The following is a 72,089-nucleotide window of genomic DNA, read 5'->3' as shown; positions in this document are numbered from 1 at the left end:
CAACATTATGTATATAATGGCTAACCAATACCCAACGTACCTGCATTTTCATACAATCCCAGCCTATGGCAAACCAGGAAATGGAGAACAAACATGTAAATAAACACTCACAACCTACTGCATTGTCAAATTCAGCTTGACTCACTAACTGACTGACTGACTGACTGACCAGAGGTAGTCTGGGATTCTGGAGTAGGGTCCCCCCATGTGCTAGCGCACCAGCATGTTGATGGTTTTGGAGAGTGAAAACAAGGGGTTAAATTACCACCACTTTGTCAGAAGGGAACCGATGTGGATGTGGTGGAGGAGTCAGGTGCAGGACACAGAGGTTAAGTCCAACAGACTTTAATAATCCAAAGTCAAATAACACGACCTCGACCAAAACAAGAGGCGAGGGAGAATTACGCAAACACGCGTAAACACTAAACATAAAACAAACAGAGTGCAAACACGAAGCTCCGAACAACATGACAGGGAAAAACAACACACAATAATACTAACACAAAACAAGGAACTTATAGGGCACGCAATCAACACACAATTGGCCACAGGTGGTACAGACAGACAAAAGCAATGGACTGCAGAAACATAGAGCGGTGGCAGCTAGTACTCCGGGGACGGCGCTCGCCGAAGCCTGCCCGAACCAGGAGGAGGAGCAGTCTCGGCCGAAACCGTGACAGTACCCCCCCCCTTGACGCGCGGCTCCAGCCGTGCGCCGACCCCGGCCTCGGGGACGGCCAGGAGGACGCGGACCCGGGCGCGTGGGATGCCCATGGTGAAACTCAGTCAGGAGGGATGGATCGAGTATGTCCCTCCTGGGCACCCAGCACCGTTCCTCCGGACCGTACCCCTCCCACTCCACGAGATACTGGAGACCACTCATCCGGCGCCTTGAGTCCAAGATGGTCCGGACCCTGTACGCCGGGACCCCCTCGATGTCCAAAGGGGGCGGAGGGGTCTCTCCTATCTCATCCTCTTGGAGTGGGCCAGCTACCACCGGCCTGAGAAGAGACACATGGAACGAGGGGTTAATATTTTTATACTCTATAGGCAGTTGTAACCTGTAACACACCTCGTTCAATCTTCTCAGGACTTTGAAGGGCCCCACAAACCGCCGACCCAGCTTCCGGCAGGGCAGGCGGAGGGGCAGGTTTCGAGTCGAGAGCCAGACTCGATCTCCCGGTGCGTACACCGGTCCCTCACTGCGGTGGCGGTCGGCGCTCGCCTTCTGTTGACGGATGGCACGCTGCAGATGGACATGGGCAGCGTCCCACGTCTCCTCCGAGCGCCGAATCCACTCGTCCACCGCAGGGGCCTCGATCTGGCTCTCGTGCCATGGTGCCAGGACCGGCTGATAACCTAAAACACACTGGAAGGGTGTTAAATTGGTGGAGGAGTGGCGGAGAGAGTTCTGGGCCATCTCTGCCCAGGGGATGAACCTAGACCACTCCTCCGGCCGGTCCCGGCAATAGGACCTCAAAAACCTACCCACATCCTGGTTGACACGTTCCACCTGCCCATTACTCTCTGGGTGGTATCCCGAGGTAAGGCTTACCGAGACCCCCAACCGTTCCATGAACGCCCCCCAAACTCTGGAGGTGAACTGGGGACCTCGGTCAGACACTATATCCTCGGGTACCCCATAGTGCCGGAAAACATGGGTGAATAGGGCCTCAGCGGTTTGTAGGGCAGTAGGGAGACCCGGCATGGGAAGGAGACGACAGGCCTTGGAAAACCGATCCACAACGACCAAAATGGTGGTATTCCCCTGGGAGGGAGGAAGGTCGGTTACGAAATCCACCGATAGGTGGGACCATGGTCGTTGTGGAACGGGCAGGGGATGTAGCTTACCCCTGGGCAAATGTCTAGGCGCCTTACACTGGGCACACACCGAGCAGGAGGAGACATAAACCCTCACATCCCTGGCTAACGTTGGCCACCAGTATTTCATGCTAAGACAGTGCAATGTCCGGCCAATACCTGGATGTCCAGAGGAGGGTGATGTATGAGCCCAATAAATAAGTCGATCACGAATCTCGAGCGGAACGTACGTCCGCCCCACAGGACACTCGGGGGGAGTAGGGTCGGTACGCAGTGCCCGCTCGATTTCTGAATCGACCTCCCATACCACCGGAGCCACCAAACAAGACTCCGGCAGTATGGAAGTAGGCTCGTTGGACCTCTCCTCTGTGTCATACCGCCGGGACAGGGCATCTGCCTTACCATTCTGGGACCCAGGGATGTATGTGATCTTAAAAACGAACCGGGTTAGGAACATGTTCCACCTAGCCTGACGAGGGTTCAATCTCCTAGCTGCCCGGATGTACTCCAGGTTACGGTGATCCGTCAGAATGAGGAAAGGGTGTTGAGCCCCCTCAAGCCAATGCCTCCACACCTTTAGGGCCTGAACTACGGCTAACAGCTCCCTGTCCCCAACATCATAGTTACTCTCCGCCGAGCTGAGCTTCTTGGAGTAGAACGCACAGGGGCGGAGTTTAGGTGGCGCGCCGGACCGTTTTTATAGAACTGCCCCAATACCGGTCTCGGACGCGTCTACCTCTACTTGGAATGGTAAAGAGGGATCCGGATGCGCCAGCACAGGAGCCGAGGTGAACAGGTTCTTTAGTTTGACAAATGCCCTGTCCGCCTCAGCCGACCACTGCAAACGCACCGGACCCCCCTTTAGCAGGGACGTAATGGGAGCTGCAACCTGTCCGAAACCCCGAATAAACCTCCGGTAGTAATTAGCAAAACCCAAGAACTGCTGCACCTCTTTTACAGTGGTTGGAGTTTGCCAATTACGCACAGCCGATACCCGGTCTACCTCTATCTCCACGCCAGACGCGGACAACCGATAACCCAAAAAGGAGACGGACTCCTGGAAGAACAGGCATTTCTCTGCCTTGACATACAAGTCATGCTCCAACAGTCGTCTCAACACTCGGCGCACCTGGGCTACATGCTCGGCTCGTGTAGAAGAATACACTAGGATGTCGTCGATGTACACCACTACACCCTGCCCATGCATGTCCCGGAAAATCTCGTCAACAAAGGATTGGAAGACTGAAGGAGCATTCATTAACCCGTATGGCATGACGAGATACTCGTAATGACCCGAGGTGGTGCTAAATGCTGTTTTCCATTCATCCCCCTCCCTAATGCGCACCAGATTGTACGCGCTCCTGAGATCCAACTTTGTGAAGAACCGCGCTCCGCGTAATGACTCCGTCATCGTCGCAATCAGTGGAAGTGGGTAACTGTATTTTACTGTGATCTGATTGAGACTACGGTAATCAATACACGGGCGCAATCCCCCGTCCTTCTTCTTCACAAAGAAGAAACTGGAGGAGACCGGAGAAGTGGAGGACCGTATGTATCCCTGTGCCAAGGACTTGGCTATGTAAGTCTCCATAGCCGCAGTTTCCTCTTGAGACAGGGGATACACATGGCTCCGGGGAAGAGCTGCTCCTGTCTGGAGATTTATCGCACAGTCCCCCTGTCTATGAGGAGGTAGCCGTGTTGCCCTCGATTTGCTAAACACGAGTGCTAAATCCTCATACTCGGGGGGAATGCGCAGTGCGGGCACTTGGTTCGGACTCTCTACCGAGGTCGCCCCTATGGAAACACCTAGACATCTCCCTACACACTGGGCAGACCACTCCATAAGAGCCCTCTGTTGCCACGCTATGGTAGGATCATGGGTGCTTAACCAGGGAAGGCCCAACACCACTGGGTACGCAGGAGAGTCAATCAGATAGAACTGAATGATTTCCTCATGACCCCCCTGCGTCGTCATCGTCAGCGGTGCTGTGACATCCCTGATCAGACCCGACCCCAACGGCCGGCTGTCTAATGCGTGGACAGGGAATGGAACTTCTACCGGCCGAAGGGGAATTCCTAACCTAGCACAAAATGCCCGATCAATAAAGTTCCCAGCTGCGCCTGAATCTACTAGCGCCTTATGCTGGGAATGAGGTGCCACCTGTGGAAATCTCACAGGAATACTCATGTGAGCAACAGAGAGCTCTGGGTAAGTGGAGCGCCTACTCACCTGAAATGACTCCCCAGTGCGTGGCCTGCTGTCACCTCTCCCAGGAGACCCTCCCCAGCACCTGGCCGCGGTGTGTCCTCCACGACCACAGGTGGTGCAGGGGATGGCCTCCCTCGGGTTCCCTCTCCTCCTCTCTCTAGCACCAGCACCTCCGAGCTCCATAGGAATCGGCTCGGAGGTGCTGGAGGGTGGAATGGACGACCCCCACTCGGGACGTCCGCGGGTAGCCAGCAGGGTGTCTAGACGGATGGAGATGTCCACCAGCTGGTCGAACGACAGGTTGGTGTCCCTGCAGGCCATCTCACGACGAACGTCCTCTCGTAGGCTACACCGGTAGTGGTCGATGAGGGCCCTCTCATTCCACCCCGCATCCGCTGCTAGTGTCCGGAACTCCAGTGCGAACTCCTGTGCGCTCCTCTTCCCCTGTCGGAGGTGGAATAGACGCTCTCCCGCCGCTTTCCCCTCAGGTGGATGATCGAAGACAGTCCTGAAGCGGCGGGAAAACTCCGCGTAGGTGATGGTTGCGGCGTCTATTCCCCTCCATTCGGCGTTGGCCCACTCCAACGCCTTGCCGGAGAGACAGGAGATGAGGGCGGAGACGCTCTCGTATCCCGAGGGCGCCGGGTGTATAGTGGCAAGGTAAAGTTCTACCTGTAGGAGGAAGCCCTGACACCCGGCTGCAGAACCGTCATATGCCCTCGGGAGCGAGAGCCGAATGCCACTGGGTTCCGGTGCTGAGAGAGGAGGACTGGCCGTTGGTGCTGGGATGGTGTGAGAAGGCGTGGGCACCTCCCGATTCATCAAACGGCGCAGTGTGTTGGACACCTCGTCCATGGCGGCCCCGAGTTGCCGGATCATGGTGTCCTGGTAATTGATCCGGTATTCCAGGGATTCGGGTGCCGCCGCTGTTCCTGCTGACTCCATGATGGTGTGTTGTTCTGTCAGAAGGGAACCGATGTGGATGTGGTGGAGGAGTCAGGTGCAGGACACAGAGGTTAAGTCCAACAGACTTTAATAATCCAAAGTCAAATAACACGACCTCGACCAAAACAAGAGGCGAGGGAGAATTACGCAAACACGCGTAAACACTAAACATAAAACAAACAGAGTGCAAACACGAAGCTCCGAACAACATGACAGGGAAAAACAACACACAATAATACTAACACAAAACAAGGAACTTATAGGGCACGCAATCAACACACAATTGGCCACAGGTGGTACAGACAGACAAAAGCAATGGACTGCAGAAACATAGAGCGGTGGCAGCTAGTACTCCGGGGACGGCGCTCGCCGAAGCCTGCCCGAACCAGGAGGAGGAGCAGTCTCGGCCGAAACCGTGACACACTTAACATTCACACACAATTCTGGATCATCTTAAACCATAGTGTTAACTGCTACAATAAAATTAGGTGCAAGGAAATACTATGAAAATACCAGTAAATACTAAAACCACCTCAAGTGCCATGGTAAAAGTACTTAGATGGAAGTTTGGTTTCTTACGGGGCCGATGCATTTGGTGAATCGGTCGTCAGCCTGTATGTGGTCATACACCTCTTTGACCACTCTTCATCGCAGAGCACTGCTGTGGTGGGCCTCACACACGTTCATGACCACTCCCATGCATATAGTATTCTAGCTGATCTTGGATCTGTGCTTACGGGCAACAAGAGCTCTATGAAGGACTGAGACAGAATGTGTCGCCCCCCGGTGGGGTGAATAACTACTGCCCCTGTCGGAGGCTGAGCACCAGGTGGTCTTCCTTGACAGCAAACCTGACAGCGTAGCAGTAGCTCATGGGGAGGTAGACCTAGCGACAGTGGCACCACAGAGTGGAAGGGTGAGCAGGGAACCAGGTAGGGAACAGCCTGAACATGGACCAAAGAACAGGAAAAGTTGAAAAATAGCTGGAGGGAATATTTAACATAAAGATACATTTCACAAGTAGTCAAGAGTGAGCGATCTATCCAATTTAAACTTTTATGCATAGGTATGTATAAAGACGAATAAATCATATTTTGTTGCCTTACAACCTGGAATTAAAATGGATTTTTTGGGGGTTTGTATCATTTGATTTACACAACATGCCTACCACTTTGAAGATGCAAAATATATTTTATTGTGAAACAAACAAGAAATAAGACAAGAAAAACGAAAACTTGAGCATGCATAACTATTCACCCCCCCCAAAGTCAATACTTTGTAGAGCCACCTTTTGCAGCAATTACAGCTGCAAGTCTCTTGGGGTATGTCTCTATAAGCTTGCCACATCTAGCCACTGGGATTTTTGCCCATTCTTCAAGGCAAAACTGCTCCTTCAAGTTGGATGGGTTCCGCTGGTGTACAGCAATCTTTAAGTCATACCACAGATTCTCAATTGGATTGAGGTCTGGGCTTTGACTAAGCCATTCCAAGACATTTAAATGTTTCCCCTTAAACCAAAGATTTGTTCATCAACGAGGCGGCCGCAAAGGATATCCTACAGACACCCGACAAGCCCAAAATCCCTGTCATTCGCAGGCGAAAGAGACGAAGATATCGTGGACGTAGGTCGGGGTGCCTCGTAAGGATCCGACGGCGAGCGAGTAAACTGCCTCTTCCATCAATCCTCTTAGCCAATCTTCAATCATTGGAAAATGAATTAGATGTCCAACGATTATGCTTATCCTACCAACGGGACATTAAAAACTGTAATATCTTATGTTTCACTGAGTCGTGGCTGAACTACGACATGGACAACATACAGCTAGCGGGCTATACGCTACATAGGCAGGATAGAACGGCTGACTCCGGTAAGACAAGGGGTGGTGGTCTGTGTATATTTGTAAACAACAACTGGTGCATAAAATCGAATACTAAGGAAGTCTCTAGGTTTTGCTCGCCTGAGGTAGAGTATCGTATGATAAGCTGTAGACCACACTATTTACCAAGAGAGTTTTCAGCTATATTTTTCATAGCTGTCTATTTACCACCACAAACCAATGCTGGCATTAAGATTGCACTCAATGAGCTGTATAAGGCCATAACTAAACAGGAAAACGCTCATCCAGAGACAGCGCTCCTAGTGGCCGGGGACTTTAATGCAAGGAAACTTAAATCCGTTCTACCTAATTTCTACCAGCATGTTAAATGTGCAACCAGAGGGAAAAAAACTCTAGACCACCTTTCCTCCACACACAGAGATGCATACAAAGCTCTCCCTCGCCCTCCATTTGGCAAATCTGACCATAACTCTATCCTCCTGATTCCTGCATATAAGCAAAAACTAAAGCAGGAAGCACCAGTGAACCAGTCTCGGTTAATAGAAAAGTGGTCAGATGACACAGATGCTAAGCTACAGGACTGTTTTGCTAGTACAGACTGGAACATGTTCCGGGATTCTTCTGATAGCATTGAGGAGTACACCACATCAGTCACTGGCTTCTTTAATAAGTGCATCGATGACGTCGTCCCCACAGTGACCGTACGTACATACCCCAAACAGAAGCCATGGATTACAGGCAACATCCACACTGAGCTAAAGGGTAGAGCTGCCGCTTTCAAGGAGTGGGACTCTAACCCGGACGCTTATAAGAAATCCTGCTATGCCCTCCGACGAACCATCAAACAGGCAAAGAGTCAATACAGAACTAAGATTGAATCGTACTACACCGGCTCTGACTCTCGTCGGATGTGGCATGGCTTGAAAACTATTACAGACTACAAAGGGAAGCACAGCGGTGAGCTGCCCAGTGACACAAGCCTACCAGACTAGCTAAACCACTTCTATGCTCGCTTCGAGGCAAGCAACACTGAAGCATGCATGAGAGCACCAGCTGTTCCGGATGACTATGTGATCACGCTCTCCGTAGCTGATGTGAGTAAGACTTTTAAGCAGGTCAACATTCACAAGGCCACAGGGCCAGACGGATTACCCGGACGTGTACTCCGAGCATGTGCTGACCAACTGGCAAGTGTCTTCACCGACATTTTCAACATGTCCCTGACTGAGTCTGTAATACCAACATGTTTCAAGCATACCACCATAGTCCCCATGCCTAAGGACACTAAGATAACCTGCCTAAATGACTACCGACCCGTAGCACTGACGTCTGTGCTTTGAAAGGCTGGTCATGGCTCACATCAACACCATTATCCCAGAAACCCTAGACCCACTCCAATTTGCATACCGCCCCAACAGATCCACAGACTCCACACTGCCCTTTCCCACCTGGACAAGAGGAACACCTATGTGAGAATGCTATTCATTGACTACAGCTCAGCGTTCAACACCATAGTGCCCTCAAAGCTCATCACTAAGCTAAGGATCCTGGGACTAAACACCTCCCTCTGCAACTGGATCCTGGGCTTCCTGACGGGCTGCCCCCAGGTGGTAAGGGTAGGTAACAACACATCTGCCACGCTGATCCTCAACATGGGGGCCCCTCAAGGGTGCATGCTCAGTCCCCTCCTGTACTCCCTGTTCACCAATGACTGCATGGCCAGGCACGACTCCAACACCATCATTAAGTTTGCCGATGACACAACAGTGATAGGCCTGATCACCGACAACGATGAGACAGCCTATAGGGAGGAGATCAGAGACCTGGCCGTGTGGTGCCAGGATAACAACCGCTCCCTCAACGTGACAAAGACAAAGGAGATGATTGTGGACTACAGGAAAAAAAAGAGGACTGAGCACGCCCCCATTCTCATCGACAGGCTGTTGTGGAACAGGTTGAGAGCTTCAAGTTCCTTGGTGTCCACATCACCAACGAACTATCATGGTCCAAACACACCAAGACAGTCGTGAAGAGGGCACGACAAAGCCTATTCTCCCTCAGGAGACTGAAAAGATTTGGCATGGGTCCTCAGATCCTCAAAAGGTTCTATAGCTGCACCATCGAGAGCATCCTGACTGGTTGCATCACCGCCTGGTATGGCAACTGCTCGGCCTCCGACTGCAAGGCACTACAGAGGATAGTGCGTACGGCCCAGTACATCACTGGGGCCAAGCTTCCTGCCATCCAGGACCTCTATACCAGGCGGTGTCAGAGGAAGGGCCTCAAAATTGTCAAAGACTCCAGCCACCCTAGTCATAGATTGTTCTCTCTGCTACCGCACGGCAAGCGGTACCGGAGCGCCAAGTCTAGGTCCAAAAGGCTTCTCAACAGCTTCTACCCCCAAGCCATAAGACTCCTGAACAGCTAATCATGGCTACCCAGACTATTTGCACCCCCACCCCATCTTTTTACGCTGCTGCTACTCTGTTAATTATTCATGCATAGTCACTTTAACTCTACCCACATGTACATATTACCTCAACTACCTCAACTAGCCGGTGCCCCCGCACATTGACTCTGCACCGGTACCCCCCCTGTATATAGCCTCCCTACTGTTATCTTATTTTACTTCTGCTCTTTTTTTCTCAACACCTTTTTATTAAGAAATACATGTATTGTTGGTTAAGGGCTGTAAGTAAGCATTTCATGGTAATATCCAGGCCAGGTGAGGCACCACGTCCGGGGTCTCTGGCAGGGCAAACTCCCCTGGGGGCCAGGAGAGGCTGGAGAGCTGCTGGGAGGACACTAGGTCGGCCAGGAAGGCCAGCACGGTGTTGTAGAGTGTGATGGTGTTGGCGCACACCAGGTGTTGGCATGCAAGCCCTGCCCCTGCTCTGTCCTGCCGGTGGTGGTAGAGACGGACGCTGAAGTCGTGGCACAGGCAGGCATCCACGAAGTGCACCAGGGTCTGAGAGATGAGGACGGAGGGCGCTGGGGCACGCGCCAAGAGTCAGCACATCTCCCCGCTCACCTGGGGGCAAACAAACACCAAAAAACAGCACATTAGAATACTTCCAATTCAATACAACGCTACTCATCTCAGAAACCATTTAAATTGTTTTCTTTTGATTCAAGAGGGTTGTCCATACCTGCTCTGAGATCTGTAGGTCCGTGGTGGTCTCTGGGATGTGGAAGAACGTGCGTGCTGATATCAGACCTTCAGCTCTAACCAGAAGAGAAGCAAAGACAGGCAGAGTGTAGAGTTACAGATTTGGTACTTAGACTTAATTTACATTGTGAAATAATTCCATTGTGTGAGTGATCACTGTAAGATAATGCTGGTGATGTCCAGCCATGTGTGTGTGGTTGGGGTACCCCTAACCTTCCTCCAGTTTCTGTGTGTCGTGTGAGCCGGGCACCAATATGGCGAGGGGCAGCGGGCAGTCCCAGATATTTGCCTGCTGGAGCTGTTTGAGCTAGAGCAGAGCGGAAAGCAGGGGCACGTCCTGGTCCTCGCTCCCTGGGCTGGGGGCAGGCAGGGCGTGTAGCAGCATCAGCAGGGCCCCCGTGCACTGCAGCTCCTGGGCCTCCTCCATCTTGGACAGGCCATCTTCACTCAGCGGGCCACGAGACGCCTGGGAGGGACAGCACACACAGACACAGTCAGTACAACTACACTGCTGTCTGAAGTCAAGTGTCTTGAGATGGGCTTACATGGGATTGGTGTATGCATCAGCATAATAATCTGTCATAGTCTAGAAAGTAGTTATTCAACTAGTCACTAGTCTTCGGGTAGGAAATGTTTTCGTAATGCCGTTTTTTGCTCCCACCTTAATGCTGATGTGTACTTTGTGAGTCTTCTCTCCTGCATCCCTGAGACTGTTAGTGACGCAGAGAGTCCTTAGTGTCCCCTCCTGCTCCTTTTCTGTGACCTCTGAACTTTCACCTCTGCCAAGCTTTGTCTCCAGCCAGTCTGTCAGGATCCTGCAACAAGAGCATAGAGAACACACATCAAAGAGGTAAGAAGCTCTAGGAGATACCAGCTGGTGAAAAGCTGGTGAAAACTGCCAGATGTGGAGAGAAAGGTTGTCCATTGCGTCCAAATGAAAATATACAAAAGGCTGCCTCATTTGAACATACAGTACATGTTCTGCAAGATGGACTTTGTTGCCACCCTGTGGTTATTGGCAGTATTCCGTCTAAAATAGATATTAGTATTCATCTGTAATTAATGATACAAGCAATTATAACAAGACAAATAAGTACTCTTATTGGTTGTGGGGATCTTTTGTTATTAATGTAACTATTCATTTGCATTATTGTTGTTATTAAATAATTCATTGTTGCTAAGGGTTTTACATGTTTTTCCTGGGAAAGCGTAGAATTTAGAATGTTTGCTTTAACTGTTATGATATAATTATTGTTGCTAAGGCATTGCATTATGGTATCTAAGATACCTTAGAATTCTGAAAGTTTGGTTCAATTGTTGCCTAGAGAATTTGAAAATTCACTGGGCAAGCTAAGATTCAGCTGACTTTTCTGTCTCTCTGGTGGATAATTACAGAACTACATTGGAACATATTTCAATCAACTTTTGCACTCTCATTCTGAATCAACGGTTTGACAATGTTTAACATTGACACCATTGGAACGTTTGAGCCTGTGATCTTCACCATTGGCAACGATGAGAGTGAGAGTGAGAGCGAGTATGATTTTGATGTTGTTGCCCCTTCCATGTCTCTGGAAGAGTTTTACAGATCTGTTGTGGATTCCACCAAGAGCTGGAATGAGACCCATAACATCATAAGAGAGTATTACCGCAAACTAGTTGAAAAGAGAGATGCACTGAATGTGGATATTTGTGGACAGGCGAACAAGCTGAATGAGTTTCGGGACAGAAAGAAGCACTTGGAAATAATCAGAGACCAGCTGGTGAAAACAGTCAGGTGCGTGGAGAGAAAGGTGCTCCATGCATTCAGTGCCACTTTCAGAAGAACGAAAGTCCTCAAGAAGAAACAGTCTCACAAGCGGCTCCTTGAGAATATCCTGGAGCAGATGCAGAGCAAGACCCAGAGAATGGAATCTGAGGTGCAGAGGCTTCAGAGGCAGCTGTCCATCAAACTGAAGTCATTTTACTAGGGTGTTAGCGGACAAAATTAAACGTTGGTTCTGGTGTTATACTTTGTATTCCATGTCATAGAGAAGCTTCCCAGGAACACACAACCCTTTATTTCATGAGGATAGGACTGACCATTGCTGAGATATCTTATTTGCTAGTGATTGGAAAAGGTCAAAAAGGTTGCGGACAGGTCAACGTTAATCTCTAGATGATAATGGCACCAAATCACCTGCCTGGCTCCTTAAATTCAACACTTTTTGTTCAATATCTCAAGATAGGGTGGTGGTATTGTTATTACATTTTCAGGACTGAAGTACAACACAGAGATTATTCAAATTAAAGTACAATCTATTACATAAAAATGCAATATTAAGCAAATTAGGCCGCATGGAATACATATTTACAGTAATTTAAACCAGGGTGGTCATAATATTAACAAATCTTCATGCTTTATGCAAAACAGAGTTTGTAACATTTTGAAAATTGAAAATAGAATACAACTTATTATACTATTTGATGTAAATGAGATACTTCATATGCTAATTAGTCTGCACAGAATAAAAATATATATACAGCATGTACAACCCATTTATTTAAAGTAAGGTGGTCATATTGTTAAGATATACTGATGATTAAGGTGTCGCCCACGTGTGCACACACACACACACACACACACACACACACACCAGGGGTGGTAACAGAGTACATATAATTGGGACTACATAATAATGAACAAAAAAGCAGGGTTACTATTTACTAATTAGAAACTTTTAGGCTGTACACTACTGGTCAAAAGTTTTAGGACCTACTCATTCAAGAGTATTTCTTTCTTTTTTCTTTTTTTCTACATTGTAGAATAATAGTGAAGACATCAACACTATGAAATAACACATCATGTAGTAATTTTGTAATATTTTTGAGATTCTTCAAATAGCCACCCTTTGCCTTGATGACAGCTTTAAACACGATTCGCATTCTCTCAACCAGCTTCACCTGGAATGCTTTTCTAACAGTCTTGAAGGAGTTCCCACATATGCTGAGCACTTGTTGGCTGCTTTTCCTTCACTCTGCCGTCCGACTCATCCCAAACCATCTCAATTTGGTTGAGGTCAGGGGATTGTGGAGGCCAGGTCATCTGATGCAGCACTCCATCACTCTCCTTCTTAGTCAAATAGCCCTTACACAGCCTGGAGGTGTGTTGGGTCATTGTCCTGTTGAAAAACAAATGATAGTCCCACTAAGCCCAAACCAGATGGGATGGCGTATTGCTGCAGAATGCTGTGGTAGCCATGCTGGTTAAGTCTGCCTTGAATTCTAAATAAATCACAGACAGTGTCAACAGCAAAGCACCCCCACACCATAACACCTCCTCCTCCATGCTTTACGGTGGGAAATACACATGCAGAGGTCATCCGTTCACCCACACTGCGTCTCACAAAGACACGGTGGTTGGAACCAAAAATCTCACATTTGGACTCCAGACCAAAGGGCACAATTGGGCTGCAATTCTGAGGCTGGTAACTCTAACGAACTTATCCTCTGCAGCAGAGGTAACTCTGAGTCTACCATTCCTTTGGTGGTCCTCATGAGAGCAAGTTTCATCATAGCGCTTGATGGTTTTTGCAACTGCACTTGAAGAAACGTTCAAAGTTCTTGAAATGTTCCGTATTGACTGACCTTCATGTCTTAAAGTAATGATGGACTGTCGTTTCTCTTTGCTTATTTGAGCTGTTCCTGCCATGATATGGACTTGGTCTTTTACCAAATAGGGCTATCTTCTGTATACCCCCCCTACCTTGTCACAACACAACTGATTGGCTCAAACACATTAAGAAGGAAAGAAATTCCACAAATTAACATTTAAGAAGGCACACCTGTTAATTGAAATCCATTCCAAGTGACTACCTCATGAAGCTGGTTGAGAGAATGCAAAGAGTGTGCAAAGCTGTCATCAAGGCAAAGGGTGGCTATTTGAAGAATCTCAAATATAAAATATATTTTCATTTGTTTAACACTTTTTCGGTTACTACATGATTCCATATGTGTTATTTCATAGTTTTGATGTCTTCACTATTATTCTACAATGTAGACTTCAGAAAGTATTCACACTCCTTGACTTTTTCCACATTTTGTTGTGTTACAGTCTGAACTTAAAATGGATTAAATTGAGATTTTGTGTCACCCCATAATGTGAAAGTGGACATTTGTACAAATTAATACAAAATGAAAAGCTGAAATGTCTTGAGTAAATAAGTATTCAATACCTTTGTTATGGCAAGCCTAAATAAGTTCAAGAATGACTACCTCATCTCTGTACCCCACACATACATTTATCTGTAAGGTCCCTCAGTCGAGCAGTGAATTTCAAGCACAGATTCAAACACAAAGACCTGAGAGGTATTCCAATGCCTTGCAAAGAAGGGCACTTATTGGTAGATGGGTAAAAAAATGCTGAATATCCCTTTGAGCATGGTGAAGTTACAGTATTAATTACACTTTGGATGGTGTATCTGTCACGATCGTCGTAAGAACCGGACCAAGGCGCAGCGTGATAGGCGTACATCTTTTAATGAGTACTTTAACACATGAACAAAACAACAAAACGATATGTGAAGTCTAAAGGTTCACCAACACAAACCTATACAGATCAAGATCCCACAATTAACTGTGCCAAACAGGCTGCCTAAGTATGGTTCCCAATCAGAGACAACGAGAATCAGCTGCCTCTGATTGGGAACCACCCTGGCCAACATAGAAAACACGATCTAGAACATAAACCTAGAAAACTAAACATAGAAACTAACACCCTGGCTCAACATTAAAGAGTCCCCAGAGCCAGGGCGTGACAGTATCAATACACCCAGTCACTACAAAGATACAGGCGTGCTTCCTAACTCAGTTGCCGAAAATAAGGAAGCCTGTATAGAACACAAATATTACAAAACATGCATCCTGTTAACAATAAGGCACTAAAGTAAAACTGCAAAAAATGTGGCAAAGGATTTAACTTTATGTCCTGAATACAAAGTGTTATGTTTAGGGCAAATCCAACACAACACATCACTGAGTACCACTCTTCATATTTTCAAGCATGGTGGTGGCTGCATCATGTTATGTGTATAGTTGTCATCGGCAAGAACTAGGGAGTTTTTTAGGATAAAAATAAACGGAATAGAGCGAAGTACAGGCAGAATCCTAGAGGAAAACCTTGTTCAGTCTGCTTTCCAACAGACACTGGGAGACAATTTCACCTTTCAGCAGGACAATAACCTAAAACGCAAGGCCAAATATACACTGGAGTTGCTTACCAAGACGACATTGAATGTTACTTAGTGGCCTAGTTACAGTTTTGACAAATCGGCTTGAAATTCTATGACAAGACATGAAAATGGCTGTCTAGCAATGATAAACAACTAACTTGACAGAGCTTGATGAATTTAAAAAAGGATAATGTGCAAATATTGTACAATCCTGGTGTGCAAAGCTCTTGGAGACATACCCAGAAAGACTCACAGCTGTAAATCGCTGCCAAAGTTGATTCTAACATGTATTGACTCAGTGGTGTAAATACTTACAGTGGGGAAAAAAGTATTTAGTCAGCCACCAATTGTGCAAGTTCTCCCACTTAAAAAGATGAGAGAGGTCGTCAACTATGACAGACAAAATGAGATTTTTTCCCCCAGAAAATCACATTGTAGGATTTTTAATGAATTTATTTGCAAATTATGGTGGAAAATAAGTATTTGATCAATAACAAAAGTTTCTCAATACTTGTTATATACCCTTTGTTGGCAATGACACAGGTCAAACGTTTTCTGTAAGTCTTCACAAGGTTTTCACACACTGTTGCTGGTATTTTGGCCCATTCCTCCATGCAGATCTCCTCTAGAGCAGTGATGTTTTGGGGCTGTCGCTGGGCAACACAGACTTTCAACTCCCTCCAAAGATTTTCTATGGGGTTGAGATCTGGAGACTGGCTAGGCCACTCCAGGACCTTGAAATGCTTCTTACGAAGCCACTCCTTCGTTGCCCGGGCGGTGTGTTTGGGATCATTGTCATGCTGAAAGACCCAGCCACGTTTCATCTTCAATGCCCTTGCTGATGGAAGGAGGTTTTCACTCAAAATCTCACGATACATGGCCCCATTCATTCTTTCCTTTACACGGATCAGTCGTCCTGGTCCCTTTGCAGAAAAACAGCCCCAAAGCATGATGTTTCCACCCCCATGCTTCACAGTAGGTATGGTATTCTTTGGATGCAACTCAGCATTCTTTGTCCTCCAAACATGACGAGTTGAGTTTTTACCAAAAAGTTCTATTTTGGTTTCATCTGACCATATGACATTCTCCCAATCCTCTTCTGGATCATCCAAATGCACTCTAGCAAACTTCAGACGGGCCTGGACATGTACTGGCTTAAGCAGGGGGACACGTCTGGCACTGCAGGATTTGAGTCCCTGGCGGCGTAGTGTGTTACTGATGGTAGGCTTTGTTACATTGGTCCCAGCTCTCTGCAGGTCATTCACTAGGTCCCCCTGTGTGGTTCTGGGATTTTTGCTCACCGTTCTTGTGATCATTTTGACCCCACGGGGTGAGATCTTGCGTGGAGCCCCAGATCGAGGGAGATTATCAGTGGTCTTGTATGTCTTCCATTTCCTAATAATTGCTCCCACAGTTGATTTCTTCAAACCAAGCTGCTTACCTATTGCAGATTCAGTCTTCCCAGCCTGGTGCAGGTCTACAATTTTGTTTCTGGTGTCCTTTGACAGCTCTTTGGTCTTGGCCATTGTGGAGTTTGGAGTGTGACTGTTTGAGGTTGTGGACAGGTGTCTTTTATACTGATAACAAGTTCAAACAGGTGCCATTAATACAGGTAACGAGTGGAGGACAGAGGAGCCTCTTAAAGAAGAAGTTACAGGTCTGTGAGAGCCAGAAATCTTGCTTGTTTGTAGGTGACCAAATACTTATTTTCCACCATAATCTGCAAATAAATTCATTAAAAATCCTACAATGTGATTTTCTGGATTTATTTTCTCAATTTGTCTGTCATAGTTGACGTGTACCTATGATGAAAATTACAGGCCTCTCTCATATTTTTAAGTGGGAGAACTTGCACAATTGGTGGCTGACTAAATACTTTTTCCCCCACTGTACGTAGATTAGATTTTTCTGTATTTCATTTTCAATAAATACGCTGAAAGTTCTAAAAACATGTTTTCACTTTGTCATTATGGGGTATTGTGTGTAGATGGGTGAGATAAAAAAAGAAAAATCAATTTTGAATTCAGGCTGCAACACAACAAAATGTAGAATAAGTCAAGGGGTATGATTACTTTCTGAAGGCACTGTATATCACAGTTGTTGTATTCAGTAGCCCAACGGATTAGGCCTAGATTGCCACCTGCATACACACACACACAAACCACACAGCCCGCAGCATCCCCACACACTCACACAGCACCCCCACCAGAACACACACCACACATAGCCTAACACAGACACACTTCTCACGAAGTCTGATCTGCAACACAGAAGGCTACTAGTCTAATCACATAGCTTACTTCTAAGAAAGGCCTACACCTGAGTTGGGTTACATTGTAATCCCACACAGCTAGCAAGCTAGGACTCCTCATGGAAATGGGGGTGGCGACACGTGAATTTGGACCAATCCCTGACAACCCATACATCAAAACGTAGATACGAAGCGCTACTATGTAACCTGCTATGTTTTTTTCGTGTCTCTGAAAACATCTGAATGACAAAAGCGAAGGAAAAACCGTTTTACCTTATATTTCAGTCAAAAGACGTCTGATGACCATGATTCACATTTTTTAAACATTTTTTTGTCATTTAGCAGACGCTCTTATCCAGAGCGACTTACAGTTAGTGAGTGCATACATTTTCCATACTGGCCCCCCGTGGGAATCGAACCCACAACCCTGGCGTTGCAAGCGCCATGCTCTACCAACTGAGCTACAGGAGGCCTCAAGACTTTTCCATACTTCTTGGCAATACAATGTTACATCGATCTTACTCTCATAGGTTGAGGAATACCCATTGCAAAGAGCAAATACAGTTGAAGTCGGAAGTTTACATACACTTGGGTTGGAGTCATTAAAACTCGTTTTCAACCACTCCACAAATTTCTTGTTAACAAACTATAGTTTTGGCAAGTCGGTTAGGACATTTACTCTGTGCAGGACAAGTATACAAAAGTATCTATAGCCACAGTAAAATAGCCACAGTAAATCTATAGCCACAGTAAAATGAGTCCTATATCAACATAACCTGAAAGGCCGCTCAGCAAAGAAGAAGCCACTGGTCCAAAACCGCCATAAAAAAGACAGACTACGGTTTGCAACTGCACATGGGGAGAAAGATCATACTTTTTGGAGAAATGTCCTCTGGTCTGATGAAACAAAAATAGAACTGTTTGGCCATAATGACCATCGTTATGTTTGGGAATGTGATGAAAGAAATAAAAGCTGAAATAAATCATTCTCTCTGCTATTATTCTGACATTTCCCATTCTTAAAATAAAGTGGTGATCCTAACTGACCTAAGACAGGGAATTTTTACTAGGATTAAATGTCAGGAATTGTGAAAAACTGAGTTTAAATGTATTTGGCTAAGGTGTATGTAAACTTCTGACTTCAACTGTACATGCCCACGAAGGTTCTGGCAGAAGGCGGGGCCATGACTACACCAGTGAGAGGAACCAATTAAGTTCCTGACTAGCAACAGAGATGTATTGGCTGTCTAGATGTGCAAGGAGTTGACTCCTCCTAGTAAGAGGGAATAAATATATGTGCTTGTGTAAACATGTCTTCGTCTTTGCAGCGGTTTGACCCAGTGGGTGAATAAACTTGGTTTGAGCTTTTACTAGTTGTCTGTGAGTTTTTAACTCTATTTGTTCAGAACCTAACAACATCAATCTACAGGCACAGCGGCTCAACAGGCCCCTACAGTTGATTAATCTTGAACTGCCATGGCTCCCATACCTGTTACAGCCAAGGGGCTGCTCCTGAAAACCACAGCAGCGGGCGTGGGTTCTGCAAGCGGCCTCTCCTCCCGGTACTTGTTGTGGGTATCGAAGCTGCAGACAGGGACGTGCTGAGGTAGGCTGGGCAGCTGCCCTCTGTTCACCACCTCCCCGATCAGCACCGGCCTCTTTGCCATGATGACATCTGACTTCACTTGGGGTAGGTTCAGGTCGGGCTCCTGCCAGGCCGTGCGGCTCAGTTCCACCAAGCTTTGGGGTCAAGGAAAGGGGGTCAGAGGTCAGCTGATGAGGATATCAGAGAAGGAAGTCAGTTACTTGATGACCCAGTGAAACATAAAAAAGTGGATATACTGACAAATCACTGTAAAAAGACGGTGTCCTTCAGGGCTCAGTGCTGGCAGATGTTGTGAAGATGTTACATTTCAAATGATACAGGGAGTTGCAACCTGAACTTTTTTTGTTTTCTGTTTGCTACAGGGTTCCTTTCTGAACACGACCCAGTAAATATGTTGGGTGCACATATTGTATTGCATTCATATTCTGACCATCTCTGAAACTCACTTAGATAATACCTTTGATGATAGTGGTAGCAATACATGTTTATAACATCTAAGGAAAATACAGAAATGCCAATGGGAGCGGTGTTGCGGTCTATATTAAGAACCACATTCCTATAAAAGCTTAGAGGATCTCAGGTTTAATACTGTTGAAGTAATATGGCTACAGGTTAATCTGTCTCACCTAAAGCCCATTCTTGTGTGAAGCTGCTATAGACCACCAAGTGCTAACATCAGTATCATATGTGTGAAATGCTTGATAATGTATGTGATATCAACATTTTATGGGTGATTTCAATATTGACTGCCCACTCAAGAAAAAGCTTCAAACTGTAACCAGTGCCTGCTACCTGGTTCAGGTTATCAGTCAACCTACCAGGGTAGTTACAAACAGCACAGGAATGAAATCATCAACATGTATTGACCCCATCTTTACTAAAGCTGCAGAACTTTTCTTTAAAGTAGCATCCAAATCCATCACAATATAGTAGCCATATCTAGGAAAACCAAAGTTCCAAAGGCTGGGCTTACTATAGTGTAAGAGGTCTTACAATACGTTTTGTAGTGATTCTTATGTTGATGTCAATAATATTTGCTGGTCTGTCGTGTGCAATGAGGAGCAACCAGACGCTGCACTTGACACATTTATGAAGTTGCTTATTCCAGTTACTAATAAGCATGCACCCATTAAGAAAATGACTGTAAAAATGGTTGAATCCCCTTGGCTTGATGAGGAATAGAACAATTGTATGGTTGAGATGAATGAGGCAAAAGGTATGGCAAATAACTCTGGCAGCACAACCGATTGGCAAACGTACTGCAAATTGAGAAATCATGTGACTAAACTGAATAAAAAGAAGAAACTACTATGAAACAAAGAAAGATAGTAAAACGCTTTGGAACACCTTAAATTACATTTTGGGCAAAAAGGCAAACTCGGCTCCATCATTCATTGAATCAGATGGCTCATTCATCGCAAAACCCACTACTTTAATGATTTTTTAATTGTCAAGATTACAAACTTAGGCATGACATGCCAGCAACAAACGCTACAACAGACACTACATATCCAAGTATATCTGACCAAGTTATGAAAGACAAGTATTGTAATTTTGAATTCCGTTAAGTGAGTGTGGAAGAGGTGAAAACATTATTGTCTATCAACAATGACAAGCCACTGGAGTCTGACAACTTGGATGGAAAATTACTGAGGATAACAGCGGACGATATTGCAACTCCTATTTGCCATATCTTCAATTTAAGCCTACTAGAAAGTGTGCCCCCTCAGGCCTGGAGGGAAGCAAAAGTCATTCCGCTACCTAAGAATAGTAAAGCCCCCTTTACTGGCTCAAATAGCCGACCAATCAGCCTGTTACCAACCCTTAGTAAACTTTTGGAAAAAATTATGTTTGACCAGATACAATGCTATTTTACAGTAAACAAATTGACAACAGACTTTCAGCACGCTTATAGGGAAGGACATTCAATAACTACAGCACTTACACAAATGACTGATGATTGGCTGAGAGAAATTGATGATACAAAGATTGTGGGGGCTGTTTTGTTAGACTTCAGTGTGGCTTTTGACATTATCGATCATAGTCTGCTGATGGAAAAACGTATGTGTTATGGCTTTACACTCCCTGCTATATTGTGGATAAAGTGTTACCTGTCTAACACAACACATAGGGTGTTCTTTAATGGAAGCCTCTCCAACATAATCCAGGTAGAATCAGGAATTCCCCAGGGCAGCTGTCTAGGCCCCTTACTTTTTTCAATCTTTACTAACGAGTAAAGCCAGTGCGTCTATGTATGCGGATGACTCAACACTATACACGTCAGCTACTACAGCGACTGAAATAACTGCAACACTTAACAAAGAGCTGCAGTTCGTTTCAGAATGGGTGGCAAGGAATAAGTTAGTCCTCAATATTTAAAAAACAAAAAGCATTGTATTTGGGACAAATCATTCATTAAACCTCAACTAAATCCCATAATGAATAATGTGGAAGTTGAGCAAGTTGAGGTGACTAAACTGCTTGGAGTAACCCTGGATTGTAAACAGTCATGGTTAAAACAAATTGATACAACAGTAGCTAAGATGGGGTGAAGTCTGTCCATAATAAAGCGCTGCTCTGCCTTCTTAACAACATTATCAACAAGCCAGGTCCTACAGGCCCTAATTTTGTCGCACCGGTTCAGTCGTGTGGTCAGGTGCCACATAGAGGGACTTAGGAAAATTACAATTGGCTCAGAACAGGGCAACACGGCTGGCCCTGAAATGTACACGGTGAGCTAACATTAATGATATGCATGCCAATCTCTCATGGCTCAAAGTGGAGGAGAGATTGACTTCATCACTACTTGTTTTTGTAAGAAGTGTTGACGAACTGAATGCACCGAGCTGTCTGTTTAAACTACTACCACACAGCTCGGACACCCAGGCATACCCCACAAGACATGCCACCAGAGGTCTCTTCACAATCCCCAAGTCCAGAACAGACTATGGGAGGTGCAGAGTACTACATACAGTAGAGCCATGACTACATGGAACTCTATTCCACATCAGGTAACTGATGTAAGCAGTAGAATCAGATTTATAAAACAGATTTAAAAAACGTATTATGGAACAGTGGGGACTGTGAAGAGAGACACAAGTACAGACACGCTAGCACACGCACTCTACACACACGTACATTGCAATATTGTTGTATGGTGGTATTATACATTTTGTATTGTAGATATGTAGTGGTGTAATAATGTTATGATGTACTGTTTTATCTTTTTTGTGTGTAATGTAAGTGCCTTAATGTGTTTGGACCCTAGGAAGAGTAGTAGCTGCCTAGGCAGCAGCTAATGGGGATCCCTAATGAATACAAATACAAACACCTTTAGGTAGCGCCCCCTATTTGATTTATAGAAAAACATTCCTTTGTCTGATCTTCCCTGTTTTTGTTTTGCTCCACTTTTTGGTTTGCTTCCTGTCTTTAAGTTTGGTGTGGGTTTTTGTTTTGTTTGCCTCTTCTTGGGCAAATTTAGTGGGCGCTCATGGTGGGTGTCTTTTAGGTTCCAGTTGTTGTTGCTAGTCAACTTTCTGTGGACACCCCATGAGTGTTGTTCAGAACCACTCCTATAACCCCACCTGTTTCGTTTTGGTTGTTGTCAGTGACTCTTTGTTAGTTCCCCCTGTTTGAGCGACATTATATGGTTGTAATCCATGGTTCAGTTTTCTTTAAACAGCCACTACAAACTTCAGCTAACGTTAGATAGCTAATTAGCACAGGTGGTCGCCTCTTGTCTTACGTCTGTTTTCCGTAAACAAGCACTGTAACATGGAGATATGGCTATGTGGGAACACTAACTCTTTCAAGGTGTGTATACAGTGCATTCGGAAAGTATTCAGACCCCTTCCCTTCTTCCACAATTTGTTACTTTACAGCCATTTTCTAAAATTGATTAAATAAAACATTTTCCTCATCAATCTACACACAATACCCCATAATGACAAAGTAAAAACAGGTTTTTATAAATTTCTGCTAATTTATAACATTTAAAAAACAGAAATTCCTTATTTATATAAGTATTCAGCTCAGCGATGTGTGTTAATGTTCAGATTGAGCATCGGGGATCTTAACAAAACTCTCCCCTACAGAAGACTACTTCGTCCATGTCACACCCTGATCTAGATAACTCTTGTTGGTTGGGTCAGGGTGTGAGTTTCAGTTGTGATCTATGTGATTGTTATATCTATGTTTAGATCTAGTTTTATATTTCTATGTTTGGCCGGGTGTGATTCCCAATCAGAGGCAGCTGTCGCTCGTTGTCTCTGATTGGGGATCATACTTAGGCAGCCTGGTTGCCTACCTTAGTTGTGGGATCTTGTTTGTGTTCCTGTTTGGCTTGTTGTGAGTATAGCCCATAGGACTTCACATTACGTTGCTTTGTTATTTTGTCAAGTGTTTATTCATCTTAATAAACATGTACGCATACCACGCTGCACCTTGGTCTGACCCGTCTCTCAACGACCGTGACAGAAGATCCCACCACCAACGGACCAAGCAGCGTGCCCAGGAGGAGCAAACACCCTGGGCACAGGTGGGGAAATTGTGTTCTTGGGAGGAGATTTTCGCTGGAAAAGGACCCTGGGCGAAGAGGAAGCCCGAGAGGCAGCCCCAATAAAAAAAATTGGGGGGGCAAAGGGGTGGTCGAGGATCGAGAGAGAAGAGCCCCGACCATTGCACCCGTGGGGGTTCACTCGTGGGGGCTCCTGGAGGAGTCCTCACTGGAGGGGGATTGGCGGTGGAGAGAGAAGGACTGGAACAGTCGTGGATCTCCAATGCCAGTTCCCAGCCCGGTACGCCCCGTGCCTGCTCCTCACACCAAGCCAGTGGTGCGTGTTCCCAGTCCGGCACGACCCGTGCCTGCTCCTCGCACCAAGCCAGTGGTGCCTGTCGCCAGCCCGGTACGCCCGTACCTGCTCCCCACACCAAACCAGTGGTGCGTGTATCCGGTCCGGTATGGCTCGTACCTGCTCCCCGCACCAGACTAGTGGTGCGTGTCGCTAGCTCGGTACGCCCCGTACCTGCTCCCCTCACCAAACCAGTGGTGCGTGTTCCCAGTCCAGTACGCCCCGTACCTACTCCCCGCACCAAACCAGTGGTGCGTGTATCCGGTCCGGTACAGGTCGTACCTGCTCCCCGCACCAGACTAGTGGTGCGTGTCGCTAGCTCGGTACGCCCCGTACCTGTTCCCTACACCAAACCAATGGTGCGTGTCGCCAGCCCGGTACGCCCTGTACCTGCTCCCCGCACCAAACCAGTGGTGCGTGTCTCCAGTCCGGCACGACCCGTGTCTGCTCCTCGCACCAGACCAGTGGTGCGTGTTCCCAGTCCAGCTCTGTTCAGCGGCTCCACTCTGGAGCCAGAGCATTCCGCTCCACCGGTGCCCAGTTCAGCTCCATCAGGCCTTGGGAGGACCTTAGGAGAGGCCGCTTCGATGGGTGTCTGGGTAGGCCAGCTCCGGCTTCAGCTTGGGCATCCTCCGACTGGGCAGGCTTCCCTGGAGCAGCGTCGGGATCCGCCGGCTCCTCCTTCCGCTTGGTTCCTTGCCCAAGTCTCTCGAACACCGTCACTTCCCCGGTGCTCTCCTCATCGCCACCTGTCTCCTCGGCTGGGGTCTCAGTTTTGAGTTCTCCGAACGCAGAGGTCTGGCCGAAACTGACTCCTCCAAACAGGGACACGGGAGGCGCTGGCTGGGACTGCAGGACTTTGGCAGAGAAGCTGAAGGAGGAGGGGCTGCTGGGGACCGGGGCTGGTTGGGGGACGGCGGTGCTGCAGCTGGTATTGGTGCTGGAAAGGGCGGCCGGCTGGGAGAAAGTGAATTGCAGGCCGCTGGCGGAGCTGGTACTGCAGGTGAGAGGGTCTTTCTGGGCCAGGCTGAAAAAGGCGCTGGGGGCGGATATGGAGGGGGCTGCTGCCGGCTGGGAGAAGCTGAAGCTAAGTGGGTTGCTTATGGCTCCGGTCAGGAGAGTGAAGCCTGAGCTGGCCGGTCCACTGCTGTCCATGCTGCTGGAGGAGGGCTGGGTGGTGGTGATGCCACCGAAGGGCTGTTGGGATGCATCGGCTGACTGGGGGTTGGCCGGCTCTGGACTGGCGCTGAAGATGGGCTTAAACAGTGCCTCGTTGGATGGTTTGAAGCTGAATTCAGATGTGCCGAAGCCTCTGCTCCGGACGACACTCTGAGCTGTGCCAAAGGAGGTGGTCGTGGCGCTGGGCTGTGGCTGGCCAAAGGGTGATTGGCCAAAGCTCAGAGTGTGCCGACCCTGTGGTAGTCGTAGTGGGGCCGGAGGAAGCCTGGGAGATCCCAGAGGAGAGGCCGAACGCCGGGATCTGCTGCTGCCCGTATGCAGGCTGCTGCCTAAAGGCAGAGCTCTGTCCAAAAGCGGACATCTGTCTAAACCCAGAGCTCTGACTCTGTCTGATGGCCTGACCGTACGAAGGCGGGGGAGGACCACCAAACCCAGAGCTACTCTGCCCCAATGAGGCCTGACCATAGGCTGGAGGCTGACTTATTGAAGAGAATGTCGACGACTGCCCTGACGCCTGCCCTAGTGCACCCCTTTGCCCAAAAACAGAGGCTTGTCCGAGTGAAGACGTCTGCCCAAAAGCTGGAAACTGTACAAAGACGGAGGTCTGTCCAGAGGCCTGACCAAAGACTGACGGCTGACTGAAGGCAGACAGTTGCCCGGATGTCACTCTGACCAAATGCTACATTCTGTGGAGGGTTGGTGGAGCCCTCCAGTCCGAAGGCCTGAAACAAGCCACCAGTCTTGTTAGATATGCTGGGGGCCTGGAAACTAACTAACTACCCAAATGAAACATTTTGATTTGAAAGGACAGCAGGTGCAGGAACTTAACTGAAACATTTAAAGATCTCCTCAATTTAAGGTAAGGTTTGACCCTTGTATGATCTAAATTGATATTGTTTTATGATGATACATCTATCTTTTCATATGTGAAAATCTTTATAAAACAGAAAATTGACAATTCAATGGATAACAATCAACAAAGAGGTAAGAATATGTAGGCTATAAGAATATGTTGAAGGCTAGCTGTATTGGGTGCAGATGACTGAACTGCTCACTTTTGTGTCTGTGTCTACAGGTATACAGACATGGAGGCATACAAAGGTATGTCAATTGGTATTGGTATGTTATGCAGATCACATGTACCATCCTCCTCCCTTACCTCTTCAATGAATATCCCATAGGCCTCTACATTATGGACAAGGTATGTGTATGAAAACCACTATCAAAAGTTTTTTTCATTCACATTTACCACAAAAACCAAGGTATGAATACTGTCATGTGCATGTTTTGTTAATCATCTGTATAATTACAATTTTTTTGGATTCACAGACTTGACCCACCCTAAACCTCTGAATATAACAGGAAACCTGTTCAATCAACATGCACTGCAAAATCATTCTGGATATGGATATGGAGAACATCAACATGCCAGAGGACATACCCACTGGACATGGGGCTCTGCAGGGAGTTTACCTCATATTTTGATTTTTTTTATTCTGCTTTGCCACTAAAATCATAATAAACACTGACAACTAAAATATTGTGTTATTGTTATGCGTATTATTAATAGTAATAATAATAGGGGAAGGGGTAGTTCAAAAATCAACCCCAAAAGGTTCTTCAAAAGGTGTTCCTTCCGTAAATCGTTGAGTTAGTCGGCTGTAAATTGGAATGTCTAGGAAAATATCAACCAAGCTAGCTAGCACTAGCTAACGTTACCTATCTAACGTTTGTTTGCCCTTAAGCAAATTTACAAGACGTACTTCTTGAAAATGAAGGAAATGTCTGTGATGACACTTAAAACGTTTGGTTGTGTTTTATAATACTGACGGTTTTAAACAAGATAACTAGTGACCTACTTTTTTATGATTCCCTTCTTTGACTTTATGCTCATGGATTTGAAAACAGAAACGTGCTGACAACCGGTCTGGTCCCAAGTGTTTATTAGATTCCCGGTTTCCCCCAAAGACCGTACAGTATGAAGATAGAAATAAACTGCTTTTCCAATAGATGGGTTGGTTGTTCAGCAACAAAAACGAAAAGTACGCAACTATGGGGCAAAACAGATGAGGTTGGCTTAGGTTGTTGACAACATGTAATCTATATTTCCTCTCCAATGTTTATTGAAAACATAAATACATTTGCACAATGACCACTTGTTGTCTCAGATTCATAGCTACAGTTGTTGGTTGCCATATTAGCATTGAAATGCTATCAGTCAAACACCTCAAAACAAGAGATGGTATGCTATGCGATGGTACGCTATGCCCTCCGACGAACCATCAAACAGGCAAAGAGTCAATACAGGACTAAGATTGAATCGTACTACACTGGCTCTGACGCTCGTCGGATGTGGCAGGGCTTGAAAACTATTACAGACTACAAAGGGAAGCACAGCCGCGAGCTGCCCAGTGACACAAGACTTCCAGACGAGCTAAACCACTTCTATGCTCGCTTCGAGGCAGGCAACACTGAAGCATGCATGAGAGCACCAGCTGTTCCGGATGACTATGTGATCACGCTCTCCGTAGCCGATGTGAGTAAGACTTTTAAGCAGGTCAACATTCACAAGGCCGCAGGGCCAGACGGATTACCAGGACGTGTACTCCGAGCATGTGCTGACCAACTGGCAAGTGTCTTCACTGACATTTTCAACATGTCCCTGACTGAGTCTGTAATACCAACATGTTTCAAGCAGACCACCATAGTCCCCGTGCCCAAGGACTCTAAGATAACCTGCCTAAATGACTACCGACCCGTAGCACTGACGTCTGTAGCCATGAAGTGCTTTGAAAGGCTGGTCATGGCTCACATCAACAGCATTATCCCAGAAACCCTAGACCCACTCCAATTTGCATACCGCCCCAACAGATCCACAGATGATGCAATCTCTATTGCACTCCACACTGCCCTTTCCCACCTGGACAAGAGGAACACCTACGTGAGAATGCTATTCATTGACTACAGCTCAGCATTCAACACCATAGTGCCCTCAAAGCTCATCACTAAGCTAAGGATCCTGGGACTAAACACCTCCCTCTGCAACTGGATCCTGGACTTCCTGACAGGCCGCCCCCAAGTGGTAAGGGTAGGTAACAACACATCTGCCACACTGATCCTCAACACGGGGGCCCCTCAGGGGTGCGTGCTCAGTCCCCTCCTGTACTCCCTGTTCACCCATGACTGCATGGCCAGGCACGACTCCAACACCATCATTAAGTTTGCCAACGACACAACAGTGGTAGGCCTGATCACCGACAACGATGAGACAGCCTATAGGGAGGAGGTCAGAGACCTGGCCGTGTGGTGCCAGGACAACAACCTCTCCCTCAACGTGACCAAGACAAAGGAGATGATTGTGGACTACAGGAAAAAAAAGAGGACTGAGCACGCCCCCATTCTCATCGACAGGGCTGTAGTGGAACAGGTTGAGAGCTTCAAGTTTCTTGGTGTTGTGGGGTTCTATTTTCTCATAATTGGATCTGTATGTGATGAATAGCTTAGAAGGAATGCATTAATGATAAGCATAGGTTTGTACTATACTGATATAAATTGTTTCACATAACAGGCTGTGATTCATGTAAGGAACGTTAGGGGGTAGGACAGATAAGACTTGTATTTCTTACAGATACGAACACTGCCTCTTTGTTGTCTGTGAACCGTTGTCTGTGAACCGTCCTTGAACGTAGGTACGTACAGTCTTTTGGGTGCTGACTCCACAGGTTGTTATGATAAAAACGTATGCCTGGCAACAGTGTGCAACAAGTGGAGCGCCAAGAGGCTGGGACCAGCCGGTGCGCCAACGGATAGGCTGAGTAAGTCTAAACCACGCTCAGTCTCTACTCTGATTGGCCAGCAGGGAGTGGGAAATATCTCTGTCAGAGTATTTGAAGAAGAACCTGTAACAATGGATTAGTTCTCTGTCTGCCCTGCGTGGTATTTCAGTGAGCCCGTATACGAACCAACATACTTATCATACATACATTTTGCATATAATAAATTTAGCTTGGATTGAATATCTCTTGATTATGTTTTCTCTTATTCCAATACCAGATTTGAATTACGCAATTTCTAACAGTGTCCACATCACCAACGAACTATCATGGTCCAAACACACCAAGACAGTCGTGAAGAGGGCACGACAAAGCCTATTCCCCATCAGGAGACTGAAAAGATTTGGCATGGGTCCTCAGATCCTCAAAAAATTATACAGCTGCACCATCGAGAGCATCCTGACTGGTTGCATCACCGCCTGGTATGGCAACTGCTTGGCCTCCGACCGCAAGGCACTACAGAGGGTAGTGCGTATGTCCCAGTACATCATTGGGGCCAAGCTTCCTGCCATCCAGGACCTCTATACCAGGCGGTGTCAGAGGAAAGCCCTCAAAATTGTCAAAGACTCCAGCCACCCTAGTCATAGACTGTTCTCTCTGCTACCGCACGGCAAGCGGTACCGGAGTGCCAAGTCTAGGTCCAAAAGACTTCTCAACAGCTTCTACCCCCAAACCATAAGACTCCTGAACAGCTAATCATGGCTACCTGGACTATTTGCACTGCCCCCCCCCCCCCCCCCCCCCATCCTTTTACGCTGCTGCTACTCTGTTAATTATTTATGCATAGTCACTTTAACTCTGCCCACATGTACATATTACTACAACTACCTCAACTAGCCGGTGCCCCCGCACATTGACTCTGCACCGGTACCCCCCTGTATATATAGCCTCCCTACTGTTATTTTATTTTACTTCTGCTCTTTTTTTCTCAACACTTTTTTTGTTGTTGTTTTATTTTTACTTTTTTGTTAAAAATAAATGCACTGTTGGTTAAGGGCTGTTGTATTCGGCGCATGTGGCCAATAAAATTTGATTTGATTTGATAACAAGAGGAAACGAGCCACTTACGATTCCCCACATGGCAGTTTGTTGTCATTATTGCTTGCAATCTGGCCATCAAGAATCACAGCAACAGGTTGACTTCTGCCCCATGGAAGTGCACACATCTTTTTTTGTGTGACATTGTCAGCCAGCCCATGATAGAAATCATGGATCACACTTGCAGGCGATGTCATGGTGACATTGGCTAGCTAAACTCATGCGTATAAATATTTAATCGGGTCTAACAGTTGTCTCGCGCCAAATTGCGCATGTACAGGCCATCAAATCAAAGGCACTCCTTCAATATAAAGTTGTTTTTGACGAAAATGAAAACGTGTCAGTTTGTCACTTTCACGAGGTTGGCTTAATAACATGTTCAACTACGTAAGACATTGGTTCGAATCTAGGTTGTGCCTTTAGATTTCGAGAAAATTAACAACTAAGGAATAATTGTTCACTTCTCAAACCCGCTTGGTCTGTTTTGCAAGCGTTCCCAGAAATCTCATGATGTTGCGCCTCTGGGTTTAGAAACTCTGTGCTTCTTCTTTCAACACGGACAAGGATTCGCTTAAGAATGTTAGCTGCTAGAATGTTGCTTTTTTCCTGACAAACAACAGAACATGTTGCTATATAATAATATATTATATTTATATCACTACATCAATTTAACAGGAGCTTGTAGAATAGTAGCTAAATCTTTTCATAATCTGGAATGAGAATGCAACTGGAACGACTGAGTCACCTTGAATGAATCAACCAACGAGCGTTTACGGTTAAACTACCTGTTTCTTGTATGTAGCCATTCGTAATATTTACGATTACTTAATTAATTAATTTATCGTCAGCTTTTTGGTTGGTTACTGGTATTTTATGATGGATGTATTTCTACGGAATCTCCAGAACGTGGCTACGGAATTTTTCACTTCGCTCACTGACTTCTCATACCAGGGCCTGGGCCCAGATTGACAAAACCTTTTTAAGAAGACATTTCTTCTTAACTATAGATTTATGAAGAAAGTTAAGCAAAGCTGCTATTCCTCAAAAAGGTCCTTGAAAAATGTCTTGCGCTATTTCTTATGTTTCTCCTTAAACACAAAGTTAAAAAGAAATTAGATTCTTTAAAATAGATTTATTGGAAATGCTCTTAATTCCAAGATAGCTAAACCCTTGTCTTAAACTCAGGGCAGTGAGAGAATAAACTCATGAAAGCAATTGAACATGTTTAATTCACTCACAAACTTCATCAGAAAGTTTCAGTATTGATTATTTTAATTCCAAGAAAATGTTTTAGAACAGTAATCTCAGTACGAAATATGCTAACATGATTGCCATTGCTAGCTAGATAGCTAGCTAAATCAGTTGCCTAGCAACTAACTTTTTAAGAAGCGATTTGAGAAGTTCATAAGAAAATAATCCAATTGTAAGATATTGTTGAGGAATTGCATTTACGAACTATTTTATGCACTTCTTATTTTTTTCCTTAAGAAGCTTCTTAAGTGTTTGTGTAAGAAGTGTTTTGTGAATCTGGGCCCTAGTCTGTTTCATCTGTTATGCAAGCGTTCCCAGAAGTCTCGCGATGTTGCACCTCTGGGTTTAGAAAGTCTGTGTACTACTACCTCTGCCAAGAGTCAAAGCTTTTTATGGCACAGGTAGTAGTGCACTTGCCCGCCTGTAACCACAGAGTCACTGCAGTGCAAGTGCCGCTTCTGCTATTCCCCCAAATCGCTAGGCCTACCTGTCTTTGCAGTGTGCATCAGACCTGGGATAACTATAGTTTTAACTATCCTTTGTGGAAAGTAACTATTTTGGGGGGGAACAAATAGTTACTTTGGAGGTGACTACAACTACACTACATGACCAAAAGTATGTGGACACCTGCTCGTCGAACATTTAATTCCAAAATCATGGGCATTAATATGGAGTTGGTCACCCCTTTGCTGCTAAAACAGCCTCCACTCTTTGGGGAAGGCTTTCCACTAGATGATGGAACATTGCTGTGGGGACTTGCTTCCATTCAGCCACAAGAGTGAGGTCGGGCACTGATGTTGGGCGATTAGGCCTGGCTCGCAGTCAGCGTTCCAATTCATCCCAAAGGTGTTCAATGGTATTGAGGTCAGTGCTCTATTCATTTACAGTACCAGTCAAAAGTTTGGACACCTACTCATTAGGCTCATTTTGTGTTATTTGTACTATTTTCTTTATATTGTAGAATAATAGTGAAGACATCAAAACTATGAACTTATCCTCTGCATTAGAGGTAACTCTGGGTCTTCCTTTCCTGTGGCGGTCCTCGTGAGAGCCAGTTTCATCATAGCGCTTGATGGTTTTTGCAACTGCACTTGAAGAAACTTTAAAAGTTCTTGAAATTTTCCAGATTGACTGACCTTCATGTCTTAAAGTAATGATGGACTGTCATTTCTCTTTGCTTATTTGAGCTGTTCTTGCCATAATATTGACTTGGTCTTTTACCAAATAGGGTTATTTTCTGTATATCACCCCTACCTTGTCACAACACAACTGATTGGCTCAAACGGATTAAGAAGGAAAGAAATTCCACAAATTAACTTTTAAGAAGGCACACCTGTTAATTGAAATGCATTCCAGGTGACTACCTCATGAAGCTGGTTGAGAGAATGCCAAGAGTGTGCAAAGCTGTCATCAAGGCAAAGGGTGGCTACTTTGAAGAATCTCAAATATAAAATATATTTTGATTTGTTTAACACTTTTTTGGTTACTACATGTTTCCATATGTATAGTATTGATATCTTCACTATTATCCTACAATGTATGAGTAAGTGTGTCCAAACTTTTGACTGGAACTCTGTGTGTGTGTGTGTGTGTGTGTGTATATATTTATATATATATATATATATATATATATATATATTTACATTTTAGTCATTTAGCAGACGCTCTTATCCAGAGCGACTTACAGTTAGTGAGTGCATACATTATTTTTTTATTTTTCATACAGGCCCCCCGTGGGAATCGAACCCACAACCCTGGCGTTGCAAACGCCATGCTCTACCAACTGAGCTACATCCCTATATATATATATATATATATATATATATATATATATATATATATATATATATATATATATATATATATATATATATATATATATATATATATATATATATATATATATATATATATATTGAACAAAAAAATAAATGCAACATGCAACAATTTCAAAGATTCTACTGAGTTACAGTTCATATAAGGAAATCAGTCAATTGAAATGCATTAGGCCCTACTCTATGGATTTCAATGACTGGTAATTTTACATTTACATTTTAGTCATTTAGCAGACACTCTTATCCAGAGCGACTTACAGTTAGTGAGTGCATACATTTTTCATAATGGCCCTGACACAGATACCTTTAAAAAAACAAGTTAGGGCCGTGGATCAGAAAACCAATCAGTATCTGGTGTGACCACCATTTGCCTCATGCAGCGTGACACATCTCCTTCGCATAGAGTTGATCAGACTGTTGATTGTGGCCTGTGGAATGTTGTCCCACCCCTCTTCAATGGCCGTGCGAAGTTGCTGGGTATTGGCGGGAACTGGAACACACTGTCGTACACAACGATCCAGAGCATCCCAAACATGCTCAATGGGTGATATGTCTGGTGAGTATAAAGGCCATGGAAGAACTGGGACATTTTCAGCTTCCAGGAATTGTGTACAGATCCTTGCGACATGGTGCAGTGCATTATCATGCTGATGGCGGCGGATGAATGGCATGACAATGGGCCTCAGGATCTCATCACGGTATGTCTGTGCATTCAAATTGCCATAGATAAAATGCAATTGCGTTTGTTGTCCATCGCTTATGCCTGCCCATACCATAACCCCACCGCCACCATGGGGCCCTCTGTTCACAACATTGACATCAGCAAACCGCTCACCCACACGATGCCATACACGCTGTCTGCCATCTGCCCGGTACAGTTGAAACCAGCATTCATCTGTGAAGAACACACTTCTCCAGCGGCCATCGAAGGTGAGCATTTCCCCACTGAAGTCGGTTACAATGCCAACTGCAGTCAGGTCAAGACCCTGGTGAGGACGACAAGCACGCAGATGAGCTTCCCTGAGACGGTTTCTGACAATTTGTGCAGAAATTCTTCGGCTGTGCAAACCCACAGTTTCATCAGCTGTCCGGGTGGCTGGTCTCAGAGGATCCTGCGGGTGAAGAAGCCGGATGTGGAGGTCCTGGGCTGGCGTGGTTACACGTGGTCTGCGGTTGTGAGGCCGGTTAGATGTATTGCCAAATTCTCTAAAACTACGTTGGAGGCGGATTTTGGTAGAGAAATTAACATTAAATTCTCTGGCAACAGCTCTGATGGACATTCCTGCAGTCAGCATGCCAATTGCAACTTGGGTCATCTGTGACATTGTGGCCTTTTGTCCCCAGCACAAGGTGCACCTGTGTAATGATCATGCTGTTTAATCAGCTTCTTGATATGCCACACCTGTCAGGTGGATGGATTATCTTGGCAATAGAGAAATGCTCAAAATCACAGCACCACAACCCCCAAACATCTTCCCTTAGGCTATGGAAGCTGATCAACGTCTAAATGTGTTGGCATGATAGCTCAGCTGAATTGAACACAGCTTGCTTCCAAAGCTAAGCAGGAGGCATAGAGATAGGCATCTGGATGGTAGACTTGCCCTCATATACCAGTAGGAGTCAATGTTTTTTTCAATATACCTCTTTATTTAGGTAGATTGCATGTAGTTGAAACAATTACGTTTATTCAAACATACCATTTTACTATCAACATTGAAACAAGGTCAAATAAAATAAAATAAATAAAAAGTAATTCTACATAATTTCAACCACCCAATATAGTATGAAAAATATTAACGTTTCTGTGGAATTTAATGCAATTTCAATGTATACATTTATGATTATGTTTAAATTAGTGATGTAACAACAACCTGTTAGTCAGGTTAAGTCAATGTATTTAAGTTGAAGTTTTACCCTAGGTTCAATGTTTACAACGCTGGTTGAAATGAGATAAAGTACTGGCTGACTTTTTTCAAATCCAATGTATTTTCCATGATTCCGCGTCACAATACGTTGACAAATTACATTGAAACGATGTTGATTCAACCAGTGTGTGCCCAGTGGGATATGAACATTTTTCAATGATTGAATGATTTCCCTTGTAACAGTTGTCTATCTGTGCTCCCAGATGTTGCAGGAGGAAAGCGACATTATGAATGAGTTCTTCAGATTCACCGGCAGACACCTGGTGCCTCTGACCAAGAAATGAAGCCAAGACAGGTGCCCACCAAGAAGAACCACCTGCAATGGAAGGACTTTGCATTGAATGGATTTTGAAACTTGCACAGACGACTCCTTGACCATTAATGAACTGTCCATTTCCAAAAGTGATAGCCACGGACCATGGCAGCCCTTTTGTGATTGTTGATGGCCTATTACCTATGGAACTAGACAGACTACTCTATTTTCACAATCAAACTGCACTACTGACTGTGGACACTACTTACAACTTAACATTGATGGCAATTAAAACATCCAAAACAATTGTTTTCACATACATTTTTATTAAAATGCACTGTAGGAAGAGTCAAATACTGGAGCCTGAACAACTAAAAAGCTCTGCTACTCCACATCAGACACTCACGTCAACATGACACCCGTTTATTCTCCTCATTTATGCAAGCAGGAGACCAGAAAATAGCTAGACAAACCCTAATCTTAGCAAAAGCATGTCTAAAAGATGTGAATACTGGCCTTGTCAGATGGAGAAAAAAAAATAAAAGGTGTGATGAGACATCCGAGCTGGCAATTTTAAACTGAGACCTTTGTTAAAATATACTGAACAAAAATATAAACGCAACATGTAAAGTATTGGTCCAACGTTTCTTGAGCTGAAATAAAAGATCCCAGAATTTGTCCATATGCCAAAAAGCTTCTCTCAAATGTTGTGCACAAATGTGTTAACATCCCTGTTAAGTGAACATTTCTCTATTGCCAAGATAATCCAGCCACCTGACAGGTGTGGCATATCAAGAAGCTGATTAAACAGCATGATCACGACACAGGTGCACCTTGTGCTGTGCAGTTTTGTCATGCCACAGATGTCTCAAGTTTTGAGGGAGCGTGCAATTGGCATGCTGACTGCAGGAATGTCAACCAGAGCTGTTGCCAGAGAATTGAATGTTCATTTCTCTACCATAAGCCGCCTCCGTCGTTTTAGAGCGTTTGGCAGTATGTCCAACCAGCCTCACAACCGCAGACCACGTGTAACCACACCAGCCTAGGACCTCCACATCCGGCTTCGTCTGAGACCAGCCACCCGGACAGCTGATGAAACTGAGGAGTATTTCTGTCTGTAATAAAGCCCCTTTGTGGGGAAAAACTCATTCTGATTGGCTGGGCCTGGCTCTCCAGTGGGTGGGCCTATGCACTCCTAGAACCACCCATGGCTGCGCTCCTGCCCAGTCATGTGAAATCCATGATAAGGGCCTAATGAATAAATTTCAATTGACCGATTTCCTTATATGAACTGTAACTCAGTAAAATTGTTAAATGTTGCGTTTATTTTTGTTCAGTATAAATAGTTATGCCTTCTTAAAAGCAAAGCATATTCAGGATAGCTTACACATGTAATACAGGTTTCTGCATTGTTTTTCAGAGGTTTGAAGAACACATTCTAGACAAAGTAGTTGTGCATCTTTCAAAGTAAAGCTCTTTAGAAAAATAAATATAAACTACCAGTTCTTTACTGGGAGGCATTAGGGCCGGGGTTTTCAAACTTTTCTTGGTCAGGGACCGGCGACCCAGGGACCACCCAATCATATGTTAGCCAAAAAAAGTAACATCTTAACAGGTGAATGATAATGGCAAGTAGAAGTAATCAACATTTTAAAATGAATAGATTTGGTAGACAGTTACATTATTTGGACCTCCATACAGTTAATTGGAAGAGGAAGTGTAAGCTCTAGTCTATTAGCTAGAAAGGTACTGTATCTTGGCGGCGTAGAGAAAATGTTGCTGTTGTAAAGCACATTTTCAGCAATTCCACACATTTTTCCATTGAGCTGATAAAGTTTTGCAGTTTTTATGCCAATTTCCAGCTATTCTAGTTTGGCATGGAGCCGAGAGACAATTTTGCAGTTTTAAAAGCTAATTTCCTGCAATTCTATGCATTTTGCCATGGCTAATGTTGTGTTCCCTTTGCTCAAACATACCAAAATCAATGGGAATGTGCCCTGAATGCCTGTTTTCTTTAAATAAAAAATGTTAGATTCTCTGACTATCTTTTATTTGATTGTTAGTTCTCAAAAGATGGGATTATAAAAAAATATATATAGTTCAATATCTTTTCTGCATGCCTTCTATCCGGTTTTGTCCGCTTTCCATCCCGAAATTACCACTTAGATGGCCCGCCTAAGAATTGTTCTATACAGAAAAAACCCTGTAATTAGCTCCAATGATAATTTCCTCCAGGGATAGTTCGAGATTTTGGCAATGAAGCCATTTATCTAATTTACTTTCCCAGAGTAGGATGAAGAGCAACAGCTAGAATGCTAACTGTTCCTGTAGACTTCGTCATTTCGCTAACACTAGATAGCATTGGCTCATGAAACTACCTCGAACTTCCTTCATACTAGACGCAGAGGCATACAAATGGTATCCAGGATGGTATTCTGTTGCAGCTAGCGAAATTCATAAAATATTGTTCCTCCAAAAAATATGCTAAATGTGCAGACCCCAGTTTGAAAACCCCTGCACTAGGGAACCCATAGGATCGAAAGCTTATAAAAGACAAGCGACTGTGTTTAGCTTGTTGAGATTTATAAAACATGACTAAAACAACAAACAGTCCATAAGTAAATCATTGAAAGAAATTGGAAACATCCTCTACCACCCAACTCTAATGAACAGACTTCAAACAAATAAGCAGAATTGGCAAATCCATGCCACCAAATAAATACTGCACCACGTTTCGCTGCACAGTGCATTCGGAAAGTATTCAGAACACTTCCTTTTTCAACATTTTGTTACATTACAGTCTTATTCTAAAATGGATAAAACAAACTTTAAAAAAACACACCCCATAACGGCAAAGAGAAAACAGGTCTCGATTTTTTTGCTAATTAAATACATGAATACCTTATTTACATAAGCATTTAGACCCTTTGCTATGAGACTCAAAATTGAGCTCAGGTGTATCCTGTTTCCATTGATCATCCTTGAGATGTTTCTACAACGTCATTGGAGTCCACCGGTGGTAAATTCAATTGATTGGACAAGATTTAGAAAAGGCACACACCTGTCTATATAAGGTCCCACAGTTGACAGTGCATATCAGAGCAAAAACCAAGCCATGAGGTCGAAGGAATTGTCCGTAGAGCTCCGAGACAGGATTGTGTCGAGGCACAGATCTGGGGAATGGTACTAAAACATTTCTGCATCATTGAAGGTCCAAGAACACAGTGGCCTTCATCATTCTTAAATAGAAGTTTGGAACCATTAAGACCCTTCCTAGAGCTGGCCACCCGGCCAAACTGAGCAATCAGGGGAGAAGGGCCTTGCTCAGGGAGGTGACCAAGAACCCGATGGTCACTCTGACAGAGCTCCAGAGTTCCTCTGTGGAGATGGGAGAATCTTCCAGAAGGACAACCATCTCTGCAGCACTCCACCAATCAGGCCTTTATAGTAGAGTGGCCGGACGGAAGCCACTCCTCAGTAAAAAGGCACATGACAGTTCGCTTGGAGTTTGCCAAAAGGCACCTAAAGGACTCTCAGACCGTGAGAAACAAGATTCTCTGTTCTGATGAAACCAAGATTGAACTCTTTGGCCTAAATGCCAAGAGTCACGTCTGGAGGAAACCTGGCACCATCCCTACAGTGAAGCATGGTGGTGGCAGCATCATGCTGTGGGGATGTTTTCCAGCAGCAGGGACTGGGAGACTAGTCAGGATAGAGAGAAAGATGAACGGAGCAAAATACAGAGATCCTTGATGAAAACCTGCTCCAAAGCGCTCAGACTGGGGCGAAGGTTCACCTTCCAACAGGACAACAACTCTAAGCACACAGGCAAGAAAACGTAGGAGTGGCTTCGGGACAAGTCTCTGAATGTTCTTGAGTGGCCCAGCCACTCCCGGACTTGAACCAGATCGAACATCTCTGGAGAGACTTGAAAATAGCTATGCAGCGACGCTCCCCATCAAACCTGACAGAGCTTGAGAGGATCTGCAGAGAAGAATGGGAGAAACTCCCTAAATACAGGTGTGCCAAACTTGTAGCGTCATACCCAAGAAGACTCGAGGCTGTAATCGCTGCCAAAGATGCTTCAAAAAAATACTGAGTAAAGAGTCTGAATACTTATGTATATGTGATATGTCCATTTTTTTATACTTTTGCAAAAATTTCTAAAAACCTGTTTTTGCTTTGTCATTATGGGGTATTGTGTGTAGATTGATGAGGGGAAAAAACTATTTAAAGGGTCTGAATACCTTCCGAATGCAATGTATAGAACAAAAAGGTACACCCTCCTTACCCTAAATTATATTTTAGAAGAATACATTTTTTAAATTATATTGGAAATTAAAAGTAAAAACCATACAGTCCAAGGAGCATCTGCATCTAGCATCTGACACTTGCTATTTAAGTTCTTAAATGCATGACAGTTAATATCATGTGCCAAGAAAAACTATTTTACATCAAGTTATTCAACAAATCATAGAACATTTAATATAGAAGCCTTGAAAGTTCAGGGCTAATATCGCTCAGGGTTGAATAAACAAAGAACGGTCAACTCTTTCTTTTCTTTTGAGTGCGCTGTGTGTCTCATTTCTGAACGGACCAGGAGAGAAGGACGTTGGCTGTCTGTGTGCTGACGTCTGAGCCTGCCTTTGTGACAGAAGCTACCATGGCCTGTTGTTGTTTTAAAAAGGGACAAAGTGCATGAAGATGGCAAAATGTGGACGGCAATCAGTAGTACTGGAGAAGGGTTCTCTTTCATCCCAAACCCGACCCATCTGTTGGGGAGAGCTTAGTGCTGTCGGAGTGTGTGTTGTTTGGTGTGTGTGTGACTGATGACAGCCTGGTGGCTCAGAGGGGCTGCAGGACAGTCCTCCCTGCCTCAGAGGCTCCTCCACTGGCCCCTGTCCTCTCTAGCTCAGACAGCTCCTCAAACACATCCCTGAGGAGAGGAGGGAACATACACAGTAGTCAGTCAAGGCATGGCTCACTGAAACAAATCCACACCCCTTACAGTGGGTTCCAGTGTATGATAGGATACACACATTACACTAAGTTCCCCACAATATCGCACACAATAACTGAATGTACAACTTTAGTTTTATTAATGTCCTGATCTTAAAACCCCCCAGCAAACTTCCAGTTACCAGAATGTTTCACTTTCCCACTTTTTTCCCCCTGACAAAACAGAAAGAAATTTGAACAAATAAGCTTTTCTAATAGCATGAAAGAGGGGGGATTTTATTCCAGCTTCTGCTCAGAGTTGCCAATCGGTATGGACAGCCCTGCTTACTAGAGCTGGGTCTCTCTCAGCCTCCACTGGATTATACTCAGTCACTCAGACAGACTGGTATAGGGCATATGGTGGGAGGCTGGTGGTTTATCACTTATCATAAGAGAACAGGGTTGTGTTCAGTAGGGGACACTGTACAAAAACATTTTGCAACTGAAATTGAAAATCTGCTTTCTTATTGGACACATTTCACATTGTTGCACCACAGGAACACAACCCAGCACACAACTGAAGCTGGGAGAAGGAGACTAACTTGTGCATGTAGAAGAAGATGTATCCGCTGCGGTCGCGGTCTCTCTGCACCGTGGCCTCCTGCGTGCGCGACACATCCAGGTCGTTGTAGGTCAGCCACGACTGCTTCTTCATGTCGTACACGTCGCTGATGTAATGGCCTGAGGGTCCGGAGATAGAATTATAGGTTAATATTAGACTACAAGTATCCAGTGTCTTGGGTTCTCATGGTATCGTCCTCGTATGCTGCCTCAGCTGACACATTTTACTTTTATGCTTTACATTTGTTTACAGATGATTGATAATCTGTGGCTCCTGCTACACAGTAGTTATGAGATGCACAGATATCAGTCGTTACCAAAACAGAATCATAACATTAATATATTGCACTCATTTCTGGTAACCACAAATAACGGTGTCTCGTAACATAGCCATATATCTTAGCAGACTGTGGTCTATAGGCAGGGCAGTGCTTACCAGAGGAGGAGCTGCTCCCAATGTGACTGACTACACTGATCAGCCGGAACGAGTTGGCCAAGTCTCCGCTCTGGGAACAAGAAAAGGAAGAGGTGTTCAGCTGGGCCGTTTCACTCCATTTCAAAATGTTTCTGTAATCTTGGACACCCAGAACTCAAATCTTGCGTAATTGCATCAGATTCTTTATGAAATTATTGGGGGACACGTTAGAAAAGATTTAAACAAAACTAGCGAAGCCTCCACTAAGCTTAGGCGATATATACCACACAACTGGGTATTTTCAAATACGGACGGTATGATTTGCAATACTGTCCCAAAAATGTTTTATACAAAAAAGTATTATATTCACAAATTCAATTGAGCCAGTCACATGGTTTGTTTATTTACAAAGAGCATGTGACGATCAACTGTTGAGCAGCACAAGAGGTGATCAAATTCTCTACTAATCCACTACTAATGTTTGCCAGCTAAATAGCTTATAACTAACTATAAGTTAACTATCTATACATTCAAATACATTTTCTTCAGCTCAGGGCCCCAGCTATGCATTTGGTTAGCTAACTTGCTAGCTATAGGTGGCTAGCTTGCAAGATCAAGCTTCTTGGTTAAAGCAGAGACAATCCCATCCTGGTTCAAGTGTGAGTATCCTTTTGAGATAGTTATATAACTTTATGAGCTGGTTTCTCTGTCCTTGCATTTAGTTTATGTTCGCTTGCGCTTCTTAGCATTTAGCTTGTGTCCGCTATAGGATTTTGCTAGTACTTGTTAGCATAATAAAAAAATACATTTGGAAAGAAATAGCACCCCTTGTGTGCACTGCCGGTAATACAGTATGGAAATCAGAATACCACCCAAACCTATTGTCCAGCCCCTTAAAACGGAAACTCTCAGCCAGTTTCAGACAAGTTTATGGGCCAAATGTCCCCTCTCCTTCCGAAATTCAAAAAATGCGAGCGCCTGTGAAATTGTGATTTGTCCAAAAGATCAGTGACGAAAACTCAGCGAACCAGAACATCCATTGAAAAGGTGTCATCCTACATATACCTAGAAACAGTATATGGTTGGACGATAAGTCAACCTAAAAAGTTCATATGGATAATCTTGTGAAGAAGCTTAAACTTAAAATTGGGGTTTTATTTTCGTAACAAGGCTTGCTTTCCTTTTGAGGCTAGAAAGAAGCTTGTTCAAGCCACTTTTCTTTCTGTTATTGACTATGGTGACTTCTTGTACATGCATGCAGCCCCTTTTGTGTTACAGAGGCTGGACTCAGTTTATCATGCATCCCTGCGCTTTGTTACAAATGCCAAGTTGCTCACCCCCCCATTGCACTTTGTATCAAAATGGTGGGCTGGTACTCGCTTTACATGTGCACATAGCTGCATTGGTATATTCATATACAAAGCCCTTCTGGGGAAACTCCCTCTTTACCTCTGTAGAATGCTCTCCTTCACCACTAGCAGTTATCAGACTCGGTCTACAAAGTGGCTGTTACTTAAAGTACCCAGTTAGGCAAGACTGACTTCTCCTATTGTGCACCAGAGGCATGAAATTGTCTAGAAAGTACTGCTCACCAACCGGTTGATCGCAATCTACTGGTCGATCTCCAAGGCATTCCTAGTTGATTACCAAACATTACTATAAAAAAAACCAATGATTTTTTAATCGTTTGTGCTGTTTCCGGTAGGTGCACTTGATTCAGCTGCCCTGCGCGCCGGTTAGTCAAAGTGTTACCCTTTTTGAACCATTTCATGTGTCTGAAGGTACAAACTCCGCCTACCCAGCGGGCCAATCAGATATCTCAGATCACTGTGTAGCTTCCACGAGCCCACAGCGAAGTTGATACTGTGAGATTTCAAAACGTTTAAAACCATGACTAGAGACTGTCTGCGAATACAGCAAAGAGATGCTGTTTTTATGAGTGAGTGAGTTCATGTTCACCTTTTTATTCAACACTTTAATAAGCCATAAAACACGCTTCTCCCTATCCACTCGTGCTACAAAGTGTATCGATAGGCTTGCGTTATTATTAGCGGCTTGTCCTTTTTACTATAATCAAGGAATATTTCACGTTCTCTGGTCATCCGAGTAACAACATGAATTGGTGCATGAGGCAGAAATAATTAAAGTGTGACTCCGAGTTCTGCCATCAGCTGGAAGAGTCTCCTTTTTGGTCTCTCCTGACGCTGAGACTGACAATCAAGATGCAGGCACCATCAGTCCAGTCAAATAAAAGTAAATACAACACATTATCCATTACCAGTGTGATCATATACCTAAATTGTCTGAGAAGAACATTGCAATGCCATTGGCAGGGCAATTCAAGCATAGCCAATATGCAGTGATAATGTATTGTGCTTATAGCCTACTGCACACACCTCATTGCTACAGAATAGTTTTTAATAGGTTAATGTTGCATAGGCTTACGTTTTTTAAGAATGTTACAAAAAAAGAATGAGCAGTAGATCCCGGCCTGCATTTTGACTCAGTGATCTCGGCTCAGAAAAGGTTGGTGACCACTGTAATAATGCATACAAAACATTGTACAGGGGTAAATCCATTTTAATTCAATTCTTTTTTGACTGCATCCCTTTTGATTTAATCAAAACTTTTTATACGTTTGCCCATGGAAGAAGTGGTCAGAAAATGACTTTTTGGACCGCAATGCCAAAATATTCAGGAGATAAAAGGTCAAAATCTGATCAAATTGCACTTTATTTTAGAAACTATCATGACCCAGTTCCAACATCTCTAAATCATACAGCAAATGAGGGTGTTTTTGTTACCATAAAAGTGCATTTTCCAGGCGGTATTGTAACGCTCGTTCACGAGCGCACAAATATAGTAGGGCTCTGATTAATCAATGAAAACATGCATATACAGTTGAAGTCAGAAGTTAACATACACTTAGGTTGGAGTCATTAAAACTAATTTTCAACCACTCCACAAATTTCTTGTTAACAAACTATAGTTTTGGCAAGTCGGTTAGGACATCTACTTTGTGCATGACACAAGTAATTTTTCCAACAATTGTTAACAGAGATTATTTCACTTATAATTCACTGTATCACAATTCCAGTGGGTAAGAAGTTTACATACACTAAGTTGATGATGTCATGGCTTTAGAACCTTCTGATAGGCTAAATGACATCATTTGAGTCAATTGGAGGTGTACCTGTGGATGTATTTCAAAGCCTACCTTCAAACTCAGTGCCTCTTTGCTTGACATCATAGGAAAATCAAAAGAAATCAGCCAAGACCTCAGAAAAAAAATTGTAGACCTCCACAAGTCTGGTTCATCCTTGGGAGCAATTTCCAAACGCCTGAAGGTACCACGTTCATCTGTACAAACAATAGTACGCAAGTGTAAACACAATGGGACCACGCAGCCATCATACCGCTCAGGAAGGAGATGCATTCTGTCTCCTAGAAATGAACGTACTTTGGTGCGAAAAAGTGCAAATCAATCCCAGAACAACAGCAAAGGACCCTGTGAAGATGCTGGAGGAAACAGGTACAAAAGTATCTATATCCACAGTAAAACGAGTCCTATATCGACATAACCTGAAAGGCCACTCAGCAAGGAAGAAGCCACTGCTCCAAAACCGCCATAAAAAAGCCAGACTACGGTTTGCAACTGCACATGGGGACAAAGATTGTACTTTTTGGAGAAATGTCGTCTGGTCTGATGAAACAAAAATAGAACTGTTTGGCCATAATGACCATCGTTATGTTTGGAGGAAAAAGGGGGTCGGTTGCAAGAACACCATCCCAACCGTGAACCACTGCATCATGCTGTGGGGGTGCTTTGCTGCAGGAGAGACTGGTGCACTTCACAAAATAGATGGCATCATGAGGAAGGAAAATTATGTGGATATATTGAAGCAACATCTCAAGACATCAGTCAGGAAGTTAAAGCTTGGTCGCAAATGGGTCTTCCAAATGGACAATGACCCCAAGCATACTTCCAAAGTTGTGGCAAAATGGCTTAAGGACAACAAAGTCAAGGTATTGGGAGTGGCCATCACAAAGGGGCAGAACTGGGCAGAACTGAAAAAGTGTGTGCGAGCAAGGAGGCCTACAAACCTGACTCAGTTACACCAGCTATGTCAGGAGGAATGGGCCAAAATGCAACTTATTGTGGGAAGTTTGTGGAAGGCTACCCGAAACGTTTGACCGAAGTTAAACAATTTAAAGGCAACGCAACCAAATACTAAATGAGTGTATGTAAACTTCTGACCCACTGGGAATGTGAGGAAATAAATAAAAGCTGAAATAAATCATTCTCTCTACTATTATTCTGACATTTCACATTCTTAAAATAAAGTGGTGATCCTAACTGACCTAAGACAGGGAACTAGGATTAAATGTCAGAAATGGTGAAAAACTGAGTTTAAATGTATTTGGCTAAGGTGTATGTAAACCTCCGACTTCCAACTGTATGTTGCATACGACAGTTTGCGAAATCCCAATAATTTGTTGCCACGCAAGTCCTAGAATCTTCACGTAAATCTGAATTTAGTGAAATGTATGCAGTTGATAAATGAGGCCTCTGGTGAAGGTTAGTGTGGGAGAGAAAAGTAGGAGGGTGACTCCGTACCTCAGCATTTCTCTTCAGATCCTCGGTCTCTGCTTCGCTGTACTCCATGTCCAGCACCTCCTCGTTCCCAGAGTCCTCGTCTGAACACAGCAGCTCCGGCAACGAATTGTTGAACTCTGGGAGGGCGGAGAACAACGAGGGAGAATCAAGACATGTCAAAATGTGCAAACACAGACACACACTACTTTACTTTAGTGAAGCTGCGTATTGGCTTAAAAAGGGGTAGCAGTGTCTATGCTGTACCTTGCAGGCTGAGCTCTGTGGCTCTCTTCAGGTCGTCATCCTCCCTCATCTCTTGGGCTTCCTGTAGGAGAAACCACACATCGCAAATGTCAGGTTTGCGTCATGGTGATGCAATAACCAGCTGTCCTGTCCGGCTCTCTCTCTCAAAAGTTCACATAGGTGGCATTGGCCCTATATAGTGATGGTGGGTTCCGAGCTCAAGACACAGATTTTTGTTTTTCTTGTGGATCACCAAAACATTACAGATGGAGGATTAGCCTACATTACAAAAACATTGGTGAACCACCAACATCAGGTTTCCCCTACAGTAAAATGTCCAAGGGTAGAGCTGTATAGGGGGTCTCTCTCTGTAATGTCCTAGTGTGTGTGTTGAGTCTTACGTGCTCCTGCAGGCTCTGGGCCAGGGCTTGCTGCAGCTCCTGCTCCTCCCTCTCCTGCTCCAGGCTATACTGCTGCACCCAGTCCAGATCCCCCTGCACCCCCTCGGGGGTCTGGTTCTCCTTGTTCTCGTCCATGGTCAGATCCAGGGAGTTCAGCACGTCTACACACACAGATACACACGCCATTGAGCATTGGTTGGTGAAACACACATTTAAAAACAGAGGCTTCTGCATGCGTTTTGCCTAATTCAAGTCTTCATGACTTAGTATAGCATAGTTCAATGAAATGAATGGGCATCTAGTAAGTAACTACAGAGAGCTGTTTTGGTGTGTAGTCTCAAAAAAATATTTTTGTGAACTATCTGTTTCAGCTGACACCTCCCTGTCCCTCCTGGCTGGTGAGTGTGTGTTTCTGAGATGGGTGGTTACCTGCAGACGGCTTAGTGTCCGTCTCCAGCAGGTCTGGGTGGTAGTTCCTCTCCTGGGCTTCGGGGTCGGCATCTCCGAAGCCCGTATCAGGGCTGCTGGTTGGCTCGTCCTCAGGGGCGGGGCAGGAGAGCCCAGCGTCCTGGCGACTCATCTCCAGCACCGCCGCCAGCATTTCCTCATCGTTGATGCTGTTGAAGTCTGACGCGTCTGTGTGGTGCAAGCCTCGCTGGACCTAAACACACAACCAGAGCCCACCGTGTCACACACTAAACACCTGGCCCTGCATGTCAGCGGTTAGGGTGTAGTAATTTATCTTTTCCCCCCTGGTCCCTCTGGTGCCCCCACCTCGTCTGCTCTGTCTTCATCGGGCAGACAGTCGCTGAGGCGGCGCTTGCGGCTCACCGCCTTCCGGCTCAGCTCCTCCTCGCTGTCAGAGTCCACCAGGATAGTGCTGGGGCTGCCCCCCGCCTTCAGAGACACTTTCCTGGTGGAAGGAAATAAAAACAGTAGTTAGAAGAACCAAACATCTACACTTTGCGCCCAATCACGAAAACATCGGCCTTCCTGGGTTGGAGGTAAAAGGGTGTGTTAGTGATTCCATGTTGTTAGAGGTTGAATGAATGGCTTACCGAAGTAGTGAGGAGGAGTTCACCGACTGGGAGGCCTTCAGTGTTCGTGACCTGTACAAAAAAACAGAGCGTGGTAGGTTAGAAAACAGTGCTACAGTGAGGGAAAAAAGTATTTGATCCCCTGTTGATTTTGTACGTTTGCCCACTGACAAAGAAATGATCAGTCTATAATTTTAATGGTAGGTTTATTTGAACAGTGTGACAGAATAATAACAAAAAAATCCAGAAAAACACATGTCAAAAATGTTATAAATTGATTTGCATTTTAATGAGGGAAATAAGTATTTGACCCCCTCTCAATCAGAGAGATTTCTGGCTTCCAGGTGTCTTTTATACAGGTAACGAGCTGAGATTAGGAGCACACTCTTAAAGGGAGTGCTCCTAATCTCATCTTGTTACCTGTATAAAAAGACACCTGTCCACAGAAGCAATCAATCAATCAATCAGATTCCAAACTCTCCACCATGGCCAAGACCAAAGAGCTCTCCAAGGATGTCAGGGACAAGATTGTAGACTTACATAAGGCTGGAATGGGCTACAAGACCATCGCCAAGCAGCTTGGTGAGAAGGTGACAACAGTTGGTGCGATTATTCGCAAATGGAAGAAACACAAAAGAACTGTCAATCTCCCTCAGCCTGGGGCTACATGCAAGATCTCACCTTGTGGAGTTGCAATGATCATGAGAACAGTGAGGAATCAGCCCAGAACTACACGGGAGGATCTTGTCAATGATCTCAAGGCAGCTGGGACCATAGTCACCAAGAAGACAATTGGTAACACACTACGCCGTGAAGGTGAAGGACTGAAATCCTGCAGCGCCCGCAAGGTCCCCCTGCTCAAGAAAGCACATATACAGGCCCATCTGAAGTTTGCCAATGAACATCTGAATGATTCAGGGGAGAACTGGTTGAAAGTGTTGTGGTCAGATGAGACCAAAATCGAGCTCTTTGGCATCAACTCAACTCGCCGTGTTTGGAGGAGGAGGAATGCTGCCTATGACCCCAAGAACATCATCCCCACCGTCAAACATGGAGGTGGAAACATTATGCTTTGGGGGTGTTTTTCTGCTATGGGGACAGGACAACTTCACTGCATCAAAGGGACGATGGACGGGGCCATGTACCATCAAATCTTGGGTGAGAACCTCCTTCCCTCAGCCAGGGCATTGAAAATGGGTCGTGGATGGGTATTCCAGCATGACAATGACCCAAAACACACGGCCAAGGCAACAAAGGAGTGGCTCAAGAAGAAGCACATTAAGGTCCTGGAGTGGCCTAGCCAGTCTCCAGACCTTAATCCCATAGAAAATCTGTGGAGGGAGCTGAAGGTTCGAGTTGCCAAATGTCAGCCTCGAAACCTTAATGACTTGGAGAAGATCTGCAAAGAGGAGTGGGACAAAATCCCTCCTGAGATGTGTGCAAACCTGGTGGCCAACTGTGATTGCCAACAAGGGTTTTGCCACGAAGTACTAAGTCATGTTTTGCAGAGGGGTCAAATATTTATTTCCCTAATTAAAATGCTAATCAATTTATAACATTTTTGACATGCGTTTTTCTGGTTTTTGTTGTTATTCTGTCTCTCACTGTTCAAATAAACCTACCATTAAAATTATAGACTGATCATGTCTTTGTCAGTGGGCAAATGTACAAAATCAGCAGGGGATCAAATACTTTTTTCCCTCACTGTATGCTAAATGTCCAAATAATGTTGTTTAAGACCCATGTGTGGTGACTTACAACGAAAATTTCTAATAGTATATTATGCCGCAAACATTGGGACAATGTTCACTGTCTCTAAATCTGCTGGTGGGGGTGTTTCTTACATGGCGGCGTGTGCGCTCCAGCCGAGACTGAGTGGGGGGCGGGTGGCGTCCGTGCAGTGGGAAAGCAGCGTGAGGTAGCGAGGGATCATCACCTGCTGGCCTAGCTTACTGTTCAGTGACAGCTGGGCGTTGAAGCTGTAGCGCTTCAGGTGCAGGATCAGAACTCTGCATGAGGGAAAAGATAGAAAGGAAAATAATGGATTTAGGGTTATTCTGTAGAACCCAATACCGCTTTCTCGTTCACTTTAGCCACGGCAATGTCCCAAATGGCACCCTATTCCCATGCACTATATAGGGAATAGGGTGCAATTTCAATTAAGACAACCCAGGTGAATGATCAGCTTAGTATAAAGTTGGTATTGTTAACACCAGGGCTAAAGATCACGGTTGTAGACAAATGGGCATACCTGGGGAGTCGGCTGAATTTATGAGTCACTGTCGCCGCTTTCCCGCTGCACTTCTCACACGAATACTCGATTTCCTCGATCTGGAATACACAGACAGATTCAACTCATCTACTTCATATTAACATTAGAATACTAGGTGGACTGTTTCATTGCCTTTAGTGTATATATATTTGGACAGGAGCTAGCCTGGTGGTTTGTGGGGACAGGAGCTAGCCTGGTGGTTTGTGGGGACAGGAGCTAGCCTGGTGGTTTGTGGGGACAGGAGCTAGCCTGGTGGTTTGTGGGGACAGGAGCTAGCCTGGTGGTTTGTGGGGACAGGAGCTAGCCTGGTGGTTTGTGGGGACATTGGGCACGCACCCTGAAGAAGAGGTCCAGAGAGTCCTGGATGGACCGGAGAGGGATGGTCTTCTTCCTGCGAGGCAGGTCGATGGACAGGTCGTTGAACTGCTCCCGCTTGGTCACCACCTCGCCACAGCTGAAACCACACATAACAGCACAACCTTTGTTATAACATGACAACCAGTCAGTCTTTATGACAACTTTATATGCTTAGGAAAGGTAATATCACAAAAACTAAAGGAATGGACTCTTATGAGAAAATCTTTTGACTTTTTTTTTTTTAATGTCTAATACACAGTGTGTAATGGAGATCCATTATTTTATTTACCATCAGGGAAGAGACGTACCACCCAGGAATCCACAGTCTGAAAAGGGGACAACTCACTCACCCTTTGCAGGTGATGGTGTGCTGCACCTCAAACTCCATGTTTACCACCACAGGGCAGGTGTAGATGCGCGAGGTGTCCGCTTCCTCCCCGGGCCGGGCTGCGGCCGCCTGCTGGGGAGGCTCGTCCCACGCGGCCGCTGGCGACTCGCTCTTCCAGCTCTTGTTCACTTTCTCCACGTCCTCCTTCAGCTGGTCCAAGCACTGGCTCAGAAACTCATGGGCATCCTGGAGAGAGAGGGAGAGAGGATGAGGAAGCCACCACATGAGCGAGTAGACCGCTTAAGAGCCTAAACGGTGGTCGTTGTGTTAATATTGGAGGTCTTACGTTCTGCATGTATCCAGAGAAGCGCTCGGCCGTGGAGGAGATGGCACTCTTCACTCTCCTCAGCAGGTCTTTCTTCACCTCGGGGCACGAGATGTCCTTCTTAGCCAGCAAGTGGGCAAAGCGCCTGCATGCACAGGAGGGAGGGGGTCCGTAAGTGCGCAGGGCAGTTACACAAGTCAGCTAAGCAGTTCATTTGGTAAATGTGGAGTCATAGCTATGACATCACTAAGCCACCAAAACAGATTTTTAAAAAGGTGCATCCCTTGGAAAAGTAGAAATATTTTCAGTGTTCAAGAGAATGAGAAACAAGATGATGACAGTTGAATTGATCAAACTATTGACAGTTTCCTATATTCAGTTATGGGGTTAGCTGAAGAGGGTGACTGCTGAAGCACTAACAGCAGGCTACCTGAGCAGGGCGTTGGCGGGGACCTTCTTCCATGGGATTCCCTGCTTCAGCAGATCATTGGAGAACGACGGCAGGCTGAAGAGAGACTGGAGGATGGCGTTCATGTAACACGTGTTTCCCAGGTTGGAGAATCTGCAGCAAAGATGTTAGAGGACATTTGAGTTATACTCCATCTCTGTACCACCAATACAACCACTGGTGGTAAGGATAAATGTTGTGAAATGAAAGTGGCATATTCATAACAATCATGAACGGTTATAGTAAATCGCTAATTTCTGATAGGTAGGCAGCACAAGAAAAGCCCCTCATTGACTATGGAGGTTAACTTCAGAATCACCAATATAACCCTGGGATGTCTCCTTACCCTTGCAGTGGAGGCTGGGGCTGGGCCAGAGTGGACGGTCTCGGCTTGTTCCATCCACCGTAGTCCAGCGTGGGGCGCACTTTCTTGAAGGGGGTTGAGTGATTGGGTAACATGAGACTTCTCTTAGCCGAGGGGGTCTGGGATGTACTGGATGGCCTGTGGGGGGGGGGGGGGGGGGGGACACAACAACAAATGTTGACGAACTGAAGGTGTGGCAGCATCTTAATGATACATAAGAATGTATTCTTAACACCAATAAGACAACCTGGTTAAATAAAGGTTAAAAAAACAACAACTTACCTGTCTAGAAAGGAGTGACTCGTGGAGTAGTCTTTGGTCACCGATCGGCTGCCATAGAATGACGTGGGCTGAAGTGGTGCCGGGACCAGTGAAACTGGTGGGAAACGCAGACAGTTATCAGACCGGGCATCTGGAGACGGCACTGTTCTAGTCTGGAGAAGGACATCTCACTTTGTATGTGTACAAGACTGACTGAGGGTCTTACCTGAGCTACGGTTCTCCTCCGCCTGTTTCAGCTTGTCTTTGCAGCTCAGCAGAAACTTCCTGGAGGGGTCCGACGTGGCCTTGTTGTTGCTGAGATAAAAGTAAGATTAAAGAAACAGTTTAAATTAAGTGAAGCACAACTGTTTCACTACAATTGTCCCTCTTATTTCCCATGGTATAATAGTGTTCATATCCCAGTAATGGTAGCAGTGTTTGGTGCATTCCTTGTCAATACCGATCAGTGGACTATGGATATGACATTATCATAGGATTGCATTTCAATTCCTAAATTGACATGAAGGGATGTGAAATCAACCCAAAACTTTGCTTGGTAGAGTAACATATTGCCTTTGACATACCTGGATGAGTCATTCTCCTTGGGGTAGTCCTCAGTCAGGTCGCTGTCAGAGATGTGGAGTCTCTTCCTCTTCTCATTCCTGAGGGGGCAAACACAGCATTAAGAGTGGTTATAAGACCAATAAATGCAAAAAGACTAAAGCCACTATCAAACGAAGAAAAGTTCTCTCAGGGGAAAGGCTAGTTAGAGCGGAGGAGAGTTGCAAAGTGGTCCTGTGTGACTCAGTCCGTAGAGCGTTGCGCTTACCACGCCAAGGGTTGTGGGTTCGATTCCCGCTGGGGCCACCCATATGTAAAATGTATGCGCGCATGACTAAGTCGCTTTGGATAAAAGCGTCTGCTAAATGAAATGCAGTGAGGTCCAAAAGTATTTGGACAGTGACCTTTTTTGGGTTGTTTTAGCTCTGTACGCCAGCACTTTGGATTTGAAATGATACAATGACTATGAGGTTAAAGTGCAGACAGTCAGCTTTAATTTCAGGGTATTTTCATCAGGGGTACCGGAGTACCAAGTCTAGGTCCAAACGGTTTCTTAACGGCGTCTACCCCCAAGCCATAACACTCCTGAACAGCTAAATCATGGCTACCCAGACTATTTGCATTGCCACCCCACCCCAAGCCCCTCTTTTACGCTGCTGCTACTCTGTTTATTATTTATGCAGTCAGTTCAACTCTACCCACATTTCTATTGGGCACAAAATAAATCATAAACAACCAAAACAAACTGTAAATGCATCCAACATGTTTGTAGAGTATTATGTACAAAAAGTGCTGTAAATTCTAAACGGCTCACCCGATATGGATGAAAATACCCTCAAATTAAAGCTGACAGTCTGCACTTTAACCTCATAGTCATTTTATCATTTCAAATCCAAAGTGCTGGAGTACAGAACCGAAACAACAAAAAAGCTGTCGCTGTCCAAATACTTCTCGTCCTCACTGTATATATTTTATATTATAAACTGGGTGGTTCGAACCCTGAATGCTGATTGGCTTACAGCGGTGGTATATCAGACCGTATACCACGGGTATGACACGTTTATTTTTACTGCTCTAATTACTCATTACACCACCAGTCCCTCCCTTGTAAATCTGTGAGGGGGGAGAATGTGAGTGTACACTTCAGGAGAAGGGTGGAGAATCAGGACGCAGCCAGAGTGTGGTGGTTTATCTACCTGGGTGGTGGGGGGGGGGCAGTGTGCCTGAAGGGGAGGGATTGCCTACCTGTTCTCAGACAGTCCACTGCGGGCAGGTGTGGAGGTCCCTCTACTGGGGCTACCCAGGGGCTTGCGGGTGGTCGTCTCCTCCCTGTTGTCCACACTGGGTCGTCTGGGTGTTGTCTGATACAGAGGCAGAGTTTAAGCAGATGAGCTTGTCAGAGGTACAACAACCAGTGTGGTTTTAAATGACAGGTGTATTCTAAATGCAATTATTTACTTGTCGTTCTCCAGGCTGACTAGTCTCGTTCTTTACGGATCGATTCCCGAGCACACCAAAGCTGGCACTTCCCTGGGAGGTCTTTAGAACTACAAGAAAACAACACTTACTTTCCAGCAGACGAACCAGTTCCATGCTGCAACTTTAAGAAACAGCTTAAAAGAAACTACAAAATGATCTACAATTTCCAATAGATTGTTACCGGTTGATTTTCCATGCTTCAGCTTCTCAAGGTAATCTTTCATTTTCTCAGCCAAAACAGGGGGAACTCTCTCAAGGGTGACTATGCTGTCATCCTTCAGAGTCACCACAATTCGTCTCATAGTGTGTATGGGCTGCATCACGACATTATTCACATTATGGTTGAGCTGAAAGCATAGTAACATAATTAAAATATACCTTCAGAGTGCCTTAACACACACGATTTCTCAGCTATTCAAGTCCAATGTAAGCATGCCATTTTGTTATGTGAAATGAGCGAGTATGGGGAAAACACTATCATACAATACCTGGAAACTTTTGGCTGCACCACCAGCACAGAACTTCAGGCACAGGTTGACTTTGTTATCCTTCTCAAGAACCTCAAAGGTCCCCTCCTTCCATCGAGTGGTGCCCACATCTATGCTGTTGTAGCGGATTTTGACAACAGCACCGCTGGAGAGTTTAGGCACTGCGACTGCCATTGGTGACTGTCAGGGTGGTGCTCTTCAAAATAACCTTAATGGAAGGGAAAAGTAGATTGAAGGCAAACAAGAATGACATATTTAAATATATATTAGTGCGGCCTCCAGAGTGGCGCAGTGGTCTAAGGCACTGCATCGCAGTGCTAGCTGTGCCACTAGAGATCCTGGATCTAGTCAAGGCTCCGGTGCAGCCGGCAGCAACCGGGAGACCCATGGGGCGGCGCACAATTGGCCCAGCGTCATCCAGGTTAGGGTAGGGTTTGGCCGGCAGGGATATTCTTGTCCCATCGCGCACTAGCAACTCCTGTCTGTCCACAAGTCTGGTTCATCCTTGGGAGCAATTTCCAAATGCCTGAAGGTACCACGTTCACCTGTACAAACAATAGTATGCAAGTATAAACACCATGGGACCACGCGGCCGTCATACCGCACAAGAAGGAGATGCGTTCTGTTTCCTAGAGATGAACGTACTTTGGTGCGTAATGTGCAAATGAATCCCAGAACAACAGCAAAGGACCTTGTGAAGATGCTGGAGGAAACAGGTACAAAAGTATCTATATCCACAGTAAAACGAGTCCTATATCGACATAACCTGAAAGGCCGCTCAGCAAGGAAGAAGCCACTGCTCCAAAACCGCCATAGAAAAGCCAGACTACGGTTTGCAACTGCACATGGGGACAAAGATCGTACTTTTTGGAGAAATGTCCTCTGGTCTGATGAAAAGAAAATAGAACTGTTTGGAGGAAAAAGAGGGACGCTTGCAAGCCGAAGAACACCATCCCAACCGTGAAGCACGGGGGTGGCAGCATCATGCTGTGGGGGTGCTTTGCTGCAGGAGGGACTGGTGCACTTCACAAAATAGACGGCATCATGAGGAAGGAAAATTATGTGGATATATTGAAGCAACATCTCAAGACATCAGTCAGGAAGTTAAAGCTTGGTCGCAAATGGGTCTTCCAAATGAACAATGACCCCAAGCAAACTTCCAAAGTTGTGGCAAAATGGCTTAAGAACAACAAAGTCAAGGTATTGGAGTGGCCATCACAAAGCCCTGACCTCAATCCTATAGAACATTTGTGGGCAGAACTGAAAAAGCGTGTGCGAGCAAGGAGGCCTACAAACCTGACTCCGATGCACCAGCTCTGTCATGAGGAATGGGCCAAAATTCACCCAATTTATTATAGGAAGCTTGTTGAAGGCTATCCAAAACATTTGACCCAAGTTAAACAATTTAAAGGCAATGCTACCAAATACTAATTGAGTGTATGTAAACTTCTGACCCACTGGGAATGTGATGAAATAAATAAAAGCTGAAATAAATCATTCTCTCTACTATTATTCTGACATTTCACATTCTTAAAATAAAGTGGTGATCCTAACTGACCTAAGACAGGGAATTTTTTACTAAGATTAAATGTCAGAAATTGTGAAAAACTGAGTTTATAAGTAAGTAAGTCGCTCTGGATAAGAGCGTCTGCTAAATGACTAAAATGTGTATGTAAACTTCCGACTTCACCTGTAGATATTCCATTAAAAAAAAGGTTTCCAGCCACAATAGCTATTTACAACATTAACACTGTATTTCTGATCAATTTGATGTTATTTTAAATGGACAATTTTTTTTGCCTTTCTTTCAAAAACAAGGACATTTCTAAGTGACCCCAAACTTTTGAACGGTAGTGTGTGCGTGTGTGTATATACACTGCTCAAAAAAATTAAGGGAACACTTAAACAACACATCCTAGATCTGAATGAATGAAATAATATTTTACATAGTTGAATGTGCTGACAACAAAATCACACAAAAATTATCAATGGAAATCAAATTTATCAACCCATGGAGGTCTGGATTTGGAGTCACCCTCAAAATTAAAGTGGAAAACCACACTACAGGCTGATACAACTTTGATGTAATGTCCTTAAAACAAGTCAAAATGAGGCTCAGTAGTGTGTGTGGCCTCCACGTGCCTGTATGACCTCCCTACAACGCCTGGGCATGCTCCTGATGAGGTGGAGGATGGTCTCCTGAGGGATCTCCTCCCAGACCTGGACTAAAGCATCCGCCAACTCCTGGACAGTCTGTGGTGCAACGTGGCGTTGGTGGATGGAGCGAGACATGATGTCCCAGAGGATCTCATCTCGGTACCTAATGGCAGTCAGGCTACCTCTGGCGAGCACATGGAGGGCTGTGCGGCCCCCCAAAGAAATGCCACCCCACACCATGAATGACCCACCGCCAAACCGGTCATGCTGGAGGATGTTGCAGGCAGCAGAACGTTCTCCACGGCGTCTCCAGACTCTGTCACGTCTGTCACATGTGCTCAGTGTGAACCTGCTTTCATCTGTGAAGGGCACAGGGCGCCAGTGGCGAATTTGCCAATCTTGGTGTTCTCTGGCAAATGCCAAACGTCCTGCACGGTGTTGTGCTGTAAGCACAACCCCCACGGGCCCTCATACCACCCTCATGGAGTCTGTTTCTGACCGTTTGAGCAGACACATGCACATTTGTGGCCTGCTGGAGGTCATTTTGCAGGGCTTTGGCAGTGCTCCTCCTGCTCCTCCTGGCACAAAGGCGGAGGTAGCGGTCCTGCTGCTGGGTTGTTGCCCTCCTCCATGTCTCCTGATGTACTGGCCTGTCTCCTGGTAGCGCCTCCATGCTCTGGACACTACGCTGACAGACAGAGCAAACCTTCTTGCCACAGCTCGCATTGATGTGCCATCCTGGATGAGCTGCACTACCTGAGCAACTTGTGTGGGTTGTAGACTCCGTCTCATGCTACCACTAGAGTGAAAGCACCGCCAGCATTCAAAAGTGACCAAAACATCAGCCAGGAAGCATAGGAACTGAGAAGTGGTCTGTGGTCACCACCTGCAGAACCACTTCTTTATTGTGGGTGTCTTGCTAATTGCCTATAATTTCCACCTGTTGTCTATTCCATTTGCACAACAGCATGTGAAATGTATTGTCAATCAGTGTTGCTTCCTAATTGGACAGTTTGATTTCACAGAAGTTTGACTGACTTGGAGTTACATTGTGTTGTTTAAGTGTTCCCTTTATTTTTTTGAGCAGTGTATATACAGTGAGGGAAAAAAGGATTTGATCCCCTGTTGATTTTGCACGTTCGCCCACTGACAAAGAAATGACCAGTCTATAATTTTAATGGTAGGTTTATTTGAACAGTGAGAGACAGAATAACAACAACAAAATCCAGAAAAACTCATGTCAAAAATGTTATAAATTGATTTTCATTTTAATGAGGGAAATAAATATTTGACCCCCTCTCAATCAGAAAGATTTCTGGCTTCCAGGTGTCTTTTACACAGGTAACGAGCTGAGATTAGGAGCACACTCTTAAAGGGAGTGCTCCTAATCTCATCTTGTTACCTGTATAAAAAGACACCTGTCCACAGAAGCAATCAATCAGATTCCAAACTCTCCACCATGGCCAAGACCAAAGAGCTCTCCAAGGATGTGGACAGATGGAAGCCACTCCTCAGTAAAAGGCACATGAAAGCCCGCTTGGAGTTTGCCAAAAGACACCTAAAGGACTCTCAGACCATGAGAAAAAAGATTCTCTGGTCTGATGAAACCAAGATGTAACTCTTTGGCCTGAATGCCAAGCGTCACGTCTGGAGGAAACATGGCACCATCCCTACGGTGAAGCATTGTGGTGGCAGCATCATGCTGTGGGGATGTTTTCTGCAGCAGGGACTGGGAGACTAGTCAGGGTCGAGGGAAAGATGAATGAAGCAAAGTACAGAGAGATCCTTGATGAAAACCTGCTCCAGAGCACTCAGGACCTCAGACTGGGGCGAAGGTTAACCTTCCAACAGGACAACGACCCTAAGCACACAGCCAAGACAACGCAGGAGTGGCTTCGGGACAAGTCTCTGAATGTCCTTTAGTGGCCCAGCCAGAGCCCGGACTTGAACCCGGTCGACCAGCTCTGGAGAGACCTGAAAATAGCTGTGTAGCGACGCTCCCCTTTCAACCTGACAGAGCTTGAGTAGATCTGCAGAGAAGAATGAGAGAAACTCCCCAAATACAGGTGTGCCAAGCTTGTAGCGTCATACCCAAGACATCTCGAAGGCTGTAATCGCTACCAAAGGTGCTTCAACAAAATACTGATTAAAGGGTCTGAATACTTGTGTAAATGTGATACCTGTTTTTTATTTCTAATACATTTGCAAAAATGTCTAAAAACCAGTTTTTGCTTTGTCATTATGGGGTGTTGTGTGTAGATTGAGGAGGAAAAAACAATTTCATCCATTTTAGAATAATGTGGAAAAAGTCAAGCAGTCTGAATACTTTCCAAATGCACTGTATAATCCTACATTTGTGCGCAAGTCAGGTAGCCTAGGCCTACTTCTATGCGTAATCAGGTGCGCGCCCCTACTCAACATTAAACAGGAGCGCTCCAAACAAAACACAATTAATAAAATTGACTTAACTCGTAAATGGAATGAAATAAACCAAAACTTGTTTCCCACAAGTGTAGCACAGGTTGTGAGCTCTGCAAACAATGTGTCCACTCCGACAATGAGAATGGTAAAAGACTAATAATAATATATTGAATGCATAAACAGAAATTATGGTAAACAAATATTGTAGATGATAAATTATGGGAATTAAAAATGGTAAATGTACTAGTGGTGATACTGATGTGCCACCCCTTCGGCCTCCACTGAGACAGGCGTAAATCAAGACGTGGCATAAACAAAAATCTAATTGTGCAACTGCTCGACTAAAAGATTATTGGTCGACCAACAACCTATCAACCAAACAATAGACCAGTCAAATAAATGGGGTCAACCCTAGGTGGCACTGTGGTATTTCACCTAATAGATATGGGAGTATATCAAGATTGGAATTGTTTTCTAATTCTTTGTAGGTCTGTGTAATCTGAGGGAAATGTGTGTCTCCCTTCATAGGAAAGACAACATAATGACATATGTCAAGATATAGTAGAGATGATAAGGGATGAGTGAGGAATGAGTCCAGCTAGCTCAAATAAACACGGGAATGAAATGTGTGTATCAATCCCTGAGTCTAGGGTTAGACGTATACACTTAGTCTACAAAACATTAAGAACACCTGCTCTTTCCATGACATACACTGACCAGCTGAAGCCAAGTGAAAGCCCTGATCCCTTATTGATGTCCCTTGTTAAATCCACTTCAAATCAGTGTAGATGAAGGGGAGGAGACAGGTTAAAGAAGGATTTCTAACCTGAGACAATTGAGACATGGATTGTGCATGTGTGCCATTCAGAGGGTGAATAAGCACGACAATGGGGTATGGTAGTATGTGCCAGGCGCACCGGTTTGTGTCAAGAACTGCAACGCTGCTGGGGTTTTCAGGCTCAACAGTTTCCCATGTGTATCAAGAATGATCCACCACACAAAGGACATCCTGCCAACTTGACAACTGTGGGAAGCATTAGTCAACATGGGCCAGCATCCCTGTGGAATGCTTTCGACACCTTGTAGAGTCCATGCCCTGACGAATTGAGGCTGTTCTGAGGGCAAAGGGGGGGGGGGGTGCAACTTAATTAGGCAAGTGTTCCTAATGTTTGGTACACTCAGTGGATATACAGGCAGTTTGTGGGTCTGGTAACAGATCGATTGACTGATGCTGTCGAAATGCAGTTCTTGAGGAGAAACGACCAAACAGGATGTGTACATCTTGCCAGCCAAGGACGACAAGGCTTGGGTGGCTGCAGGTCAAGTTGTCCAGTCCCTGTGTCCTTTTGTGGACAACAGGGGGAGGAGGTACCATTTCATAGCCTGTGCTGGCAGATTAAAGGGTGTGAGATTAATACAAAACATGAAAAAACAATGAATTGAGTTTTTGTATGTTTATTCTGTTACTTAGTAGGTGATTGATAATATTTAATATTTTAAATAAAACAGTCATTAATGATCTAGAATGAAATTACTAAAATGTTGTACATTTGAAATGCAGTGTAATTTGCTGTCTGTCTTTTTGGACCCTGTCAAATCCATAATGCAGAATGTCACATCCATAACAAAATGTTCCTGTTATTATGAAAGTGCCAATATTTATATAATTGTTGAGGTGTGCAGCACTCTAATTCGCAAAGAACATCTTCCTCAAATAAAGAATTGTAAATGCATTTTTTAGCACGTGCATTTATGGATGGTTAAGACGGGACACACGAGTGCACTTTGATAGCCTATGCAATAACTATTCAAAATACTGGTGATTTCTTGGTTCTTTGAGGTACCCTGCATTTTCAGATGACAAGAAAAGTATTATGATGAGGTTTGGTGAAGAAATCTTTAATATATAAACACTTATTTTGCACAGCGTCACATCCATAACGGAGAATGTCACATCCATAACGATCCAATTTCCTCTCTAAAGTATATATGACCATTTTTATTTGTGTGTAGCCAAGCCTTACTTTCAAAGTGGCTATTCATATTTTACCCTAAAACTTTGAGATTCACAGACTTTTGCTGATGTGTCCAATGCCTGTCCATTTCCGTCACATCCATATAATGAAAGTTAGTTGTTCCGTTACTTCAAAGTGGTATTACTTAGAATTATAAAGTTGTGTCTACACTTCCCGTATAGGGTTCTACAAATATACACATTAACATTTATGCCTGATAAGTCAATTCTGAGAGACATTTTGTTTCTCATTTTGTTTGCAAATGTCACATCCATAACGCTGGAATTGCCCTAAACACTTCCACAATAATATAAATATCTGTTTAGAAGTTTAACTTGTACAACTAACGTTTACTTTACATTTTATTGAATTACATTTTTATTTAGTGTAGGCCTATATTATTGGCTGTTTGGTTTGCAAGGATTTTCCTGTTACTGGCCTCCTAGATTCATTTGAAAGTTGATCATAAAAGATATGCTTAGATCAACAAGTCATATTCAAATAAAATGGGGATTGGGACAAAGGGAAATTAAGCTTTTAAAACAAGCCAGACAACGGAGTGTCCGCTGCAAAAGGCCCATGAGCATCTGACATTGGAGAGGTGAGCGAGATACATGTTATAACATTTTGCGCAGCTTTTGGCACTCTACGCTCCGTCTACAATCTACATATATTGTAGGCCTACTCTTACATTTTATTAATAGTAGGCTGTCTACCTACAGTGAGGGAAATAAGTATTTGATCCCCTGCTGATTTTGTACGTTTGCCCACTGACAAAGAAATGATCAGTCTACAATTTTAATGGTAGGTTTATTTGAACAGTGAGAGACAGAATAACAACAAAAAAATCCAGGAAAACGCATGTCAAAAATGTTATAAATTGATTTGCATTTTAATGAGGGAAATAAGTATTTGACCCCTCTGCAAAACATGACTTAGTACTTGGTGGCAAAACCCTTGTTGGTAATCACAGAGGTCAGACGTTTCTTGAAGTTGGCCACCAGGTTTGCACACATCTCAGGAGGGATTTTGCCCCACTCCTCTTTGCAGATCTTCTCCAAGTCATTAAGGTTTCGAGGCTGACGTTTGGCAACTCGAACCTTCAGCTCCCTCCACAGATTTTCTATGGGATTAAGGTCTGGAGACTGGCTAGGCCACTCCAGGACCTTAATGTGCTTCTTCTTGAGCCACTCCTTTGTTGCCTTGGCCATGTGTTTTAGGTCATTGTGATGCTGGAATACCCATCCACGACCCATTTTCAATGCCCTGGCTGAGGGAAGGAGGTTCTCACCCAAGATTTGACGGTACATGGCCCCGTCCATCGTCCCTTTGATGCTATGAAGTTGTCCTGTCCCCTTAGCAGAAAAACACCCCCAAAGCATAATGTTTCCACCTCCATGTTTGACGGTGGGGATGGTGTTCTTGGGGTCATAGGCAGCATTCCTCCTCCTCCAAACACGGCGAGTTGAGTTGATGCCAAAGAGCTCCATTTTGGTCTCATCTGACCACAACACTTTCACCCAGTTCTCCTCTGAATCATTCAGATGTTCATTGGCAAACTTCAGATGGGCATGTATATGTGCTTTCTTGAGCAGGGGGACCTTGCAGGCGCTGCAGGATTTCAGTCCTTCACGGCATAGTGTGTTACCAATTGTTTTCTTGGTGACTATGGTCCCAGCTGCCTTGAGATCATTGACAAGATCCTCCCGTGTAGTTCTGGGCTGATTCCTCACCGTTCTCATGATCATTGCAACTCCACGAGGTGAGATCTTGCATGGAGCCCCAGGCCGAGTGAGATTGACAGTTCTTTTGTGTTTCTTCCATTTGCGAATAGTCGCACCAACTGTTGTCACCTTCTTACCAAGCTGCTTGGCGATGGTCTTGTAGCCCATTCCAGCCTTGTGTAGGTCTACAATCTTGTCCCTGACATCCTTGGAGAGCTCTTTGGTCTTGGCCATGGTGGAGAGTTTGGAATCTGATTGATTGATTGCTTCTGTGGACAGGTGTCTTTTATACAGGTAACAAGCTGAGATTAGGAGCACTCCCTTTAAGAGTGTGCTCCTAATCTCAGCTCGTTACCTGTATAAAAGACACCTGGAAGCCAGAAATCTTTCTGATTGAGAGGGGGTCAAATACTTATTTCCCTAATTAAAATGCAAATCAATTTCTAACATTTTTGACATGCATTTTTCAGGATTTTTTTGTTGTTATTCTGTCTCTCACTTCAAATAAACCTACCATTAAAATTATAGACTGATCATCTTTGTCAGTGGGCAAACATACAAAATCAGCAGGGGATCAAATACTTTTTCCCCTCACTGTACATATTTAATGAAAAAGGCTATGGCGAATAGGTGTTGCACTGTTGTGCGCTGCCCAACTCCGGCGGTGCCAGTCATGTTCAAATAAGTTAAACTATCGTCTGTAAAAAAAAAAAATATATATATATATATAAACTATCTGTAACATCACAATGTCGTTGCCATCGACGATGTGTGTCAAACATCGTTGATTTCCGATTATATCGTAATATCGCCCAACCCTACGTGTACCATTGCTATGCATAGCCTACTGTCAACTTACCACTGGGGAAGGAATCGTCAATTTCAGATGATAAACTGTTCAGTGTCTGGTTTGGACTTTGACTTGCAGTAGCAGGCAAAGGACTGGGTTGCTTGTTGGTCAATCAGGGTCAATCACCTCCTGAGTGCATCCCTCACTGAAATGTACTTTGAGCCTAGCTGTTTTTTCCTTTGCGTTACACTGCACTGCATTCCTTGAGTAGCCTTTTGCCCCCATTCGTTCGCTCATTTTCCCATTCACCACCGTATTTTTGTGGGTGTTTGACAATCCCGCCTTGATACTCTCATCTCCTAGATCTCCAGTAAGGTCTCGGTTTCACAGACAATCCATGTTGCCCATTTGCCCTCATTATATTTGTTGTTGTTGTATTTTAGCCAATTTAGCTAATTAATACTATGTCTAGCTAACGTTAGCTGGCTAACAAAAGTTGAATGAATTTCGCTCAACTTTGTCTCTTAACATTTCTGCACGCGAACATCAGCATAGGGTGTTTCCATGTCACAATGCCTCGTACCCTGGTCCTGGATCTTGGACCCACAGCCCGGGCAGGGTCCAGGATTCATTTCGGCCAGGATTTCGTTTAGGTTTCACATATGCTTTATAGCAAGAATCAGGGTATTAGAATTACTGTCCACATTTACTTTTCCTTACCCAACAAGATGACCAACGAACAGAAAAATGTAAATCTACTATAGTAGACAAGTTTAGGCTACGTATTTTATTGGTCAGCTTGTCGAGAAAGAAATAGCCAATTCCAAACAGACTCTGGGACAGTTGTGGGACGAGAGATCCCAAATTCATACAACCAGTAGGCCTAGGATAAATAAATAAATACTTTTTTTTCTTCTTTCTTTATGAGTTTGATGCAACAGATCAGAACGTTTAGCTTAAAATGTTGATAAACTTATTTCTTCGCATTATAAGCGCAGCAATGCACACACAAGGCAGTAGGCTACGCGTGAATGTACGTTCCATAATGCAAGTAGTTGGAACAAACAAATAGCTCTGCACATGCGAGCGGTTTCATGTGACAGATGAAAATATCCTTTAGAAATTTAGAAAGAGAAATCAAATAGGATTTTTTGAAGCAAGTTACAGTGCATTCGGAAAGTATTCAGACCTCTTCCCTTTATCCACATTTTGTTACTTTACAGCCTTAATCTAAAATAGATTAACAAATAATTAATCTACACACAATACCCATAATGACAAAGCAAAAACAGGTTTTTAGAATATTTTGCAAAATGTATAAAAAATAAAACAGAAATTCGTTTTTTACATAAGTATTCAGACCCTTTGCTATGAGACTCGAAATTGAGCTCAGGAGCATCCTGTTTCCATTGATCATCCTTAAGATGTTTCTACAACTTGATTGGAGTCCACCTGTGGTAAATTAAATTGATTGGACATGAAAGGCACACACACACACGTCTACATAAGGTCCCACAGTTGACAGTGTATGTCAGATCAAGGAATTGTCCGTAGAGTTCAGAGACAGGATTGTGTCGAGGCACAGATCTGGGGAAGAGTACCAAAACATTTCTGCAACATTGAAGGTCCCCAAGAACACAGTAGCCTCCATCATTCTTAAAATGGAAGAAGTTTGGAACCACCAATACTCTTTCTAGAGCTGGCCGCCTGGCCAAACTGAGCAATCGGGGTAGAAGGGCCTTGGTCAGGGAGGTGACCAAGAACCCGATGGTCACTCTGACAGAGCTCCAGAGTTCCTCTGTGGAGATGGGAGAACTTTCCAGAAGGACAACCATCTCTGCAGCACTCCACCAATCAGGCCTTTATGGTAGAGTGGCCAGACAGAAGCCACTCCTCAGTTAAAGGCACAGCCTGCTTGGAGTTTGCCAAAAGGCACCTAAAGGACTCTCAGACCATGAGAAACAAGATTCTCTGGTCTGATGAAACCAAGATGTAACTTTTTGGCCTGAATGCCAAGTGTCACGTCTGGAGGAATCCTGGCACCATCCCTACGGTGAAGCATGGTGGTGGCAGCATCATGCTGTGGGGATGTTTTTCAGCGGCAGGGACTGGGAGCCTAGTCAGGATCGAAGGTAAGATGAACAGAGCAAAGTGCAAAGAAATCCTTGATGAAAACCTGCTCCAGAGCGCTCAGGACCTCAGACTGGGGTGAAGATTCACCTTCCAACAGGACAACAACCCTAAGCACACAGCCAAGACAATGCAGGATTGGCTTCGGGACAAGTCTCTGAATGGGATTTCTGTCTGTAATAAAGCCCTTTTGTGGGGAATAACTCATTCTGATTGGCTGGGCCTGGCTCCCCAGTGGGTGGGCCTATGCCCTCCTAGAGCCACCCATGGCTGCACCCCTGCCCAGTCATGTGAAATCCATAGATTAGGGCCTAATTTATTTATTTCAATTGACTGATTTCCTTATATGAACTGTAACTCAGTAAAATCTTTTAAATTGTTGCGTCTATGTTTTTGTTCAGTATAAGTATATGTTCTCAAAATTCATACTGCCTCCAGCTCATTGCAAAGAGGTGTGTGACACGTGGATGAAGCCTGCCTTCTGTTCCCGTTTGATGCCACGTTCAAGACAACTGGGAAAAATCAAGTTCCCAGTTGTTTTGAAAGCACCACAAGATGCTGCACCAGCAGCTCTTGCACTGTGATAGATCTTCCACTCAAAGGCTCTGTATCTGTATGCGTGTGATAAATAAGATACATAACGAATATAGCCTACTGTACACACGCGCCAACTTCATTCCACTAAATTATGCAAATTAACCTTTAGACCGATCAGCACGACCAGTCAAATGCATTTCCATCGACTGGTATTTATATCAATGAATAGGCTAAAAAGCATCATTTCGCACTGGGATTTTTCTTCTTCTCCTGGATAATTGGCCGGTGCCAATTTTATTTACCAGCTTTTCTAAAAATACAATAAAATATCTGACAAAAACCGTCTAGGAAACCTTGGTATGCAGGTGGCACGGGCACAGGGTTGGGCATATTATTTGGCACTATAGGCCTAATCAGTTGGGCTACCGAATACAGCATAACTGTTAATGATTGGTAAATAGTAACACTGCTTTTTGTTCATGATCATGTAATCCAAATTATATGTATTCTGTTACCAACCACTGGTGTGTGCGTGCGCACGCATGCACATGGGTGGCACATTACTGCTCAGTGTAGACTCCCAGTTCTGCATAATATGACCACCTGACTTTGAATGGATTTCACATGCTGTAATTTTTTATAAATGATTCTGTATAAACGAATTAGCATATTACATTACGTATCTAATTTGCATAAAGTCATATTGAAAGTTTACCTTCATAAATTGTTTCAATTGTTCAAATTCAACTCAGTTTTGCATAAAGCATGAAGATTTGTTAATAATATGACCATCCTACCTTAAATTGGGCTTAAATTACTGTAATTATGTAATCCGTACTGCCTTATTTCCATATTAAGTGCTTAATTTGTATAATATTGATATTCATTTCATAAATGTTACTTTTATTTGAATCTGTGTTCTACATCAGCCCTGACAATATCATAACAATATGGTTACCCTATCTTGACGTATTGGACAAAACGTGTTGAATTTGAGATTCCAGACAGGTGTAAATCTAATTGCTGAAATTTAGCTAACAAGTTTAGTTGATTTGCATAGGGAACTAACGTTAGATAGGTATGCTCTCAGATGGCTCTGTAAGTTTAGGGTTTTAGCTGGATGTCAGAATAGTTTGCGATGTTAACTAGTTAGTGTTACCTGGTAAATAATTGAACTGACATAACGATGTTTAGCTACCGTACCGTTATGCCCCCATTGCATGACAAATAGCTAAGTTCATAGATTCAACTGTATCATCTACTTGTTCAATGTGGATGGTCAGATCAGCTAGTTAGTAGCCATAAGAATCCGACTAGACGTTCATTACTTCTCTAGTCGGATTCTTATGGCTAGTTAACTAACCTATCTCAGTTCTGGGCATAGGGGGAGGACCCAGCCATTACACGCGGGTCAGTTAGCTAGCTAACGTTAACTGATGTGATGCACCACTAGCGACTGTACAGCTAACGTTGGTTTGCTAACAAAACGGTGCCAACTGAATTTTATAAAATGAGATTGACACCCCCTATCAACTCAGCAAAACACAACTGGATAGTTGCACATAACCTAGAGTCTAGCCATTTTCCCCTGCACGAGCAAGTTCGTAGTTAACGATAGCTGGCTACTAAAAAGGCCGAGGATATAACGTTTGCTAGCTAGCTAATTCGCTTGTTTGCCATTTGATGGAGATGAAAACATCGTCTAAACTTAATTACAAGACAAGAAACACTTACCTGAATGAAATATCCCTTAACCGAAACTTTTAAAGTATAAAATATTTGTTTAAGTCCTTAGGAAGTAGTAAATTGGTTTTTGCCGGCATTCGGTGGCCCCAATATTATATTGTTGACGGTGTGGTCCACACACGACGTTTTCCTACGATACTAGATGATGGCGGGAATGGGAAAATTTACAGCGGAAATGATGTAGGAGAACCAAAGACAATGATAGAGGCCTCTAGTGGCCAGAACCGTATTAGCATGAACAGCGCCATTGTGGGCTTCTTCTTCTTCTTTGAGGTTTTATGGCAGACTGGTGTATTGCCGCCACCTACTGTAAGGGGTCGTGAAACTAAAATATTCCATTGCGGGAAAGGGGGGGGGGGGGACCCATGGCCTGGCCTGGTCTGCACCTGACCGTGATCACCCCCTGGGGGTGAGTCACAATTCAATTAACATCCCTACACAGGCTCAGGGGCCTGTGAATATGGAGCATTCGTCGACATGATTGCTTGTAACGCCTCTGCTGTAAAATCCCTATGTCCCGAAAAACGCTCAGCCGCACTCACAACGATGTCTATTCCCTCCGATTTTCCACCTTCTTTACATGCAACATTTCAGGATCCCTCTGTTGACAAGGAATATGCTCTGGTGTCTCTACTCCTACTACCAGTAGTTCTTCAACGTCACTCCTTTCTTCCACTCTTCTCACCACCTCTGGATAGGAGACATGCTGGACAGCCCTTTTCTTGCCACCTCTGTCTCCTTCACCCTAACAGGACACTTCAGGAATATGGGCGCATGTTCACCACCACAATTGCAGAATTTAGGCTCAGCTGGCATACAACACTCCTCTCTTCTACATTCACTTGACACATTACCAAATAATTTGCATTTATCACATTCCAAGGGTTTGGGCATGAAGGTTCTCATAAAACCCAAATACACGTGAAAAAGGAGAGACTCTTCTTCAAAAAACAATAGAATGGATAGAGTGGGCTACCTCACTCCATCCACCATGCGGGTCAATCGGTGTGCACCAACCACTTGATCCAATTCTTCACGTTTATCCTTTGCATTCACTTCTAGTGCCACACAGAGATAACACCCTTGATCGGCGCCCTGCTTCGAAGATCCACACGACACATTCCAATCTGATATCTTCTTGAGGTGCAGAGCACGTTCCTTCTGTTCCATAGACACACAGAAAAACAAAATAAACCCACTTCTCGTTATTCTCACCATCGCCACCTTACCCAATGCATCCACAATTTTTATAGAGACTTCAAACGGATCTCCCAGGTAACATTGATCCAAAACCCTTATTCTGACCAAAAAATAATCAGAACTAGGCTTGGATTTAGTAGATTCCACTACCACTTTTCTTCTCTTATTTCCTTTTGCATTTGCCATTGTAATCCAATTCTTCTTACTCTCATCTCCACCCGACACACCATCTGATTCAAACAAAACATCTGCTTCCGCCATTTCCCAACCTTGACCGTCAGGTATAGCTACCTCAGCCGAGTCCTCATTGTGGGCTTCCACCATTTTAATGTAGTGAACTGGGTGGGACTTCCAACTTCATTGGCTGATCCCTCCTGGTGACCCTGTTGGAGTCATGTCCAGGAGGAATCAGCCAATCGTGAAGAAGAAAATTGACTACTTCAAAATGGAGATTGCCTCAATGGTGCTGCCCATGCTGTCACAGACGCTATAACAGAGATACTTTTGAGGAGATGGGAATCTCCATGGGCCGTGCTGTGCATTCTGGCTAAACTCCAACAAGGAGATCTCTCCTTCAAGGTGTCAATGGGAGTCAATTGGGCGCTAGCACAAAAACCCAACATGAACATGAATTATGTGAACAAGAAGCTCAACATTACAAATCTTTTCCAGGATTTGAGATAATTAACTAAGGAAAATAGGCAGGTTTCTCGACTCTTACTCTGACTTTTAGAAGGGATTACGTGACGATTAGTTTAGCAACTGCTTGGTGTAGCACGACAACATGAATGCAATTGGTCGACAGTCTGCTGGGCGGAGGATTATATGATTCTCTATTAATTTCCCACTGGGATTCCAATTTCCCACTGGGATTCTTATCTCCTCCTTTTCTAATATATCTGGCTAAAATGGCACAGATACAAAAAGGAGTCCTCTATCTTCCTCTATGACAAGAACCTCTATCACATGTCCTCTTGCAAACACAAGCGCAGTGAAATCAGCATATTTTAGCTGCATTAAGCGCAAAAAGCTTCAAAATAAAAGTCCTCCGTTTACTTGAACACAAAATTTTTTAGTATATTTTGGCTGAGCACCTAGCACCATTAAGGGCACATGATCATACCACGTGACCACACATCCCCTTGATTTTTTTAACTGCCCTATCACTCTCTTCCTCCCTCCATCTCTCCTTGCTCTCAGGATGCTACTTTCATACTCCAAAACATTTTGGACCAAACCGGGCTGGCGTACATATGCCAGACGTATGAACGCTTCTCTGGCAATGATTCTTGTAAATATGATTCGTTTTTCTATGATACCATGTCTTTGAAGTGACCGTATGTGTCATCCCAAACTTGTTGTTTCTTCTATTTGTCTCCAGGGGAAATGGTGCTGCAGCTCTCGAAGGAACCCTCTACACGTCTGCTGAAACAAGTTGTACGCTGCTACCTTCGCCTCTCTGATAATCCAAGGTAAATAAAGAGGGGTAACAACACTATAATTAACGCCAGCGGGTATAGGCTTATGCATTATGATGCCGTTAAAATGCACTGTAAGACTTGCCATAAGCACGTATAACACCCTTATAATGTCTTAGTATCTTCTCACAATGATCTTGCCTAAAAAACAACTATTTTCGGTCTGTTGAAAATGTGCAGAATGTAAATCAATATATGAGATATTAGAAAGTGGCAGTTTCCCTTGTTCTCTTGTCTCTTTATGTCCACTGAGGGGAGCTATGCTATGAATGTTGTTTAAGCCAAGAGGTCACAGTGTCAGAGACAAACATGCTAGGACTGGAAAAAAAGTTAAACCAATGTGACGGAAACTATACAGCTCTACAGTATCATTTACACCTACCCGTCTCAGATCCACAAAGAGGAGTGAACAAGAGCAGGAGGGATGGAATGAAATGCTCTGCAGCCCTGGGACACATTCAGTAGCCTAATGTTTTCAAACGTTGCAGACAGAAATGCCATGAAGATAGCCAACATGATTCCTTCTTCAGAGAGGCGTGTTTGTTCTACATAGCATATATCTAAAAGTTGGCCAACGTTGTGTCCTGCTGAACACGTCGCTGGTATGTTTGGTGTTCTGTTAACTCATTTTATCTGACCTCTAGAACGTGAGAGGCACTGCGCCAGTGCTTGCCCGACCAGTTGAGGGATGCCACATTCGCCCAGGTGCTAAAGGACGACACCCCCACCAAGCGCTGGCCGGCCCATCTGGTCAAGAACCTGCAGGAGGGCCCGGCGACCGATGGCCGAGGCATCCCCCTGACTGCACAGTGACTGCCCACCTCATTAATAACCCCTTGAATACTACCTTAGGGACGGTACCGTGCTGGCACAGAGCCACAGAAGAAAACCATGACTAGTGCTTGAAGTGGAATGAAAAGGGTGCCGATACTCATTTTAATTTTACAGTACCGCTGTTAATATTTTAGAGCCAATATTCTGAAAGAGGTGCCGGTACTCAAAAGAGTAGAAAATTAAAGGCGCCGGTACTCTTTAATGGTGTGCACCGGTCCAATTTAAGCAGCTGTCCAAGACCAGGAGAGGATGATGCTGTGAAGAATCTTAAACTCAGTGACTTGTAATTGCTGCTTTCATGGCATTCTCGCTGAGACGTTGTCACAATGCTTCCTAAATGCTTATGAAAGTGTTTGCGTTACATTTCAGCAGACACGCATAATATGAGGTTTAACATTGATGTCATCAAAAAGGACATCAACATTGATGTCACAAATTGGCCTGGTTTTAGACTGGCTAAAAAGCATGGTGCTCCCGCAATGTTTTGTACTCTCCTGAACAGAAACAAACAACTACAGGCTCTTTCTGGGAAAAATGTTCTTAATCCATTTACTTGACTTCTTGAGGCCAGGCCAGGCATCAACAGAAATGTAGCTTTTTTCTTAGGAGCTATTTGTTGAACAAATCTACTGTTACGTATTCCAAAACAAAGCCCCACTCTCAGTTGTTCAGCAAAAACTGTTTACCTCCTTGAATTGTTGAAGGAATA

At 44.5% G+C, this 72,089-nt stretch overlaps 1 protein-coding gene across 1 annotated transcript; it reads right to left on the bottom strand.

Moving 5' to 3' along the window:
- Nucleotides 1-36,518: 36,518 nt before the first annotated feature.
- On the bottom strand, nucleotides 36,519-67,993 carry LOC311143523 (ubiquitin carboxyl-terminal hydrolase 37-like). The gene is made up of 24 exons (XM_084179352.1): nucleotides 67,857-67,993; nucleotides 54,349-54,556; nucleotides 54,042-54,207; nucleotides 53,840-53,928; nucleotides 53,627-53,742; nucleotides 52,405-52,482; nucleotides 52,047-52,135; nucleotides 51,842-51,935; nucleotides 51,542-51,697; nucleotides 51,178-51,309; nucleotides 50,769-50,892; nucleotides 50,445-50,668; nucleotides 50,074-50,191; nucleotides 49,717-49,796; nucleotides 49,310-49,474; nucleotides 47,487-47,537; nucleotides 47,203-47,341; nucleotides 46,858-47,089; nucleotides 46,429-46,589; nucleotides 46,049-46,109; nucleotides 45,806-45,921; nucleotides 41,209-41,278; nucleotides 40,754-40,892; nucleotides 36,519-40,149 (listed from the first exon to the last, which is right to left on the bottom strand). Exons 2-24 carry the CDS (start codon nucleotides 54,520-54,522, stop codon nucleotides 40,059-40,061), a joined length of 2,865 nt encoding a protein of 954 aa, XP_084035478.1. The 5' UTR covers nucleotides 54,523-54,556; nucleotides 67,857-67,993; the 3' UTR covers nucleotides 36,519-40,058.
- Between the last annotated feature and the right edge of the window lie 4,096 nt (nucleotides 67,994-72,089).

This window comes from Coregonus lavaretus, assembly GCF_964263955.1.
Source record: "Coregonus lavaretus genome assembly, chromosome: 16".
NCBI classification, from domain to species: domain Eukaryota; kingdom Metazoa; phylum Chordata; class Actinopteri; order Salmoniformes; family Salmonidae; genus Coregonus; species Coregonus lavaretus.
This window is presented reverse-complemented; position numbering and strand designations above follow the sequence as displayed.

Bases quoted from the DNA above. Each gene is read 5' to 3' on its own strand.
- LOC311143523 (XM_084179352.1), bottom strand. From the start codon at position 54,522: ATGGCAGTCGCAGTGCCTAAACTCTCCAGCGGTGCTGTTGTCAAAATC. The intron at 53,743-53,839 runs GTAAATAATTGC...CCTCTGTATCAG, and splicing joins GTCAGCCTGGAGAACGACAA to ACAACACCCAGACGACCCAG. The intron at 52,483-53,626 runs GTAGGCAATCCC...TTGCCCCCTCAG, and splicing joins AGTGGACTGTCTGAGAACAG to GAATGAGAAGAGGAAGAGAC.